Source organism: Bufo bufo, chromosome 9, assembly GCF_905171765.1.
Source record: "Bufo bufo chromosome 9, aBufBuf1.1, whole genome shotgun sequence".
Lineage (NCBI taxonomy): Eukaryota > Metazoa > Chordata > Amphibia > Anura > Bufonidae > Bufo > Bufo bufo.
In genome coordinates this window covers 80,395,096-80,457,863 of record NC_053397.1, presented here as the reverse complement: position 1 = coordinate 80,457,863, position 62,768 = coordinate 80,395,096, and the positions used below count along the sequence as shown (strand labels likewise).

The window sequence follows — 62,768 nt, the reverse complement described above, 5'->3', positions numbered from 1 at the left end:
AATATGTAAAAACTGTTTCTCTTTACTAATGAAGAAAAAACCAATAAAAATTTATTATGACTAAATAAATTATTTTTACAGTCGTAAAAAATATTTACCTTCTTGGTGCCATTGTCTGTCACAGGAACCCCAGGGCCGCCGTATAGATGTATGTGGTACCTGAGGTTCCTCCGGAGCCACTCGGGGCCTGAACCTCCTTGTTGAAATCCCTCCTGAAGCGGTCCCGGATAGATCGCCAACGCGTGGTAACCAGTTTGGCTGTAGAAAAAAACATAAAAATAAAATTTTGCATGATGTAAGGTAAAGGAACAATATGAATGTAGTAAAATACATATTGTTGTACTTACCATATTCCTACTGAGCCTCCGCATTTAGATCCCCCCAGGTCTCAAAAAGTTCAGAACATATGTCCCTCCAGAGCCGCTGGGTCCGATGATGATCAGCGTGGTGGCGGTCGGATTGGTCCCATAAAGATAGACGCGCCTCCACCAGTTGGATGAGGAGCTTGTTATCGATGGTAAGGACCCCGAGCTCCTCATCTTCTCTGGTGGAGCCTCTGGAACCCTGAAAAGAAATACAAAATTAACTGAAAATCCTAATACAAAATGCAAATTAGAACTACTTAATCTAGACTTACACGTCTACGACCGCCACACTCATTCCCGCGGACTCTGGAGGCGAATGGGGGATCCTCGCTGGCGGCTCTAGGTGTAGATTGCTGAAACAAAAACTGTTGTAACCATAATGTATTTAAAAAAAAATATATAAAAATATATATATATACTTACTTCTTGACAGCCCCGGTCCGGGCTTGGTCCATCTTCCCTGGATGATGGTGATGCCACCACTGTCGAGCGGGCCCCGGCAGGTGAGCCGGCCGCAGCTGGAGAGTACAAACTCCAAGCGTTCATTTTATACTTACCGGCCTCTGAATACGACGGCGCCTTCTGGGTGGGTGTCTCCAATCAATTGTTTCATTCTTTGATGACATCTGTATGCAACATAATACCAGACAAAATGCAAATTTCCACATATAACACTAAATATTTTTTTTAAAATAATTTATACAAGAAAAATTGTCGCTTGCCCACCACAGAACTTTCTATTAAAGTTTTTTTTTTTGATGGCCCTAAAAAAAAAAAAAAATTCATTAATTTCACAGGTGCCATAATCCCCCCAGAGCCAGCATCCCACAACAGTGCCAGCAGCACCCCACAGTGCCATCAGCCCCCCAAGTGCCAGCACCCCCCTAGTGCCAGTAGCCTCCCACCCCAGTGCCATCAGCCACCCCCCAAAGTCAGTAGCCCCCATAAAGCCAGCCCCCCCACCCAGTGCCAGCAACCCCCACAGTTCCAGCCAAACCCCCCCGTGACAGCAGCCCCCACAGTTCCAACCAACCCCCCACAGTGCCAGCAGCCTCCCCGGTGCCAGCAGCCCCCTACCCCAGTGCCATCAGCCACCCCCCAAAGCCGGTAGCCCACATAAAGCCAGCCCCCCACCCAGTGCCATCAGCCCACACAGTTCCAATCAGCCCCCCCAGTGCCAGCAGCCCCCACAGTTCCAGCAATACTCCCCCCAGTGCCATAAGCCCCCCAGTGCCAGCAGCCCCCCCCACCCCAGTGCCACCCCCAGAGCCAGTAACCTCCATAAAGCCAGCCCCCCCAGTGCCAGCAGCCCCCACAGTTCCAGCTACACCCCCCCAGTGCCAGCAGCCCCCACAGTTCCAGCAACACCCCCCACCAGTGCCAGCAGCCCTTCACCCCAGTGCCATCAGCCACCCCCAGAGCCAGTAGCCCCCATAAAGCCAGCCTCCACCCCCAGTGCCAGCAGCCCCCACGGTTCCAGCCAGCCACACATACACACACACACACACACACACACACACACACACACACAGTGCCAGCAGCCCCCCCCCCAGTGATAGATAGATAAATAGATAGAAAAAAAGAAAGAAAGACAAACAGACAAAACTTCCTATACTTACCAGTGTTCAGCAAGTTGATGATCCAAGATGTCAGACGATGATGGGAGGGGAAGGAAATTACTGGGCATGCGCAGAGAGGTGAACGGTTTCAAACGGATCCGTCTCAAAGAGGAGCCAGTACAAACGGATCTGTCCCCATTGACTTAAATTGTGAGTACGGACGGATCCATTTGTCTCTGCATTGTCAGACGGACATCAAAACGCACCAAGCAGCGTTTTGGTGTCCGCCTGCAAAGCGGAACGGTGAACAAACGCAGCCCAACTGATGCATTCTGAGCAAATCCTTATCCATTCAGAATGCATTAGGGCTGAACTGATCCATTTTGAACTGTTTGTGAGATCCCTGAAACGGATCTCACAAACGGAATTCTAAACGCCAGTGTGAAAGTAGCCTAAACCAAATAGAAGCATCATTCAGCATTGACTGCTACTTCTAAGGGGTTAAACATCCATGATCAAAGTTACATATCTCTGATCTAGTCCTCTCCAGTGATCGCTCGAGAACAGTTCCTTTGCCCCCCGATTATACAACCATATGTGTATGGTGGTGCTTTGGAAACTCCTAGCCTGCAACATTGAACATGTATGGTGGATATTGGGAAGGAGTTAAAATAATGTGAAGGATCTGTTTCCACTATTATGAGGACAATTGATAACTACCCCATAGTAAGCATTTTGCCTTCCTCTGGACCAAGACTCCAAAATAAACAGGTTGAAGTAAAGTAAGTTGATTGTGTTCTTATTTTTTTTACGCTGTTTCTACCCTTTAAGTTGTCCTTGATTGTATGTGTTCTATTTATCATGTTCAATTGATATGAACATACTACAAATATGATAAAACACGTCCACTTGTGAGAATTTCCAGAATATCATCACCTGGCTTCATATATCACAGAAAAGAGTGACAGGTGGTCATTTAGAGGAAAAAGAAGCTTACATAACTCACAGTATAAATGAGCTAAAGCAAGACTGTACACTCTGCAAGCAGCATGAAGCTCCTTCTTTTGTTGGTGGCCATTGGGCTATGCTCAGCCCAGTTCAATCCAAACACTAGAGCAGGACGCACATCTATCGTCCACTTATTTGAATGGAAATGGGATGACATTGCAGCAGAGTGTGAAAGATTCTTGGGACCCAATGGATTTGGAGGAATACAGGTAGGTAGACAACACCTATAATTGGATCACTACCTGTTATGAGTTTTACATAATTTATTTAAATTAGATATTTTATAGTGTCAAAATTTTAAGTTCAGTGCATTATGGCCTAGCCATCTAGATGCCTTGTGTTGGACAATCTTTCACAAGATTTCACAATACAAACTGCATACATTATTTTTTATTTTTTTTAAATAAATTTTATTAAGAATCAAACAATTATTTTCCATTAATATTCAAATCAACATCATTATTACATTTCTTCCTTTTTAACCCTACCCACCCTCCACTTTGCGTCTCTCTAAAGGCGGCATCAATAAGAAGAAGACTAATATTTCCTAATACCCCATATCCTAGTCCATTTATCCTCTATGTTTCTTTGTTTATAAAGAACCTTCTCATATCTCTTGATATTATTAACCAGAATTAACCATATAGTAAAATTTGGTATATTTTGTGAAAACCAAACCCGAGTAATCAAAAGTCTTGCCAAAAATATTACTTTTACCAATAAAACTTTTTTATCTTTGTAGCATTTAACTTTAGAGAGATCCCCCAATATCCAAGATTCAGCCTTAAAAAGGATCACTACTTTCAATTTTTCGGTAATAAACGTATCAATTGCTCCCCAATACTCTTTTAATTCTGTACAAAACCAAAACATGTGCAAAAAAATAGCCCCAAGTGAATCACACCGTGGACAATTAGATATATTTCTTAAAAACACATTTATTGAGCCATAATGGCATAACATTTATTCTATGTATAATATTGATTTGAACGAAAACATGATTAAAATTGTGAGACACTAATGTCAAATTAAACAATATATTTTTCCAGTCATCTACTTGTATCATTGGGCAATCGGTTCCCCATGCTTTTTGACCGGGCAAACTTGTATTATTAAATAGTGCTGACACTAATAATCTATAAAGGTGAGCAATCCTAACATTATGACCTAATTCCCCCATTAATTCATTTAAAGGTATAAAAGTGTCGATATCTAACAAATGTTTTTCTTGTAGACTAAAAAGTGCCGAACAAAGCTGAAAATACCTAAACCATGATAGATTAATTATATTCTCACTTTGTGCTAACTCCGTTAACAAAAGTATACCCCCTTTTCTCACGACCTGTGCAACATAAAAAATATAATTTTTTTGCCAATACTGATCCCCTGCTAATTCATCTAAAACCCGTAGTTATGCCAAAGGGGTGTACAGTATAAGGATCCCTTTATCCCCAACCATCCTCTAATAGTGCACCAGGACTTACTAAACAGTTTCCTAGTCTCACCATAATCCTGCCACACATTAGATATTTGCCCGGATTCCAATAAAGTAAACATATTATCATAACCATATCTACTCACCAAGGGCCTACATAGTGGGCTTTTCTTCCATTGACAAAATAGTCATAACTGATATAAAATAACCCTTGAAATAAGGAAAATTCAATCCTCATTTTTCAATCGGCTTATAAAAATGTTCCAATTTAAGTCTCACCCGCTTTCTTACCCAGAGTAGATCATTAATAATTCCCTCAATTAATTTAAAAACTGTATCATCAATCCACATTGGGGAATTCCTGAGAATATAAAGGAACTGAGATTAAATCAACATCTTAATTAGAGATATTCTATCAGCTCTGGAAAATGAACTAAGCCAGATTGCAATTTTAGACATCAACTTACTTATCAAAGGGTTCAAATTGAGGTGGGGATCTCTTCAAATTTGGGGGAAACCATCATACCTAAATATTCAAAGGAGTCAGAGATCTTCAACATAGTCAGGGGCCCTTGACTGGGAAGTTCAAGTCTATCTACAGGCATAAGAGTAAGTTTTGACCAGTTGATATCCACACCTGAAACTTCACCAAAGGAATTAATTATTTGAATAACTCTTGGGAGTGTAATATTAGTATTATTTATAAAGAATAGCACATCGTCTGCATATAGCAAAATGCAGTCATCTATTCCTAGCGTGCCAAAGCCTTCAATCCCAAAATCTTGCCTTACCCTAGCTGCGAGGGGCTCAGTGTAGATGTCAAACAGTAATGGGGAGAGAGGGCACCCTTGATGGGTACCTCTACTCAATGAAAAACTATTTGTCAGACCCCCATTGCAGATTGGCAAACAAGCGATGGAGATTATAGTGTGTACCTTTATTTGGAATAAAGCCATTCTGATCAGGATGTATAATTGATGTAATAACCTTATCAAGCCTCATAGCCAAGGCCCTAGAGAAAAGCTTCACATCCGTATTTAATAGTGAAATCGGCCTATATGACTCCATATCTAAGGGGTCCATATCTTTTCTTAGTATTAATGTTATCACTGCTTCTGACATTGATTGTGGAAGGATACCATCCTCCAATGATTTAGTAAACACCTTCAATAAACAAGGGAGAATAACCTCCCTATATTTACGATAAAATTCATATGGGCATCCATCTGAACCAGGGGAGGAGTTTCCCGAGCAATCTTTTAGTGCTACCTCTAACTCATACAGAAAAAGAACCAGATCAAGAGAGTTTGTAAGGACCGGTAAGGATAGAAAATCCAAATAGCCATCAATCATTTAATCTGGAATAAGCTTATCTGATATATATATAACGCCGCAAAATGCCTAGCAGGCTTCTTTTATATACTCTTGATCTTCAATTATCCATTCAGATGAACCGATACTTAATATCTCTTTTTTTTTTTTATCCTGATTTGAAATTACCCTAGCCAAGAGTTTCCCTGGGTGACCTGATTCAACAAAATATTTCTCTCCCCTAAAAAAAAGTTTCTGCTGGGCCTTATCCAGGAGAAAGTTAGAATATTCCTGGCTTGTATTCTCCATAATTTCCGGATTTTCTTCTGTTTTGTTTCTGGAGAATTCCAGCATGGCACCTGCCACTGCATCTTTTAAGTCCCTTTCTTTTATGCCATACCCCTTTCTTAAATTAGAGATAACCCCCTAATAAAGGCCTTAAATGCGTCCCATACCGATTGAATTTTTGCTGACTTATAATTAGTATCCCAAAATCGAACAAACTCATGTTCCATCATTTTATGATTGTCTATTAAATAAATCCAATGAGGGTTTAATCTGAAAGGGGTCTTTCCCTATGTTTATTATCCGCCAGAGATACCTCAAGCAAAAGGGGTACATGATCAGATAGGGCCCTGGCCTCATATTTCATGCGCTTTATACATCTACAGTAGTTTTTGTTTATCAGAGCCAAATCTATTTGGCTATTCTATCTAGACATAGAGTTTCCAGACTTACTTGTGCAGAAATATGCTCCCTTCAAGGTCCCATACATCCACAAAACCTGAGGCGTCTGTTTTGTTTCTGGTAACGGCCACACCCCTTGCCTCAGGTGTTTCTAATGTGGTCATTTAACCTTCCTTATTTATTGTTGCTTCTCCCACAATGCTGTGTGGTTTATAGCTTCAGTTTCAGTAGTGGATAGCTGGTGTGTGGTTCTCGGCAGAGTTCCTGGTGCTTCCATAGCCCCTTTGAAGTTAAGTATTTCCTTTCCTTTTTGTATTTTGTTTGGGCTCTGTGTGTTGCATTTCCCTATTGTTTGTATTAGGCCTGAATAAGACTCCTGTTCATCCTTCCTTTTGGAGGAACAGGTAGTCTCATCCCTGCCATTAGTACCAGGGTCCTATAAGTCTAGATAGGACTCTAGGTGTTCCTGCGTATGAACACACCTACCTCTGGGGTCTGTTCATACTGGTAGTCAGTCAGGATTTTGGTTAGGGTTTTACTAGGAGGAGTCCATCTTCCTTCCCTAGTTCTCAGGCCTGATTCCCTGCTCCCCCCTTCCCTCTTATGCTCAGTGTGGTGTTTTCCTCCCACAGCATGTGGGAGAAGCAACAATAAATAAGGAAGGTTAAATTACCACATTAGCAACACCTGAGGCAAGGGGTGTGATTATTACCAGAAACAGCACAGATGCCTATTGATCCACAGGGAAAACCTGTCAGATCAAACCACGTGTTGCGTGTCTCACCGATTTCCTGCCACCTGTCGCTGGGGAACGCCAGTGACACCTGCCCAATATTGAAAATAGCATTTTGGGCCCTTAAGAATTTTTTTTGTACAATGCTACATTATAAGATTCATAACGCATTTTCTCATCAATAGAGCTATGTGAGGGCTTGTCTTCTGCGGGACAAGCTGTAGTTTAGATATTTTTCAGGTAATATATGATCTTTTCATAGTTTTTTTTTAGAGGGATGGAAAAAACTGCAATTCTGCAACAGTTTTTTTATTGTTTGACATGATACTAAATGTAATTCTTCTCTATATTTTACCACTTTTGTACAAAAAAGAAAAAAAAATAGAGTCTTCATATGCTGAGAATAATCACTTTTTTTATTTTTCTATGTGGCCAGATAAATAAGCAACAGTTAATTGGGTGTTTTAGTTATATTTATTGTGTTCACCTTGCAGGTTATGATGACTTGTTAGGCCTCCAGATTTCACGTGGACTGCTAGAGTGACAGAGTGAGACCCTGGCCTCTGAATAACCACTCAGTGGTGTCTAAGTGATAGAATGGTTAGGATCAGAGCAGGCTGCAGTAGCAGGAATCCAGCTGTATAATACAGTCAATGTTGGACTGGGGTGCCTACATTCATTCTTTTGGCCCAAAGTACTGCTACTGTCCATGCAAATACAACTTTCTCATATAGCTGTAGGCAGCAATAAGAGGCTGAAGATGGTAAATTATGGGGTCCCTGCAAAATAATCAAGAAGACTAGGGAAAAAGGATACTGGTTGGCCTACCTCTATACCTACAACAATCTTAGCTACCTGATGCATCTATAATAATAAATAGGGTAGTTTGTTAAATTATCCACCCAGGTTTTATATGGATTTAGGCTGGTTGTGGTCAGTGGTGAGAACATTAAAATGTTCTTTTTGAACCATTTCTTTTTATTAGCTGCCTGACCATAAGCTGATCACAGTGTCTCCCTGATGGCACCTCCGGTGATTAGTTGTAATTTGTGAGGAAAGCTGGCAGCAACTGTTTACTTCCCCTGCACTTTCACCACATGTGAAATAAAGCAGTACAGACTTCTCATTAAAATTAATGAGCTGTCCACACAGGTGAGGGTTCTCCAGCTTGAAAGAAACTCTTTGTAAGCAAGCTAATTGATCAGGAGGGTTTCAGGTAGCCTATTACCATGATAGGCTATCAATATCTGATCATCGGTTGTCCAACAACCACACCTGGTGTAGGAAGTTGGCACAGGAACTACATAGCTCTGTCCACTGTGTAGTGGATGAAGCTGGTAATTGTGGCTCTTCTCCACTGAAGTGACTCCCTGTGCTAGAGTTACTTGGTAACTGCTTATCTGCAGGGGTGGAGAGTGTCAGACCCCTGACAATCAGATATTTTATGACTTATCAATATTAAAATCATGGAGCACCCCTTCCCTAAAGCAACTCAATCACACTCCATATATTATTTAATTGTTTGTTTATGCATTTTGTAGATTTCCCCACCAAATGAGAATATTGTTCTTTCAAATCCATGGAGACCTTGGTATGAAAGGTACCAGCCAATCAGCTACAAGCTCTGCTCTCGCTCTGGTAATGAGCAACAGTTCAGAAGCATGGTGACTAGATGTAACAATGTTGGGGTAAGTATGATTATATAGTAGATTATATAGTAGCCGATGAACCTATAGTATAATTTATGATAAATACAGACGGATTAATGCATCCTTTCAGCTATATCTTTCATACCCTCTATTTTTGTTGGCCATTAATAAGAGAGTAACATCTTTTTATTACCCATTGCTTAGGTGTATATCTATGTGGATGCTATCATCAATCACATGTGTGGCGCTGGAGGTGGTGCAGGTACCCATTCAACTTGTGGCAGCTATTTTAATGCTAATTCAAAAGATTTTTCTGCTGTGCCTTATTCTAACTTGGACTTTAACGATGGCAAGTGCTACACTGGTAGTGGAGAAATTGAAAACTATGGTGATGCTAATCAGGTATACATACAAACTCTTACCTGATGCCAAGAATATACATAATAAATAATTGTTGACAGTTGATGAAGACATTTGTTTTTTTCTTTTATAGGTCAGAAACTGCCGTCTTGTTGGTCTTCTTGATCTTGCTTTGGAAAAGGACTATGTTCGTGGAAAGATTGCTGGCTTTTTGAACAATCTTATTAGCATTGGTGTAGCTGGCTTTAGATTAGATGCTGCCAAACACATGTGGCCTGGAGACCTCCTGGCTATCCGTGACAGATTGAACAATCTCAACACACAATGGTTTCCTTCTGGAACCAGACCCTTTATTTTCCAGGAGGTAATGTAGTGTTCACTACATATATATTTGTTCCAAATGTCACAGTTTAAAAATATTCATTCTCAGAAGAAACGCAATGATTTAACTCAGTGTTTCTACACAAGCCACCAATGATGCTTGGTTATGTAAGTGATGCCTTATATTGAGCCAGATGGGGCATTTCAAACACCAATAAAAATATAATCTTATTTAATTCATATGTTGCAATACACACAAAAATTCATAAAACTATCTGTGTGTATATCTGAAAATAAATAAAAAAAATATAAATGTGAAATATGCCAACTTTGTTTTGCACCTGATGATTGGACATATTACACATTTGGCTTAATCGTTTTTATTCCCTATAAAGTAATAATTTTTAAAATTTGTTTTTAATTTCCTCATGGTATAGGTCATTGATCTTGGAGGTGAAGCCATTTCATTCAGTCAATACACTGGAGTTGGAAGAGTCACAGAATTTAAATATGGTGCTAAGCTTGGAACAGTTATCCGCAAGTGGAATGGTGAGAAGCTGTCTTATTTGAAGTAAGTGAGAGTTCCTTAATTCATTAAAATAAAGGATAACAATGCTGTGCAGTGACAGAAATCCATTTATACTAGATATAACATTGCTCTAAAGTGAACTTTTGGAGGCATTAACGTATGTCTTTCTTTAACGTAAATTAAAAAAGTTATAAATTGAATGTAATATTATTTTGTCCACTTTTTCTCTCTAGGAACTGGGGAGAAGGATGGGGTTTCATGGCCTCCGACAGAGCCTTGGTTTTTGTAGACAATCACGATAACCAGCGAGGACATGGTGCAGGAGGAGGCTCAATTCTAACCTTTTTTGATGCCCGGTAATGTTATGTAATAATTAAAACAGAAAAAAAAAAATATATCAAATAAAATTGATTATGCCTAACACATATGATTTTATTTTGGCTCTACAGTCTTTACAAGATGGGAGTTGGCTTCATGTTGGCTCATCCCTATGGATTTACACGTGTTATGTCAAGTTACAGATGGACTAGAAACTGGGTCAATGGCAAGGTATTATTACTTGAGGTATTTAAACTCAGATTATCATTCATTAGATAATAATGAAGAACTGTTAATGTCTTTCATAGGACGTCAATGACTGGATTGGACCACCAAGCTACTCTGATGGTAGCACAAAGCCTGTCACTATCAATGCTGATAGCACTTGTGGTAATGACTGGGTCTGTGAACACAGATGGCGCCAGATTAAGTAAGTTGTAAAGTAACTCCAAAATGTAATTTTGTATTATGTTTACATTCATAAACCTTTTCCTCATAAATTAGTATACATATACATTGTGCATGTGGAGTAGCCATCAATAATGTATTATCTTTCTGCTTTACCAAATAAAAACATTTTAAAAGCTAACTACTAGTTATACTATCTTACAGCAGAATATGTGGCACTGTATCAACACCTTCTTCACTCTAAGGATTGTGATGTTTTTCTGTTTAGGAACATGGTTATTTTCCGTAATGTGGTAGATGGACAACCCTTCTCCAACTGGTGGGACAACGGAAGCAATCAAGTTGCATTTGGACGTGGAAACAGAGGATTTATTGTCTTTAACAATGACGACTGGTAATATTCTTATTTGCCTTTACATAAAATGCACTATTATAGGACATACATATTTTGAAAGCAAATTATAGTTCAAATCATTTATATAGGTGAAAACATCAATGTCACCTAAACTCTTGTCTACATAATTGAATTTAACTCATTTATATACGGTGTGTAGGAAGGCGCAAGGTTCCGTCCTTGACGGACGGTATGTGTCACCGAGGTTCCTGGCCGGTATTTTCAGGTGTCAGCGGCAGCTAATGCTGATTGACACTTTGCTATGTTAGTATGGCTGTATAGCTGATCCGGGATGGCTCTTACTGGGAGTAGCCAAAGTGCTGGGTGGGTGACTACTCCCCACGTTCCAGGCCGGGTTTTGACTGGCCTATAAAAACCCAGCTGGCAGTGTCAGCTGGGAGTGATTACCTCTCTCTGACAGAGGAGCTCTGCATTGGGATCTGAGGTTTGTGCCGGGCTTGGAGGGCTGAGACCCATGTGTGGGGAAACAGCCTGCCTAAAGCCTGTTCATGGACTCTTTGAGGCAGAACTGCCAGCAGGGCGTGAACTAACACCAAAACCACAAGGTGATTTTTTGTGTTGAATATGACTTTTTGTTTATGAACTTGCCAAGAGTGTGAATAAACACTGAACTGTTTGATTTAAGAACTGGTTTGTGTCTCTATACTGCGTCAGCTTATCCTGGCTACCAGAGTGAGTCCCCACAGGTGATACTCTAGAGCTTGATAAATCGTTAACTGTTTGTCTTCAGAATGCACTTGACAAATATGTATGGAAACCTGCATGCAACAGCATATCAGATAAGAATATTGGGTTGTTAACTTATTTTGTCTATTTCAGGAACATGGATGTCACACTGAACACTGGTCTCCCAGCTGGAACTTACTGTGATGTGATCTCTGGACAAAAGGAGGGTACTCGCTGCACTGGTAGACAGATCACTGTGGGTAGCAATGGCTCTGCTCGCTTCCAGATCAGCAACACTGATGAAGACCCCTTTGCAGCCATTCATACTAATTCCAAATTGTAACATTTCATTAAAAAAAAAATTGTAGACCTTCTAAACCACATGCTGTGAAGTGACCTTTTATGTTTTAGAGAAACGTGTCTTTTTTTCAACACTAAATAAAGTAATATTAAGCTTGACTCAGCGTGAGTGTTTTTGAGAAAACTATCAAAAATCATCAAGGATAGCTTTCTATTTGGTATTTTAAGATATCAAATGAAAAAAATCACAGAAAAAGTTCAGAATATCCGGCATGATATAAATAAATATGCAGATGTACTAAGGTACATTTAAAGAGAAATCACTAAAAAGAATTGCACTCACATAATAGATGCAAAAATTATGTATACACTAATATCTTATCCTGGTATTATCAAATCTGAGATTCTTATATTTTGTTCAAACATATCTATGTACACATACCACGGCAGGATGATCTCAGTCAGGTAGGAACCTAGTCTATTTAATACCTGTCTCTATGCCTGTGGCCATCTACAAGTAGGGCAGACCCTGCACATATAGTGTACTGCTACTTGTTACCAATGTGTGCACTTGAGCATACAATGAGAGGAAGAGCAAGCAAAGCTATATGTACCAAGTAATCAAAGTAGCCGGTGAAATTGGTGGGGTAACAGTGCACTGGAGACAGCAACTCCTTATATGGGATAATAGCAGTGCATTCAGACTTGAAGGCGGCTACATCTTCAAAAATATACTACAAAGAAAAAAACACTGAAAAGGATAAAAACATCCTGCATTATATTAGTTACATAGTTAATAGGAAAAAAGACATAAGTCCATCAAGTTCAAGGGATAGTAGAAGACACACATTTTAGAAAAAGGGGTGAGACCCAGATTTTTACACATTTTCATCAGCATTAAAGGGGTTGTCTGAGTTATATGAACAGTTGCAAGAAAAAGTATGTGAACCCTTTGGAATGATATGGATTTCTGCACAAATTGGTCATAAAATGTGATCTGATCTTCATCTAAGTCCCAACAATAGACAATCACAGTCTGCTTAAACTAATAACACACAAAGAATTAAATGTTACCATGTTTTTATTGAACACACCATATAAACATTAAGATGGCCTTAAGTTATCCTGCAAAATGTCTTGATAAACTTGGGAATTAATTTTTCCTTCGATGATAGCAATCCCTCCAGGCCCTGACACAGCAAAGCAGCCCCAAACCATGATGCCCCCACAACCATACTTCACAGTTGGGATAAGGTTTTGATGTTGGTGTGCTGTGCCTCTTTTTCTCCACACATATTGTTGTGTGTTTCTTCCAAACAACTCAACTTTGGTTTCATCTGTCCACAGAATATTTTGCCAGTACTGCTGTGGAACATCCAAGTGCTCTTGTGCAAACTGTAAACGTGCAGCAATGTTTTTTTTGGGCAGCAGTGGCTTCCTCTGTGGTATACTCCCATGAAATCAATTCTTGTTTAGTGTTTTACGTATCGTAGATTCACTAACAGGGATGTTAGCATATGCCAGAGACTTTTGCAAGTCTTTAGCTGACACTCTAGGATTCTTCTTCACCTCATCCAGCAGTCTGTGCTGTGCTCTTGCAGTCATCTTTACAGGACGGCCACTCCTAGGGAGAGTAGCAGCAGTGCTGAACTTTCTCCATTTATAGACAATTTGTCTTACCGTGGACTGATGAACAGCAAGGCTTTTGGAGATACTTTTATAACCAAACTAAGAAGACAGGTTGGCATCAGCAGGAGCTGCTCAAACCCACATGCAGTTGTGCATATATATAGGGGAGCAAATCCTGCACTTGTGGCCCGTTGCTAATGGCAATCCCCAGCAAAATGCATACAATGGAGGATGCCCGCGGCGAACCACAAGTACCACAATAGACATCCTACACAAGGTAACAAGTGCGGATGTGATAATTAATATAACAATATAACAAAACAATAACAAACATAGGTGCACTCTGCAGTCTCACTAATTCTCAAACTGATTTTAAAATTGAGAGATTAGTCAACATGTCCTACGGTGTAGAACATGTCTTAAGCCCGGACACCACGACAAGGTTTCTCAAGTAGCCCGGGACCCTACACTCTCCTACCTGAGCCATATGGGCGATACCAGGAGCCAGTGGGCAAATTACAGGAGCATAGGGCCGACTCGCAAACAACTCACCAGTTACCTCCAGCATGTGGCCATGCTTGCAATGGGAGGAGGGAGGAGTCTGTGAGTCCCACTCAAGACTTGCTGATATAGCCCAGGCTTCACAGGTGCACCTAAATGTGACCTGTAGATGGAAAACAGGCACATTTAAATAGGAGTTTATACACCTCCAGGAATCTATATATACAAACTAAGAAGACAGGTTGGCATCAGCAGGAGCTGCTCAAACCCACATGCAGTTGTGCATATATATAGGGGAGCAAATCCTGCACTTGTGGCCCGTTGCTAATGGCAATCCCCAGCAAAATGCATACAATGTAGGATGCCCGCGGCGAACCACAAGTACCACAATAGACATCCTACACAAGGTAACAAGTGCGGATGTGATAATTAATATAACAATATAACAAAACAATAACAAACATAGGTGCACTCTGCAGTCTCACTAATTCTCAAACTGATTTTAAAATTGAGAGATTAGTCAACATGTCCTACGGTGTAGAACATGTCTTAAGCCCGGACACCACGACAAGGTTTCTCAAGTAGCCCGGGACCCTACACTCTCCTACCTGAGCCATATGGGCGATACCAGGAGCCAGTGGGCAAATTACAGGAGCATAGGGCCGACTCGCAAACAACTCACCAGTTACCTCCAGCATGTGGCCATGCTTGCAATGGGAGGAGGGAGGAGTCTGTGAGTCCCACTCAAGACTTGCTGATATAGCCCAGGCTTCACAGGTGCACCTAAATGTGACCTGTAGATGGAAAACAGGCACATTTAAATAGGAGTTTATACACCTCCAGGAATCTATATATACAAACTAAGAAGACAGGTTGGCATCAGCAGGAGCTGCTCAAACCCACATGCAGTTGTGCATATATATAGGGGAGCAAATCCTGCACTTGTGGCCCGTTGCTAATGGCAATCCCCAGCAAAATGCATACAATGTAGGATGCCCGCGGCGAACCACAAGTACCACAATAGACATCCTACACAAGGTAACAAGTGCGGATGTGATAATTAATATAACAATATAACAAAACAATAACAAACATAGGTGCACTCTGCAGTCTCACTAATTCTCAAACTGATTTTAAAATTGAGAGATTAGTCAACATGTCCTACGGTGTAGAACATGTCTTAAGCCCGGACACCACGACAAGGTTTCTCAAGTAGCCCGGGACCCTACACTCTCCTACCTGAGCCATATGGGCGATACCAGGAGCCAGTGGGCAAATTACAGGAGCATAGGGCCGACTCGCAAACAACTCACCAGTTACCTCCAGCATGTGGCCATGCTTGCAATGGGAGGAGGGAGGAGTCTGTGAGTCCCACTCAAGACTTGCTGATATAGCCCAGGCTTCACAGGTGCACCTAAATGTGACCTGTAGATGGAAAACAGGCACATTTAAATAGGAGTTTATACACCTCCAGGAATCTATATATACAAACTAAGAAGACAGGTTGGCATCAGCAGGAGCTGCTCAAACCCACATGCAGTTGTGCATATATATAGGGGAGCAAATCCTGCACTTGTGGCCCGTTGCTAATGGTAATCCCCAGCAAAATGCATACAATGGAGGATGCCCGCGGCGAACCACAAGTACCACAATAGACATCCTACACAAGGTAACAAGTGCGGATGTGATAATTAATATAACAATATAACAAAACAATAACAAACATAGGTGCACTCTGCAGTCTCACTAATTCTCAAACTGATTTTAAAATTGAGAGATTAGTCAACATGTCCTACGGTGTAGAACATGTCTTAAGCCCGGACACCACGACAAGGTTTCTCAAGTAGCCCGGGACCCTACACTCTCCTACCTGAGCCATATGGGCGATACCAGGAGCCAGTGGGCAAATTACAGGAGCATAGGGCCGACTCGCAAACAACTCACCAGTTACCTCCAGCATGTGGCCATGCTTGCAATGGGAGGAGGGAGGAGTCTGTGAGTCCCACTCAAGACTTGCTGATATAGCCCAGGCTTCACAGGTGCACCTAAATGTGACCTGTAGATGGAAAACAGGCACATTTAAATAGGAGTTTATACACCTCCAGGAATCTATATATACAAACTAAGAAGACAGGTTGGCATCAGCAGGAGCTGCTCAAACCCACATGCAGTTGTGCATATATATAGGGGAGCAAATCCTGCACTTGTGGCCCGTTGCTAATGGCAATCCCCAGCAAAATGCATACAATGGAGGATGCCCGCGGCGAACCACAAGTACCACAATAGACATCCTACACAAGGTAACAAGTGCGGATGTGATAATTAATATAACAATATAACAAAACAATAACAAACATAGGTGCACTCTGCAGTCTCACTAATTCTCAAACTGATTTTAAAATTGAGAGATTAGTCAACATGTCCTACGGTGTAGAACATGTCTTAAGCCCGGACACCACGACAAGGTTTCTCAAGTAGCCCGGGACCCTACACTCTCCTACCTGAGCCATATGGGCGATACCAGGAGCCAGTGGGCAAATTACGGGAGCATAGGGCCGACTCGCAAACAACTCACCAGTTACCTCCAGCATGAGGCCATGCTTGCAATGGGAGGAGGGAGGAGTCTGTGAGTCCCACTCAAGACTTGCTGATATAGCCCAGGCTTCACAGGTGCACCTAAATGTGACCTGTAGATGGAAAACAGGCACATTTAAATAGGAGTTTATACACCTCCAGGAATCTATATATACAAACTAAGAAGACAGGTTGGCATCAGCAGGAGCTGCTCAAACCCACATGCAGTTGTGCATACAGTATATATAGGGGAGCAGCTCCTGCTGATGCCAACCTGTCTTCTTAGTTTGTATATATAGATTCCTGGAGGTGTATAAACTCCTATTTAAATGTGCCTGTTTTCCATCTACAGGTCACATTTAGGTGCACCTGTGAAGCCTGGGCTATATCAGCAAGTCTTGAGTGGGACTCACAGACTCCTCCCTCTGCCCATTGCAAGCATGGCCACATGCTGGAGGTAACTGGTGAGTTGTTTGCGAGTCGGCCCTATGCTCCTGTAATTTGCCCACTGGCTCCTGGTATCGCCCATATGGCTCAGGTAGGAGAGTGTAGGGTCCCGGGCTACTTGAGAAACCTTGTCGTGGTGTCCGGGCTTAAGACATGTTCTACACCGTAGGACATGTTGACTAATCTCTCAATTTTAAAATCAGTTTGAGAATTAGTGAGACTGCAGAGTGCACCTATGTTTGTTATTGTTTTGTTATATTGTTATATTAATTATCACATCCGCACTTGTTACCTTGTGTAGGATTTCTATTGTGGTACTTGTGGTTCGCCGCGGGCATCCTCCATTGTATGCATTTTGCTGGGGATTGCCATTAGCAACGGGCCACAAGTGCAGGATTTGCTCCCCTATATATATGCACAACTGCATGTGGGTTTGAGCAGCTCCTGCTGATGCCAACCTGTCTTCTTAGTTTGTATATATAGATTCCTGGAGGTGTATAAACTCCTATTTAAATGTGCCTGTTTTCCATCTACAGGTCACATTTAGGTGCACCTGTGAAGCCTGGGCTATATCAGCAAGTCTTGAGTGGGACTCACAGACTCCTCCCTCCTCCCATTGCAAGCATGGCCACATGCTGGAGGTAACTGGTGAGTTGTTTGCGAGTCGGCCCTATGCTCCTGTAATTTGCCCACTGGCTCCTGGTATCGCCCATATGGCTCAGGTAGGAGAGTGTAGGGTCCCGGGCTACTTGAGAAACCTTGTCGTGGTGTCCGGGCTTAAGACATGTTCTACACCGTAGGACATGTTGACTAATCTCTCAATTTTAAAATCAGTTTGAGAATTAGTGAGACTGCAGAGTGCACCTATGTTTGTTATTGTTTTGTTATATTGTGATACTTTTATAACCCTTTCCAACTTTATGCAAGTCAACAATTCTTAATCGTAGGTCTTCTGAGAGCTCTTTTGTGCCAGGCATCATTCACATCAGGCAAATCCAGAACTGGTGTGTGTGTTTTATAGGGCAGGACAGCTGTAACCAACACCCCCAATCTCATCTCATTGATTGGACTCCAGTTGGCTGACACCTCACTCCAATTATCTCTTGGAGATGTCATTAGTCTAGGGGTTCACATACTTTTTACACCTGCACTGTGAATGTTTACATGGTGTGGTCAATAAAAACATGGTAACATTTAATTCTTTGTGTGTTATTAGTTTAAGCAGATTGTGATTGTCTATTGTTGTGACTTAGATGAAGATCTGATTACATTGTATGACCAATTTGTGCAGAAATCCATATCATTCACATACTTCACATACTTTTTCTTGCAACTGTATATATGGCAATGTGCCTTATAACATTCCTAATAATACTTTTGTAATGTTCTCTTTTCATCTATAATACCAGGTTTCTGCAGGGCCGATGTGGGTCACGTGACCCCAACGTCATCCGTCTGGCTCTCTGTGATGACATTTAGTGTACAAGCTAATCCCTGCTTGAGGGAGTGGCCCAGCTCCGTACACGAAAGGTCAGAGCCTGTGTGCCTGCCCCTCTCTCTTTTCATCTGGCTGCCGGCCGGCTCCTGTGAGGGATCGCACATGCGCGATCCCTTCCAGTGTTGGCAGCCGTGCGAAAACAGCAGTGCCGTAAGATACTGGCGATCAGACCCCAAAGCCACCCCTTACGACGAGACACAAGTAAATCGATGCCCATGAGTGAAGATATATATTGATTATATATATTGTGAGGCAGTGACAGGCCTCATATATGAAGAGGGAAGATATGTGTCTAGAATGGTGCAGGAAACCTATTAGAGGAGATGCATGTTATATTTGCTGTGTTTTCCCCATGATCACCTGGCTTGAGGTGAGGGCAGGTGTGATAATCACTTGGGGATAAAGCAATCCTCAGTGTGTGAGAGGAGGAGTGAGGCGCCAGGGAACAGACCTGGAGAGGGCCTGTGTGGTCCCAGCCGGGGGGGGCTGGGCCGCAACAAGGCTGAGGAAGCCTGAGTTTGTGGGGAGAAGAGAGGTGTTGCACGTCAGGGTCAAAAGGGCTCCTGGACCATATCCCCCCAAGGTATTTTGCTGCCTCCACCAGGAGGACTGGTGGGTTGCACTGGTCACAGCTAGGAGGCTGTCTGACAGAAGCTGAATACCACATTGTTGTGAACACTGATCTAGAAGTGAGTTAGGGAGACCTCTGTATAGTGAGTGCCTAGCCGGGCAAGCATTTGTTGTTTTGTGTTGATGTAACACATTGTGATGTGAAGCTGTGACTTCATGGTGCCGAGTGATGACCAAACTTGGAAGTGTGATGTGCTGTGTGACAAATAAAGCACTGTTTGAGCTTGAAAACCCCCTGTTTGATGAGATGTCTGTATCTGCAGACCCCTGAGAGAGAGCGATCCCTTACATTTGGTGAAGGATGGGTGCATGTCGATGTTAAAAGGCAAAGTGTTGCTAGGGGTGACGGCATGACAAAAGAGCATGTGCTGCTGAAGCTTGGATTGGAGAAATTTAAAGGGCCGGAAGCCCAATGTCTGGCTAACGCTGCTGTTGCAAATCTGGACACTATTGCTGTGTTGCAAAGAAATCTTGAGGTGATTTAAAGGGCTGGATGCCCAAGTGAAAGAGACTGACTGACCTGGGGGGAAATTATTATTTTTTTTTTTTTGTGGAAGTTGCTGCGGCTTGGTGGAGCCCATCAGGTGCAACAAAGTATTGCTAGGAATGTTGCCATCTGGAGGTAGAATTTGTGCTGGGCAGAGACTTCCCGTTTTTTTGGGCAATTGTGGAATGGAGAAAGTGCTTCAAATTGTGCAGATGGAGAATCTGAGGAAAAATCTTCAGCAGAGTGTGTGAGTCATCATCCTGAGAGAGAAGACTGGAGTCAAGGCCAAGACGTTTCCCATGGCAACCGCTGCACTGAGGAGCCTGTATTTGATTTTGTGACCAGGAACCAAGGGCTGGAGGTTCCTAACATCCAGGAGAAGGATGGTGACCTCTGTGGAGATGTTCCTATAGCATCCGGGAACTCCGAACCCGTGTCGTCTGTGGGTAAGAGCATTTCTGTTACTGTGTGTGTGACAGAAAATGTGATGGAAAGCGAGGCTCTAGAGGCTGGGATGTGGCTGATCAGTGTCCTGTTTCCTCAGAAGCCATGAACTGTGGTAAGAGTCGGCGGCAGCCGGGATGTGTTGAGACACCAGGACTAGAGACTGCACCGAAAATGTGCGATATTGTGGTGAATGGCAGTCCAGTGGCGGATCCAGAGCCTGATCTCGGGAGGGGCACTTCCATATTGTTTTGTTGCGGCGGACAGAAAATAATGTGGTGCTTATAGAACAGACTATTTTATTTAACCTGTGTGAGCAGAAGAAATGCTCCATCTATGGCTTCATGCACATGACCATTCCTTTTTTTGCGGTCCACAAATTGCGGATCCGCAATACACGGAAGCCGCATGTGTGCCTTCCTCAATTTGCGGAATGGAACAGGCGGCCCATTGTAGAAATGCCTATTCTTGTCCGCAAAATGGACATGAATAGGACATGTTATATTTTTCTGCGGGGCCACGGAACGGAGCAACGGATGCGGACAGCACACAGAGTGTTGTCCGCATCTCTTGCGGCCCCATTGAAGTGAATAGGTCCGCACCCGAGCTGCAAAAACTGCGGCTCGGATGCGGACCAGAGCAACAGTCGTGTGCATGAGGCCTCTAACTAAGGAATATCAGGGTATATTATACAGGGGGTAATATCCCTCAGTTATATTACCACTGTATAATGTACCCTAATACCCCTCAGTTATATAATATATACATACTTTATATGCGTAGTGCATACTGTATCTAACTTATAGGGTCTCAGCCAGGCCACGATGACGCCGCCACCCTCACCTCACTTAGCAGGCGCGTGGGCCGGCATGCAGTAGCTTCCGGTAGGCTCTTCTTCCTTCCTCTGCCACCCAGATGGGACCACTCACTCTCCTGTCCTGGCTGCGTGAGCCTGCATGCACATTGCACGGCTCTGCCTCTGCTCCAGCTCCGCCCCCCTTTGTACAGTGAATTTAGCCAGCACCCGCGGCACAAGTATTGTAATTTACAGTGCGGGACCCCTGGATCCGCCAATGGTCCAGTCAAAGCGTGGTTAGATGCATGGAGCCAGGAGAGCCTGGTACATGCCAGCTTGGTACCTGGGGACAAACAAGTGAGTGTGATGAACATTCATGGGGATAGCAAAGTCTATCCTGTGGCTCTCACAAAGTGTGAGACTCTAGTAGGAACTGAGACTTATGAACTTGGTGTTGCAAATAGGCTCATGCATGATGTAATGTTGGGCTGTGATTTTCCCCTTGTTCTGGGAGTTGTGGGAAAGAGGAGACACTTCTGCAGCAAGTGACAAAACTCCTGCAGAACCTGTACCTGTCACTTTAAATGATGGTGTAAGGGAAATGCACATTGAAAACAATGGTTTAGGAGAAATTACCATTGAAAACAATGGTGCAGATGAGGTACAGAGTGAACCTGAGAAGTTAATTGAAATGCATAATGAAAATGTGAAATATATGATGATGATGATGATGACGATGATGACACCCCTTTCCTTTGCAGGCTGTGATCAGGGAAGAAGCTCCCCCTGTAGGTAAAAATGTATGTGATTTGGAAATGCTGATTGATAATGTTTGTAGCACGCAGCTGAGGGAACCCACTGTGGTAAATGTGAAGGAAAGTGTGGCAGTGCTAGAGGGTGTACTACACAAACCAGATGCAGATAAGCAGTTTCCACAGTGTTCTATTGGTTATGAGTAGGGATGAGCGAACCCGAACTGTATAGTTCGGGTTCGTACCGAATTTTGGGGTGTCCGTGACACGGACCCGAACCCGAACATTTTCGTAAAAGTCCGGGTTCGGGTTCGGTGTTCGGCGCTTTCTTGGCGCTTTTTGAAAGGCTGCAAAGCAGCCAATCAACAAGCGTCATACTACTTGCGCCAAGAGGCCATCACAGCCTTGCCTACTATTGGCATGGCTGTGATTGGCCAGTGCAGCATGTGACCCAGCCTCTATATAAGCTTGGGTCACGTAGCGCTGCACGTCACTCTGCTGATTCAAGCATAGGGAGAGGTTGCTGCTGCGACGTTAGGGCGAGATTAGGCAGATAAACTCCTCCAAAAGACTTAATTCAGTGATCGATCTCCAGCTGTGGATCATTGAAGTGCTGATATTGAATTGCTCACTTTTTTTAGGCTGCCCAGAGCGTTTTTATATCACTTTTTTCTGGGGTGATCGGCGGCCATTTTGTGGCTTGTGGTGCGCCAGCACAAGCTACCACCAAGTGCATTTAGCCATCAATAGTGTGGTTATTTTTTGCTATATCCTACATCAGGTGCAGGCTGAGCCGGTGTCACTCAAGTGCATTTAACCATCAACAGTGTGGTTATTTTTTGGCCATATACTACATCAGGGGCAAGTTGAGCCTGTCACCCAGCGCCTATAAAATAGACATGACATTTATATTCCTCCAAATCAGTACTGTTTTAGCTGGTCAAGTTATTTGTAGTGACCGTAAAAGCACAGTTTTTGTTCTGGGTTGAAAAAGTATTCCCAAATTTGCCATTTTCAAAATTAGTAGTTTCTGCTATATCAAGCCTACTTTAAATCTATCCCAAAAAGGGTATATTAGATTCAAGGTGCTGATAGTGTCATTCTGAAAAACTTAACACACACGCTACAGTGCAGATACAAGTCTAATTCTGGGATTAAAGGTATACCTGTCACACAGCGCCTAAAAAATAGCCCTGACATTTATATTCCTCCAAATCAGTACTGTTTTAGCTGGTCAAATTATTTGTAGTGACCGTAAAAGCACAGTTTTTGTTCTGGGTTGAAAAACTATTCCCAAATTTGCCATTCTCAAAATTAGTAGTTTCTGCTATATCAGGCCTACTTTAAATCTATCCCAAAAAGGATATCTTAGATTCAAGGTGCTGATAGTGTCATTCTGAAAAACTTAACACACACGCTACAGTGCAGATACAAGTCTAATTCTGTGATTAAAGGTATATCTGTCACACAGCGCGTAAAAAATAGGCCTCACATTTATGTTCAACCAAATCTGTACTGTTTTAGCTGGTCAAATTATTTGTAGAGACCGTAAAAGCACAGTTTTTGTTCTGGGTTGAAAAACTATTCCCAAATTTGCCATTCTCAAAATTAGTAGTTTCTGCTATATCAGGCCTACTTTAAATCTATCCCAAAAAGGATATCTTAGATTGAAGGTGCTGATAGTGTCATTCTGAAAAACTTAACACACACGCTACAGTGCAGATACAAGTCTAATTCTGTGATTAAAGGTATATCTGTCACACAGCGCGTAAAAAATAGGCCTCACATTTATATTCAACCAAATCTGTACTGTTTTAGCTGGTCAAATTATTTGTAGTGACCGTAAAAGCACAGTTTTTGTTCTGGGTTGAAAAACTATTCCCAAATTTGCTATTCTCAAAATTAGTAGTTTCTGCTATATCAGGCCTACTTTAAATCTATCCCAAAAAGGGTATATTAGATTCAAGGTGCTGATAGTGTCATTCTGAAAAACGTAACACACACGCTACAGTGCAGATACAAGTCTAATTCTGTGATTAAAGGTATATCTGTCACACAGCGCGTAAAAAATAGGCCTCACATTTATACTCAACCAAATCTGTCATTACTTGTGTGCCTGTATTAGTGTAATACGGTACCTAAATAGACAGCCAGACAGTGTTAGGTGTCTGTAAAAAATGGCCTGAATTTTAATTCAATACATTGGCCCGAATAATATTTTTCTTATTGTGGTGAACGGTAACAATGAGGAAAACAAATAGTAAGGGACGCGGACGTGGACATGGTCGTGGTGGTGTTAGTGGACCCTCTGGTGCTGGGAGAGGACGTGGCCGTTCTGCCACAGCCACACGTCCTAGTGTACCAACTACCTAAGGTCCCAGTAGCCGCCAGAATTTACAGGGATATTTGGTGGGGCCCAATGCCGTTCTAAGGATGGTAAGGCCTGAGCAGGTACAGGCATTAGTCAATTGGGTGGCCGACAGTGCATCCAGCACGTTCACATTATCTCCCACCCAGTCTTCTGCAGAAAGCGCACAGATGGCGCATGAAAACCAAGCCCATCAGTCTGTCACATAACCCCCATGCATATCAGGGAAACTGTCTGAGCCTCAAGTTATGCAGCAGTCTCTTATGCTGTTTGAAGACTCTGCTGCCAGGGTTTCCCAAGGGCATCCACCTAGCCCTTCCCCAGGGGTGGAAGAGATAGAATGCACTAACGCACAACCACTTATGTTTCATGATGATGAGGACATGGGAATACCACCTCAGCACGTCTCTGATGATGACGAAACACAGGTGCCAACTGCTGCGTCTTTCTGCAGTGTGCAGACTGAACAGGAGGTCAGGGATCAAGACTGGGTGGAAGACGATGCAGGGGACGATGAGGTCCTAGACCCCACATGGAATGAAGGTCGTGCCACTGACTTTCACAGTTCGGAGGAAAAGGCAGTGGTGAGACCGAGCCAACAGCGTAGCAAAAGACAAAGAGGGAGCAGTGGGCAAAATCAGAACACCCGCCGCCAAGAGACTCCGCCTGCTACTGACCGCCGCCATCTGGGACCGAGCACCCCAAAGGCAGCTTCAAGGAGTTCCCTGGCATGGCACTTCTTTAAACAATGTGCTGACGACAAGACCCGAGTGGTTTGCACGCTGTGCCATCAGAGCCTGAAGCGAGGCATTAACGTTCTGAACCTTAGCACAACCTGCATGACCAGGCACCTGCATGCAAAGCATGAACTGCAGTGAGTAAACACCTTAAAAACAAAGAAGTCACTCAGGCTCCCCCTGCTACCTCTTCTGCTGCTGCCGCCTCGGCCTCTTCTGCTGCTGCCGCCGTCTCGGCCTCTTCCTCCGCCTCTGGAGGAACGTTGGCACCTGCCGCCCAGCAAACATGGGATGTACCACCAACACCACCACCTGCGTCACCAAGCATCTCAACCATGTCACACGGCAGCGTTCAGCTCTCCATCTCACAAACATTTGAGAGAAAGAGTAAATTCCCACCTAGCCACCCTCGATCCCTGGCCCTGAATGCCAGCATTTCTAAACTACTGGCCTAGGAAATGCTGTCATTTAGGCTGGTGGACACAGACAGCTTCAAACAGCTCATGTCGCTTGCTGTCCCACAGTATGTTGTTCCCAGCCGGCACTACTTCTCCAAGAGAGCCGTGCCTTCCCTGCACAACCAAGTGTCCGATAAAATCAAGTGTGCACTGCGCAACGCCATCTGTGGCAAGGTCCACCTAACCACAGATACGTGGACCAGTAAGCACGGCCAGGGACGCTATATCTCCCTAACTGCACACTGGGTAAATGTAGTGGCGGCTGGGCCCCAGGCGGAGAGCTGTTTGGCGCACGTCCTTCCGCCGCCAAGGATCGCAGGGCAACATTCTTTGCCTCCTGTCTCCTCCTCCTCCTACTCAGCTTCCTCCTCCTCTTCTTCCACCTGCTCATCCAGTCAGCCAGACACCTTCACCACCAACTTCAGCACAGTCCGGGGTAAACGCCAGCAGGCCGTTCTGAAACTCATTTGTTTGGGGGACAGGCCCCACACCGCACAGGAGTTGTGGCGGGGTATAGAACAACAGACCGACGAGTGGTTGCTGCCGGTGAGCCTCAAGCCCGGCCTGGTGGTGTGCGATAATGGGCGAAATCTCGTTGCAGCTCTGGGACTAGCCGGTTTGACGCACATCCCTTGCCTGGCGCATGTGCTGAATTTGGTGGTGCAGAAGTTCATTCGCAACTACCCCGACATGTCAGAGCTGCTGCATAAAGTGCGGACCGTCTGTTCGCGCTTCCGGCGTTCACACCCTGCTGCTGCACGCCTGTCTGCGCTACAGCGTAACTTCGGCCTTCCCGCTCAACGCCTCATATGCGATGTGCCCACCAGGTGAAACTCCACCTTGCACATGCTGGACAGACTGTGCGAGCAGCAGCAGGCCATAGTGGAGTTTCAGCTGCAGCACGCACGGGTCAGTCGCACTGCGGAACAGCACCACTTCACCACCAATGACTGGGCCTCCATGCGAGACCTGTGTGCCCTGTTGCGCTGTTTCGAGTACTCCACCAACATGGCCAGTGGCGATGACGCCGTTATCAGCGTTACAATACCACTTCTATGTCTCCTTGAGAAAACACTTAGGGCGATGATGGAAGAGGAGGTGGCCCAGGAGGAAGAGGAGGAAGAGGGGTCATTTTTAGCACTTTCAGGCCAGTCTCTTCGAAGTGACTCAGAGGGAGGTTTTTTGCAACACCGGAGGCCAGGTACAAATGTGGCCAGACAGGGCCCACTACTGGAGGACGAGGAGGACGAGGATGAGGAGGAGGTGGAGGAGGATGAAGATGAAGCATGTTCACAGCGGGGTGGCACCCAAAGCAGCTCGGGCCCATCACTGGTGCGTGGCTTGGGGGAAACACAGGACGATGACGATACACCTCCCACAGAGGACAGCTTGTCCTTACCTCTGGGCAGCCTGGCACACATGAGCGACTACATGCTGCAGTGCCTGCGCAACGACAGCAGAGTTGCCCACATTTTAACGTGTGCGGACTACTGGGTTGCCACCCTGCTGGATCCCCGGTACAAAGACAATGTGCCCACCTTACTTCCTACACTGGAGCGTGATAGGAAGATGCGCGAGTACAAGCGCACGTTGGTAGACGCGCTACTGAGAGCATTCCCAAATGTCACAGGGGAACCAGTGGAAGCCCAAGGTGAAGGCAGAGGAGGAGCAAGAGGTCGCCAACGCAGCTGTGTCACGGCCAGCTCCTCTGAGGGCAGGGTTAGCATGGCAGAGATGTGGAAAGGTTTTGTCACCACGCCACAGCTAACTGCACCACCACCTGATACGGAACGTGTTAGCAGGAGGCAACATTTCACTAACATGGTGGAACAGTAAAGTATAATTATATCGTGGCTTACCCGTGTCTGTTAGCGTGGTTAAGGTGCTCTGTTTTTTGGATGTCTCACCCGTTCATCCAATGTAACAAATGTACTTCAAATGCAAAAATAAAAATAAAAACAGGCACTCACCAGCTGGTATGTCTATAGTAGAATGTTTATATAAAAAATCACATAAAATATCACATAAAATATAAAATACAAAATAAAATACAATGTATCATAATATGCACTGGGGTTGGCACATATATTATATCACATCCGCTCTGTTGCGCACAATACAAATATTATAGCGATATATTTCAGAAGAGTTGCTTCAATATAATGGATTGATAAAAAAGAAAGAAAGTGATACTGTGTATAATAAATAAGATCAAAAATCTGTGACAAAAATGTCCCGTATAAGGATTAATACCTGTGAATGAAGGGTTATTCAAAAGTGAAAAAAACTGCTGAATGAGCAGCTGTAAAGAACTTGAATGTGTCTTCTTAGGTGATAATTGTGTCCATGTAGATTGATATAGCAACTAATGTAGCGCTAATATAGAGATGTGAAACATCCGGTTTCACCAGCATACAAAGTCCGCACTCAGGGTTCAGTATATATTAAAGTAGACGGGTTTTATGAATGGGGCGTCCCCCTATCCGTAAACCCTCTTACCTTGCCCTTTTAGAATGCCTGTGTGATTTATGCTGCCAATGGTCGCTGGGTCCTTTATGTCACAATGTGGGATCCGGTACTTTAAGTTCACTGCTTACTGCCCTCCGGTCTCGGCGTTCCACGTGATGTCTTTGCGTGTCGCCTTCCAGGAAGTAATGTGCAGGGATCGCATAGTCTCGCGATAAGTCTAACCAGTTTCGCTTTCGCTGGTATCCAGATCACCAACAATGTGCTTGTATTGACCAACGATGTATAGGTCTCTTTCCTCGGGTTAGGGTGGGTAATTTGTAGCTTGCAGGACCAGTCAGACGCGTTTCGAGGGGTCTCCCTCTTCCTCAGTGGCTATATTGCAAGTGCTACTACTCTCTTCTTTATATGCTCCAGTGTTCACAAACCCAACCCTACACCCAGCATGAATGAATTATCCTCTAATTGGGCAATTTGCCTTATCCTCAGTGCATAGTGTTACATATATATCTCTATAGACAGTTTTACTTTATTACAACTTATATTCTTAATAAAGTTAAAATAATGCATTAAAATGTTTAATTTAAGGCACAAAAAGTCAGTATTCCTTATTTTCAGACAACCTTTATTTTTATATATATGTATATACATATTTTTATATGTTTTCTTATTGTTTTAAAATCTTCCTGTTATTTAAAATTTCAGATTCATATTATATAATGTTCCCATATATAGGGTTCCTCCAATCGTATCAAAAAAACAAAAAACGCATCAAACTCCAAAAAAACGCATATGCGTTTTTAATGCGTTTTTGGTGCGTTTTTTGTGGATTCCACTTTCTCATGTCTATTCCTGTTATCCCTCATCATTTGGGAACAAAATTCATCAATCTTGAAGGATATTGTTGAATAATTCAATTTTTGTTCTTATTATTTTTATTTTTATTTTATTTTTATGGGATATTTGCCTCTTCTATCCATTAAGTTACTCGGTATTCTGGAGTATTAAGAGATATTGAAAGCGAAACTGGTTAGACTTATCGCGAGACTACGCGATCCCTGCACATTACTTCCTGGAAGGCGACACGCAAAGACATCACGTGGAACGCCGAGACCGGAGGGCAGTAAGCAGTGAACTTAAAGTACCGGATCCCACATTGTGACATAAAGGACCCAGCGACCATTGGCAGCATAAATCACACAGGCATTCTAAAAGGGCAAGGTAAGAGGGTTTACGGATAGGGGGACACCCCATTCATAAAACCCGTCTACTTTAATATATACTTAACCCTGAGTGCGGACTTTGTATGCTGGTGAAACCGGATGTTTCACATCTCTATATTAGCGCTACATTAGTTGCTATATCAATCTACATGGACACAATTATCACCTAAGAAGACACATTCAAGTTCTTTACAGCTGCTCATTCAGCAGTTTTTTTCACTTTTGAATAACCCTTCATTCACAGGTATTAATCCTTATACGGGACATTTTTGTCACAGATTTTTGATCTTATTTATTATACACAGTATCACTTTCTTAATTTTTAAAACAATCCATTATATTGAAGCAACTCTTCTGAAAAATATCGCTATAATATTTGTATTGTGCGCAACAGAGCGGATGTGATATAATATATGTGCCAACCCCATGATACATTGTATTTTATTTTGTATTTTATATTTTATGTGATATTTTATGTGATATTTTATATAAACATTCTACTATAGACATACCAGCTGGTGAGTGCCTGTTTTTCTTTTTCTTTTATGGTGGAACAGTACCTGTGCACACCCCTCCACGTACTGACTGATGGTTCGGCCCCATTCAACTTCTGGGTCTCCAAATTGTCCACGTGGCCAGAGCTAGCCTTTTATGCCTTGGAGGTGCTGGCCTGCCCGGCGGCCAGCGTTTTGTCTGAACGTGTATTCAGCACAGCAGGGGGGCGTCATTACAGACAAACGCAGCCGCCTGTCTACAGCCAATGTGGACAAGCTGACGTTCATAAAAATGAACCAGGCATGGATCCCACAGGACCTGTCCATCCCTTGTGCAGATTAGACATTAACTACCTCCCCTTAACAATATATTATTGTACTCCAGGGCACTTCCTCATTCAATCCTATTTTTATTTTCATTTTACCATTATATTGCGGGGCAACCCAAAGTTGAATGAACCTCTCCTCTGTCTGGGTGCCGGGGCCTAAATGTGTGACAGTGGCCTGTTCCAGTGGTGGGTGACGTGAAGCCTGATTCTCTGCTATGACATGAAGACTGATTCTGTGCTGACATGAAGCCAGATTCTCTGTTACGCGACCTCTCTCCTCTGCCTGGGTGCCTGGGCCTAAATATGTGACAGTGGCCTGTTCCAGTGGTGGGTGACGTGAAGCCTGATTCTCTGCTATGACATGAAGACTGATTCTGTGCTGACATGAAGCCAGATTCTCTGTTACGGGACCTCTCTCCTCTGTCTGGGTGCCGGGGCCTAAATATGTGACAGTGGCCTGTACCAGTGGTGGGTGACGTGAAGCCTGATTCTCTGCTATGACATGAAGACTGATTCTCTGCTGACATGAAGCCTGAATCTCTGTTATGGGACCTCTCTCCTCTGCCTGGGTGCCTGGGCATAAATATGTGACAGTGGCCTGTTCCAGTGGTGGGTGACGTGAAGCCTGATTCTCTGCTATGACATGAAGACTGATTCTGTGCTGACATGAAGCCAGATTCTCTGTTACGGGACCTCTCTCCTCTGTCTGGGTGCCGGGGCCTAAATATGTGACAGTGGCCTGTTCCAGTGGTGGGTGACGTGAAGCCTGATTCTCTGCTATGACATGAAGACTGATTCTGTGCTGACATGAAGCCAGATTCTCTGTTACGGGACCTCTCTCCTCTGTCTGGGTGCCAGGGCCTAAATATGTGACAGTGGCCTGTTCCAGTGGTGGGTGACGTGAAGCCTGATTCTCTGCTATGACATGAAGACTGATTCTGTGCTGACATGAAGCCAGATTCTCTGTTACGGGACCTCTCTCCTCTGTCTGGGTGCCAGGGCCTAAATGCGTGACAGTGGCCTGTTCCAGTGGTGGGGGACATGGAGCCTGATTCTCTGCTATGACATGAAGACTGATTCTGTGCTGACATGAAGCCAGATTCTCTGTTACGGGACCTCTCTCCTCCGTCTGCGTGCCTGGGCCTAAATATGTGACAGTGGCCTGTTCCAGTGGTGGGTGACGTGAAGCCTGATTCTCTGCTATGACATGAAGACTGATTCTCTGCTGACATGAAGCCTGAATCTCTGTTATGGGACCTCTCTCCTCTGCCTGGGTGCCTGGGCCTAAATATGTGACAGTGGCCTGTTCCAGTGGTGGGTGACGTGAAGCCTGATTCTCTGCTATGACATGAAGACTGATTCTCTGCTGACATGAAGCCTGAATCTCTGTTATGGGACCTCTCTCCTCTGCCTGGGTGCCTGGGCCTAAATATGTGACAGTGGCCTGTTCCAGTGGTGGGTGACGTGAAGCCTGATTCTCTGCTATGACATGAAGACTGATTCTCTGCTGACATGAAGCCTGAATCTCTGTTATGAGACCTCTCTCCTCTGCCTGGGTGCCTGGGCCTAAATATGTGACAGTGGCCTGTTCCAGTGGTGGGTGACGTGAAGCCTGATTCTCTGCTATGACATGAAGACTGATTCTGTGCTGACATGAAGCCAGATTCTCTGTTACGGGACCTCTCTCCTCTGTCTGGGTGCCTGGGCCTAAATATGTGACAGTGCCCTGTTCCAGTGGTGAGTGACATGAAGCCTGATTCTCTGCTATGACATGAAGACTGATTCTCTGCTGACATAAAGCCTGAATCTCTGTTATGGGACCTCTCTCCTCTGCCTGGGTGCCTGGGCCTAAATATCTGACAATGGACTGTTCTAGTGTTGGGTGACGTAAAGCCTGATTCTCTGCTATGACATGCAGACTGATTCTCTGTTACGGGACCTCTCTCCTCTGCCTGGGTGCCGGGGCCTAAATATATGACAATGGACTGTTACAGTGGCGGGTGACGTGAAGCCAGATTCTCTGCTATGGCATGAAGACTGATTCTCTGCTGACGTGAAGCCAGATTCTCTGCTATGGGACCTCTCTCCAATTGATATTGGATAATTTTTTATATATTTTATTTTTATTTTAAATTATTTCCCTATCCACATTTGTTTGCAGGGGATTTACCTACATGTTGCTGCCTTTTGCAGCCCTCTAGCTCTTTCCTGGGCTGTTTTACAGCCTTTTTAGTGCCGAAAAGTTCGGGTCCCCATTGACTTCAATGGGGTTCGGGACGAAGTTCGGGTCGGGTTCGGATCCCGAACCCGAACATTTCCGGGAAGTTCGGCCGAACTTCTCGAACCTGAACAACCAGGTGTTCGCTCAACTCTAATCACGAATCGTGATACGGTTCAGCTCCCTGAAATCCAGACAAGGTCTTAAAGAAGCATCTTTTTTCTTAACAAATAAAAAAAAATTGGGCCAACAGGTGACTACGAGGGTCGGATGTGTCCTTTTCTCAGGCTCTCAGAGATATAAGTACGCATAGCGACTCTTTTAGGTTGGGAGAGATTGTATAGTCGTGATTTTGGCAGCTCGGCGCCTAGGATGAGATTAATAGGGCAGCCGTACTCCCGGTGAGGGGGCAACTCCTGGACACTACTCTTGGAAAACACATCCGAAAATTCAGAGAGAACAGATGGCACAGTCTTGGTAGAAACCTCTGAAAGAGACGCCGCAATTCTCTCTGCAAAACTCACTCCAACTATTTATTTGCCTTGCTTGCCAATCAATGGTGGGGTTATGTTTAGTGAGCCAGGGTAGCCCCAACACTAGAGGAGTAGGTAATCCGCTTAAGACGAAACATGACATATCCTCAACATAAGCGTCACCCACAGTCAAACGGATATTGTGAACTATGCCCTTCAACGATCTTTGAGAAAGTGGAGCAGAATCGATAGCAAAAACAGGTCTATCCTATACCAAAGTGCATACCTGGAAACCATGCGTTGTTGCAAATTGATTATCAATGAGATTGACAGCTGCTCCACTATCTACCAAAATCTCACAAACAATGTTCTTGCTGTCTACCGCCACCCTGGCAGGTAGGAGAAAACAGGAACTACAAGCAAACGGCAAACCTTCAATTTCCGCATCAACCTTGCCAATAGTAGCAAATGGAAAGTTTTTAGAGGGTTTGCTTTGTTTTGTTTTTATTACCCTCAGAAAACTCCATGAATCTCCTAGAGGGGCAAACATTAGCCAAATGATTTATACCCCCACAACAGAAACAAACCCTCCTCTGAGAGCTGAATTGTCTACTATCAGAGGCAAGCAAACCCAGCTGCATGGCCTCCTCCTCAGAGGGTATTGAGAGAGACTGAGACCCCTGCGCACTGAATGAGACAGCCCCACTGTCCTTGGGCTGAATATGACAGGAAAGAGTAGTCTCCTCTCTGTCTCTAAGACGCCTTTCAATACGAACAGTTAGAGACATGGCAGACTCTAACAACGCTGGTCTCTCATGAAAAGCGAATGCATCTTTCAATCTTTCCGAAAGACCATGGCAAAATTGACTTCGGAGTGCAGCATCATTCCAACCAGTATCAGCTGCCCATCTCCGAAATTCAGAACAATATATCTCTGCGGACTGTTTACCCTGGCATAAAAGACGCAGTTTAGATTCAGCCAGAGCAATACAATCCAGGTCATCATATATCTGCCCCAGGGCTACAGAAAATTCATCCACCGATTGGAGGGGCCGTGCCCCCACTGGCAGCGAAGAGGCCCAAGACTGAGCGGTATCCCTGAGCAGCGAGATGATGATGATCCCCACCCTTTGCTTCTCATCACCAGAGGAATGGGGAAGTAGGCGAAAATGGAGTTTGCAAGCCTCTCTAAAGCGAACAAAATTCTCACTACCCCCGGAGTGCGAGATCTTAGGCTCGGAACAAACTCAATGAATGCCAGCAGAACCGGTCACCTGAAACTGAGATACAGTTTTACGGAGATCTGCTACATCCAGCGAAAGAACTTGCATGCGGTCAATCAAGGCTGAAACCGGATCCATGCTTAAGATGGTTATGGCGGTTTATAATGTCATGGGTGAAGTTGCTGGAACTTATAACTAAACGACCGAATGGCTTGATCCCAAACTAAGGAGCATATAGGTGAGCCCTATAAAACCCTAAGAGCTCTCCCTGACTGCTATGCACATGCAAGGGTCTCAATGGTAGATGATTGCATGCCAACGTACCTAAGACTGTGTGTGACACCTGAAAACCCTATAATAGTGAGGGGACACGACCACCGGCTCCCTGCACTTAATACGGACGGAGTCAGGGTCACCTAGAATCAAGCTAGCAAAGTAACACAATAAAGTAAAATACTTATGTGAGCAAACAGCAGCAGCAGCCTCCATCAGTGAACACTTCATCCAGGAAGTAGTATAAACCGCAAAGTGAGGCAGTATGGGAGGGAATATAAAGGAAGACAATTAGTCTAAATAAGTGACACCTGGCAGAAGGAAAGGAGATGACAAAGTGAAACCAAAACAAAGAACATCATACAAGAGATAGAGAAGAACGTCTGCCAGACCTTCTCACAGAACTGGCGGTGACACTGGGTTAATGAAATTTGGACGCTACACTGGGACACGGAAGTGATGTGGTCAGTGATGGTGCTTGCAAAGGTCTTGGTGCAGGGCAGGAGGCATCCGGGCCTGCCTCTTGGACAGGAGATTGTCCAGCACATAACACAGGGGAAGAGGAGGCACTGATGTGACCTGCAGACACAGATTGTGGACCCAGGTATTCGGCCCACCGCATTATCTGCGGTTCTCTTCAGTACCTCGTTCATTGGGAGGGTTAAGGTCTTGAGTAGAGATGTCGCGAACATAAAATTTTCCGTTCGCGAACGCGAATTTCCTCAAATATTTGCGAACCGCCATAGACTTTTAAAACCCACAGGGACTCTTTCTGGCCACAATAGTGATGTAAAAGTTGTTTCAAGGGGACTAACACCTGGACTGTGGCATGCCGGAGGGGGATCCATGGCAAAACTCCCATGGAAAATTACGTAGTTGATGCAGAGTCGGGTTTTAATCCATAAATGGCATAAATCACCCAACATTCCTAAATTGTTTAGAATAACGTGCTTTAAAACATCAGGAATGATGTTGTATCAATCAGGTAGTGTAAGGGTCATGCCCGCTTCATAGTGACAGACCAAACTATGACAGACCAAACTCCCTGTTTAACGCACCACAAACAACCGCAAACAGTCCATTTGCACAACCGCAAACTCCCCATTTGCACAAGATTGGATACCAAGGAGGGTCTCTTCCTCCACCCAGCCACGTACAACACCAAGGGTCCCCGAATTGTGACAACAAGCCCCCTGGGACGCCTGCTGTGTTTGGTCTTCCACCTCCTCAAAGCCACCTTCCTCCTCTGACTCCTCTTCTTCAGACTCCTCTCTCTGCGTTGCCACTCTCTGCGTTATTATAAGGTGTGGTAAGTAGTACTATTCCTATCAGTTTAATCCCTGTTACGTCCCCTATAAGGGGACGTGTATGGAATAGATTTTAGGAACCGGGAGATGGAAAAAGATGCTTGGTCGGTCCTCCTACTTCCAATTTGGGGCACTGCGCGTTCAATCTACTGTGTCACCAGAAAGGAGTGGTGCGTTCAGTAGTACTATTCCTATCAGTTTAATCCCTGTTACGTCCCCTATCAGGGGATGTGTATGGAATAGATTTTAGACAACCGCAAAGAGTTGTCGATAGTTGACACACTCATGACATAAATTTTATTCCTCTATGCGTCAATCTTGGTGTAGTGATGACTGTGCTCATGCGCACGTTTGGGAGATTGCAGGCGATGTGGTTTTTTTAAAGCCTATGGTCGTGCTGAGGTACTTCAGTGACAGTTAAGTGACCCAGAAAACAATGATTCTGCAGTGTGGGCCCATTGTTGGCCTAGTAGCCTTTAATGATCACCTTAGATGATCACAAAGAAAATTAATGTTTTTTCTATGCAAAATTATCCAGCCGATCACTTTTGGTCTGTTCACAATAAAGCATCGACCTTATCATCTGGGGTGTGCCAACATTGCCATTGCCAACACACTCATAGAGGTGGTCACTTCATTGTGATACGCAAGCCCTTTCACCACAACAAGGTAACGATCATGAAGGGGAATTGACACATGTATGTGCCTTTTTTTTTGTTTGGTTTTTGAAGCCACAGTGCTGCTGTAGCAGCGGTCATAAAAATTGATGTTTCCCAGGCAGAAAGTGCCCTAAAACATTGCGGCTTGAACCCTAGTTGGTGGCGGATAAGTCACGCAAGTCATCCGGCATTTAGAGATAAAATACAGCAGCGTGTGGACCATTTTTAGCTCAAGGCAGCTCATCTCATCATGTATCGCCCACTGTCAGTCCATGCCTCATTCATCTTAATAAAGGTGAGGTAATCTAGACTTTTTTGACCTAGGAGATTTCTCTTTTCATTGACAATACCTCCTGCTGCACTGAAGGTCCTTTCTGACAGGACACTTGAAGCGGGGCAGGCCAGAAGTTCTATCGCAAATTGGGATAGCTCAGGCCACAGGTCAAGCCTGCACACCCAGTAGTCAAGGGGTTCATCGCTCCTCAGAGTGTCAATATCTGCAGTTAAGGCGAGGTAGTCTGCTACCTGTCGGTCGAGTCGTTCTCTGAGAGTGGACCCCGAAGGGCTGTGGCGATGCGTAGGACTTAAAAAGCTCAGCATGTCCTCCATCAACAACACGTCTGTAAAGCAACCTGTCCTTGCCGGCGTGGTCGTGGGAGGAGGAGGATTACTTTCACTTCTTTCCCTGTTAGATTCCCGTTGTGCTGTGACATCACCCTTATACGCTGTGTAAAGCATACTTTTTAATTTTTTTTTGGAACTGCTGCATCCTTTCCAACTTGCGGTAATTCAGTAACATTTCAGGCACTTTCTGCTTATAACGGGGGTCTAGTAGCGTGGCCACCCAGTACAGGTTGTTCTCCTTCCGCCTTTTTATGCGAGGGTCCCTCAACAGGCACGACAGCATGAAAGACCCCATTTGCACAAGGTTGGATGCCGAGCTACTCATGTCCCGTTCCTCGTTCTCAGTGATCTCACTGAAGGTATGTTCTGCCCCAGGCACGTACAACACCACGGATACCAGATAGGTGACAACGAGCACCCTGGGATGCCTGCTGTGGTTGGTCTTCCTCCTCCTCCTCAAAGCCACATTCCTCCTCTGACTCCTCTTCCTCACACTCCTCTTCCAGCGTTGCCGCAGGTCCAGCAAGCGATGCTGATAAGGCTGTTTCTGGTGGTGATGGTGACCACAACTCTTCCTCTTCCTCTTCACGCTAATCTACGGCCTGATCCAGCACTCTTCGCAGGGCACGCTCCAGGAAGAAAACAAATGGGATGATGTCGCTGATGGTGCCTTCGGTGCGACTGACTAGGTTTGTCACCTCCTCAAAAGGACGCATGAGCCTACAGGCATTGCGCATGAGCGTCCAGTAACGTGGCAAAAAAATTCCCAGCTCTGCAGAGGCTGTCCTAGCACCCCGGTCATACAAATACTCGTTGACGGCTTTTTCATGTTGGAGCAGGCGGTCGAACATTAGGAGTGTTGAATTCCAACGTGTCTGGCTGTCGCAAATCAAGCGCCTCACTAGCATGTTGTTTCGCCGCTGGATATTTGAAAAGTGCGCCATGGCCGTGTAGGAACGCCTGAAATGGCCACACACCTTCCTGGCCTGCTTCAGGATGTTCTGTAAGCCTGGGTACTTATGCACAAAGCGTTGTACGATCAGATTACACACATGTGCCATGCACGGCACATGTGTCAACTTGCCCAAATTCAATGCCGCCAACAAATTGCTTCCGTTGTCACACAACACTTTGCCGATCTCCAGTTGGTGCGGAGTCAGCCACTGATCCACCTGTGCGTTCAGGGCGGACAGGAGTGCTTGTCCGGTGTGACTCTCTGCTTTCAGGCAAGTCAACCCCAAGACGGCGTGACACTGTCGTATTTGGGATTTGGAATAGCCCCTGGGGAGCTGGGGGGGTGCCGTTGATGTGGAGCAAGACGCAGTAGCAGATGAGAACTCAGCCGAGGAGGTTATGGAAGAGGATGTAGTAGGAGAAGTAGAGGAGGTGACAGCAGGTCTGCCTGCAAGTCGTGGCGGTGTCACCAACTCCTCTGCAGAGCCATGCATTCCATGCTTGGCAGCCGTCAGCAGGTTTACCCAATGCGCAGTGTAGGTGATATACCTGCCCTGACCGTGCTTTGCAGACCAGGTATCAGTGGTCAGCTGGACCCTTGCCCCAACACTGTGTGCCAGACATGCCATTACTTCCTTTTGCACAATCGAGTACAGGTTGGGGATTGCCTTTTGTGCAAAGAAATTTCGGCGGGGTACCTTCCACTGACGTGTCCCAATAGCTACAAATTTTTTGAAGGCCTCAGACTCCACCAGCTTCTATGGTAAAAGCTGGCGGGCTAAGAGTTCAGACAAGCCAGCTGTCAGACGCCGGGCAAGGGGGTGACTTTGTGACATTGGCTTCTTACGCTCAAACATGTCCTTGACAGACACCTGACTGTGGGCAGATGAGCAGGAACTGCTCAAGTCGAGAGACGGAGTGGCGGATGGTTGAGAGGCGGCAAGGAGGACAGTAGTGGTTGACGTGGATGAAGTTGCTGGACTAGGAGGAGGATGGCGGCTTTGAGTTTGTGTGCTGCTTGTACTCATGTGTTGATCCCATAGGCCTTTGTGATGTGCGATCATGTGCCTTCGCAAAGCAGTTGTACCTAGGTGGGTGTTGGACTTCCCACGACTCAGTTTCTTTTGGCACAGGTTGCAAATGGCATCGCTGTTGTCAGAGGCAGACACACAAAAAAAAATGCCACACTGCTGAGCTCTGCAATGACAGCATTCTGGTGGTGGCAACAGCATGCATTGATTGGCGTGCTGTCTGGCTGACCCCAGGTGCCTATGCATGTTGTCTTACTGTGCCTCTAGCTCCTTGCAATGACCTCCCCCTGCTTCCAACTCGTCTCCTCCTCCTCTGTCTCCCCATCTGAACTTTCCCCCTGTTCTTCTTCTCTTCAAGCGGGCACCCATGTGACATCCACGGACACATCATCATCATCAACCGCTTCACTTGTATCTGACAACTCAGCAAAGGAAGCAGCAGCGGGTACAACATCATCATCATCATCATCACACCGTACGTCCACGTGTGTAATGCTGCCTGACTGAGACATATCCTTGTTATCTACAGCCTATGGCAATAATGGTTGCGCATCACTCATTTCTTCCAACTGATGTGTAAATAACTCCTCTGACAGATCAAGTGAAGCGGCTGTGGTGCTAGTGTTGGTGGTGGCAGCAGGCGGGCGAGTGGTAACTTGAGAGGTGCCCAAAGCTGAGCTAAAGGAGGAGGATGGTGCGTCAAGGTTCCGAGCGGAAGCTGTAGAAGATTGGGTGTCCTGTGTTAGCCAGTCAACTATGTCCTCAGAACTTTTCGAGTTCAGGGTACGTGGCCTCTGAACACTGGCCATTATTCTAGTGCCAAAGGGAATCACAGCACCACGGCCACGACAGCCCCTGCGGGGTGGCCTGCCTCTGCCTGTCATTTTGCTACTGTGACACCAGATATGAGTGACACTTTGCACTGGCAGAAGTTGGCAGAGTAGACGCTGTAGGCGTGACACACACGCTTGAAGACAACTAACTGCTATTCAATCTATAACAGTCAAAATAGTTTTTGTTTTTTTTATGTAATCTACTGTGACACCAGATATGAGTTGCGCTGGTGACACTGTGCACTTGCAGGGCATGAAACACACCTGTGAGTGCAGGCAACTGACTGCTATTATATTAGTCAAAAAAGTTATATTTTTATTTTTTAATGCAAGCTACTGTGACACCAGATATGAGTGGTGGCACTGGGCAAGTGGGCACAGTATACGCTGTGAGCCTGACACACACGCTGGCAGGCAGGCAGGCAACTGCAATTAGACTACACAAAAAAAAAAAAAAAGCAGACTGATGTTCTCGCCCTAAAAAGGGCTTTTTGGGGTGCTGTCCTTACAGCAGAGATCAGATGAGTCTGTCAGGACTGTAGTGGACACTGAATACACCAGCCTAGCTATCGATTTCCCTATTAAATCAGTAGCAGCTACACTGTCCCTCCTCTCACTAAGAATGCAGCTTCCGAATGAATCTAAAATGGATGCTGTCCAGGAGTTGGGAGGGTCTGGGAGGGAGAGTATGATGCAAGAAGAGACAGAGGGGATATGATAGAAACTTTTAAATACATAAAGGGAATCAACTCGGTAAAGGAGGAGAGCATATTTAAAAGAAGAAAAACTACCACAAGAGGACAAAGTTTTAAATTAGAGGGGCAAAGGTTTAAAAGTAATATAAGGAAGTATTACTTTACTGAGAGAGTAGTGGATGCATGGAATAGCCTTCCTGCAGAAGTGGTAGCTGCAAATACAGTGAAGGAGTTTAAGCATGCATGGGATAGGCATAAGGCTATCCTTCATATAAGATAGGGCCAGGGACTATTCATAGGATTCAGATATATTGGGCAGACTAGATGGGCCAAATGGTTCTTATCTGCCGACACATTCTATGTTTCTATGTTTCTATGTTTCTATGCTGATTGGCTGGAATGTGTCTGCTGACTGTGAGGTACAGGGTCAAAGTTTACTCAATGATGACGAATAGGGGACGGACCGAACATCGCATATGTTCGTCAGCCGCGGCAAACGCGAACAAGCAATGTTCGCCGGGAACTATTCGCTGGCGAATAGTTCGGGATATCTCTAGTTACTAGTGTTTACGCCCTGGCTCATTTTGGTGTGGCACAGGTTGAAAACTACTATTCTTTTGTCGTCTGCACTTTCCTCAAAAAAGCGCCTTACTGCCGAACACCTACTCCTTGGCAAGGGAGATTTTCTCAAGGGGGTGCTCCAGGGAACAGTGGCGGGCCTGTTCGGTGGTGCCCGCCTTCTACCTTTTGCCACCCTACTGCCTCTTCCAGCCTGTTGCAGTGCTGCAGATCCCTTCCCCTCTGTACTTCTCTCCTCGCTCGTCTTGTTGCCACCTTCCCAGGTTGGGTCACTGGCCTCGTGGTCCAGCACCTCCTCTTCTACTTCCTTACTCTGATCATCCTCCTAATTTGTTGACCTAACCACAACCTCAGTGATTGACAACTGTGTGTCATCCTCTTCCTCAACCTCTTGAGACAGTAATTGCGGTTGAGTCATTGGCAACTGCGTCTCATCATCATCCACCTCATTAAATACTAATTGTTGTTCCCCAGCGTCATGTTCTTGTGACTCTGGATGCTTTAGAGGCTGGGAATCGGGGCACAAGATCTCAGGTCCCTCTTCAAACGTGCTTGGTGAGAGGGCCAAATCAATTAATGGCGATGCAAAGAGGTCCTCGGAATATCTGAGTGTGGAATCACTTGTTTGGCCAGACTGTAAATGGTGGGAGGAAGGATGATCAGGGTGAGGATTGTGTGGACCAGACTCCTGGCTACTGAGACTGGACTTGGTGGAAGACAGGGTGCTGCTTAACCGACTGGAAGCACTATCTGCTGCAATCCAACTGACCACCTGCTCGCACTGGGCTGACTTCAAGAGTAGTGTCCTGCGACACCCTGCAAGCTGGGACATGAAGCTCGGTATCTTGGATGATTGTTTTTCTTGTGCTCTGGCAGTAGGCACAGTTTCACTGCTCCCAGGGCCACGGCCTCTGCGTGCACCATCAGCATCACAGCCACTTCCCCGTCCCTTAATGCTCGCCTTCTTCATATTAAATTAAATGTTATATGTTATAAGGGACCGTTTATAGGAAAAATGTGGATAAATTATGGAAAAAATATATTTGCTTTCGCTAATATTTTTCCCATTATCTAGCCCTGACAGACACACACGCTATTGCAGCGCAGTTGTGACATTTCACTGCAGACACCGTTTATAGGCAAAGTGTGGATAAATTATGGAAAAAATATTTTTGTTGTCAGTAATATTTTTCACAATATTTGGCCCTGACACACGCTATTGCAGTGCAGATATGACAATTCACTGCAGACACCGTTTATAGGCAAAGTGTGGATAAATTATAGAAAAAATATATTTGTTGTTATTAATATTTTTCACAATATCTGGCCCTGGCACACACACACACACACACACACACTATTGCAGCGCAGATGTGACAATTCACTGCAGAAACCGTTTATAGGCAAAGTGTGGATGAATTGTGGAAAAAATAGAATTGTTTTCGCTAATATTTTTCCCAATATCTGGCCCTGAAACACGCTATTGCAGCGCAGATGTGACAATTCACTGCAGACACCGTGTATAAGCAAAGTGTGGATAAATTATGGAAAAATATATTTTTGTTGTCAGTAATATTTTTCACAATATTTGGCCCTGACACACACACGCTATTGCAGCGCAGATGTGACAATTCACTGCAGACACCGTTAAAAGGATTTTTGGGTCTTTGAAACGTTTTTCTAATGAATCTATTGCGATCACACTCCCTACACTATCTGTCCCTTCCTAAGCACAGCTCTCCCTGACTCACAATGAGCCAAACCTGCGTCATCGGGTGATATATATATATATATCTCCGTCCAGCCAATCACTGTAATGCCAGTAGCCAACATGGCTACTGGCATTACAGTGATGTCAGTACTTACCTGCACGTTTATTGGCTGCTTGGCAGCCGCAAAACTTGCCGTGAGGAGACTCGAGCATGGCGCTTGAGCACATGCGGTACTCGGCCGAGTACCGCCATGTGCCAAGCATAGCGATGCTCGAGCCAAACAGGTATTCGGCCAAGCATGCTCGCTCAGCACTATTAGAGACCCAAAAGTCCTTTTAAGGACTATAGTTGTATCTGGCTGCAATATCTATTATTAGCGCAACCTGCACTAAATTGCATGCAATTGTTAGTGCCACTTCTAATAGTGATACAACCTCTGCTACATCTTTTATCTTACATCTGCATAGACAAAATATCTGCGACATTTAGAGCAATTGATTCGCCGCTGAAGACAGCGACATTACAATCGCTACATCTCCTGTATAACGTTTGCGTACCCTAAATATCAGTGACATTAATTCAGTGTAATTTTTTATTACCACTGGTGACAGCGACATTACTTGCGCTATACCTCCTGTATAACGTTTGCGCATCCTAAATATCAGTGACATTAATTCAGTGTAAATTTTTATTAGCCGCTGGTGACAGAGACATTACTTGCGCTATACCTCTTGTATAACATTTGCGCATCCTAAAATTATCTGTGACATTCAGTATACTTTTTTATAGACGCTGCGGACAGCGACATTATCTGTGCTACATCTCCTGTGCGCATCCTAAAAATATCTGTGACATTCTGTGTACTTTATTTGCGCATACACTTACAAAACCTGCGCTACTGTACGTGTGACATCTTGCCAGCATATATACCATTTAATATGCGCAAGGCGAGCAGTAAGGGACGGAGAAGTGGCTGTGCTGCTAATGGTGCACGCAGAGGCCGTGGCCCGGGGCACGGTGAAACTGTGCCTGCTGCAAGAGCACAAGAAACACACTCATCCATGATACCTACCTTCATGTCCCAGTTTGTAGGGCGGAGCAGAACACCACTCTCGAAGTCAGACCAGTGCGACCAGGTGGTCGGTGGGATTGCAGCAGATAATGCTTCCAGTCAGTTAAGCACCACCCTGTCTTCCACAAAGTCCAGTCTCAGTAGCCAAGAGTCTGGTCAACAGAATCCTCACACTGATACTCCTTCCCCCCACCATGGAGAGTCTTGACAAACAAGTGATCCCACACTCGGATATTCCGATGAGCTCTTTTCATCGCCATTCCTTGATTTGGGCCTCTCGACAAACCTGCTTGAAGAGGGACATGAGGAGATCTTGTACCTTGATTCCCAAACTCTTGAGTATCCACAGTCACAAAAAGATGATGGTGGGGACTGGCAATTAGTATTTAACGAGGTGGATGATGATGATGAGACACAGTTGACAATAAGTCAACCGCAATTAGTGTCTCAAGAGGTTCATGATGAGGATGAGACACAGTTGTCAATAACTGAGGTTGTTGTTAGGTCAACAAGTCAGGAGGATAACCAGAGTGAGGAAGTGGAAGAGGAGGTGGTGGACGATGAAGTCACTGACCCAACTTGGGAAGGTAGTAAGCCGAGCGAGGACAGCAGTACAGAGGGGGAGGGATCCGCAACACCACAACAGGCTGGAAGAGGCAGTGGGGTGGCAAAAGGGAGAGAGTAGGCCACACCAAACAGGCCCGCAACTGTTCCCTGGAGCACCCCTTTGCGGCAATCTCCCTTGCAAAGGGGTAGGTGTTCCGCAGTCTGGCGCTTTTTTGATGAAAGTACGGACGATAAAAGAATTTTCATTTGCAACTTGTGCCGTACCAAAATGAGCAGGGGCGTGAACACTAGCAACCTCACCACCACCAGCATGATCCACCACATGGCATCAAAGCACCCTAATTGATGGGCCAAACGCCTGGGTCCACAATCAGTGTCTGCGGGTCACACCACTACCTCCTCTTCCCCTGTGTTACATGCTGGCCAATCCTCTGTTCAAGACATAGGCCTGCATGCCTCCCGCCATGCACCTGGACCTTCTCAAGCACCATCAGCTAGCACATCCACTTCTGTGTCCAAGCGTACAGATGTCTATACCCCAGGCCTTTGAACGAAAGCGCAAATACCCAGCCACCCACCCACAGGCCATAGCACTAAATGCACACCTTTCCAAATTGCTGGCCCTGGAAATGTTGCCATTTAGGCTTGTGGACACTGAGGCTTTCCGCTGTCCCCAGCCGCCAATATTTTTCACGGTGTGCAGTCCCAGCCTTACACCAGCATGTGTCCGGTAACATCACCCGTGCCCTGACCAACGCAGTTATTAACACAACGACTGACACATGGACAAGTGTTTTTGTCCAGGGATGCTACATTTCCCTGACGGCACACTGGGTGAACGTTGTGGAGGCCAGGAGCTAGTCGTACCCTGGGATGGCACAGGTGCTACCGACTCCAAGGATTGCGGGCCCTACTTCCATCAAGGTTTCCGCCACCACCTACATTAGTGGCTTCAACCCCCCCTTCTCCTCCTCCGGCTCCTTCTCCACTTCCACCTCTGAATTATCATCTTGCAGCACCAGTCAGACATCAGTCAGTAGTTGGAAGCAGTGTAGCACTGCAGTGGGGAAGCGGCAACAGGCTGTGCTTAAACTGATCTGCTTAGGTGACAAACAGCACACTGCCGCAGAGCTGCGGCAGGGGATAAGGGACCAGACTGATCTGTGGCTCTCGCCACTCAACCTAGAACCAGGCATGGTTGTGTATGACAATGGCCGTAACTTGGTGGCGGCTTTGGAACTCGGCAAGCTTACACACATACCATGCCTAGCCCATGTGTTCAACCTAGTTGTTAAGCGGTTTCTCAAAACCTACCACAATTTGCTTAAGCTACTGGTGAAGGTGCGCTGTGTGTGTGCCCATTTCCGCAAGTCATCGACAGCTACTGCCGGTCTGGCGACGCTGCAGCAGTGCTTGCAATTGCCAGCTCACCGACCGTTGTGCGACGTGAGCACGCGCTGGAACTCGACGTTCCACATGTTGGCCAGGCTTTGTGAGCAGCAGAGGGCAGTAGTGGAATACCAGCTGCAACATGTTCGTCGCCTTTCCAGTCAGCTTCCGCTCTTCACAAGCAACGAGTGGGCATTGATGTCTGACCTCTGTGAGGTTTTACGCAACTTTGAGGAACGCTATTATCAGTGTAACCATCCAACTTCTGTGTCAACTCAAACGCTCGCTGCTCACAATTAAGGTGGACACTTTGCATATAGAAGAGGTGGAAATGGGGGAAGAACGTACACAGGGTGATAGCCAGACCACCCTCAGTTTGTCTGCTCAGCGCGAATTGTATGATGATGAGGAGGAGCTGGATACAATGTATTTATTAGTGTAACTGGATAGTCACTAGGTATCAAATATTCGCGGTGCCGCACTGGCTACATTACCAGTCTGTAGTGGTTAATTCAGATTTTTTTTGGCCCGGTATGTATCGTATCGCAAATGTCTTTTTTGAAGTACGCGCTCTGGACTGTTGTCCCACGTATTGCTGGGATCGCCATCACTTTGCTTTGCTTGATGAGTTTAACTTCAAGATTAATTCTCAGAAGTGAATATTCAGATAATTGGAATTCCAATATTGGGCTGAATACTCCAGATGCACTGTCCTTACTGTTTGTCACCAAACCCAGGGGACGCTGCTGGAGTCCCTGCATTTTGCAGGCGCATTTTGTTGCTCTTCAATATATGGGACGCTAGTCTAAATCAGAAACTGCTGTATAACAGGATTCCCAATATATGGCGCAACTTGAACACAGCAAGTTATTATGTATCTAACTAATGATGATTACTGCTGAAAGAGCAGAACATTGCATCCTTTTTGTTTCAGGAATTGCATCCTACAAAGGTTCAGTTCTATATGTCATTATTAAGCAGTACAAATTAGGCCTCATGCACACAACCGTTTTTTTTGCGGTCCGCAAAAACGGGTTCCGTTTTTCCGTGATCCGTGACCGTTTTTTCGTCCGTGGGTCTTCCTTGATTTTTGGAGGATCCACGGACATGAAAAAAAAGACGTTTTGGTGTCCGCCTGGCCGTGCGGAGCCAAACGGATCTGTCCTGACTTACAATGCAAGTCAATGTGGACGGATCCTATTGACGTTGACACAATATGGTGCAATTGCAAACGGATCCGTCCCCCATTGACTTTCAATGTAAAGTCAGGAGTTAATATACCATAGGATCGGAGTTTTCTCCAATCCGATGGTATATTTTAACTTGAAGCGTCCCCATCACCATGGGAACGCCTCTATGTTAGAATATACCATCGGATTTGAGGCGTTCCCATAGTGATGGGGACGCTTCAAGTTAGAATATCCTACGAACTGTGTACATGACTGCCCCCTGCTGCCTGGCAGCCCCCGATCTCTTACAGGGGGCTGTGATCAGCACAATTAACCCCTCAGGTAATTAACCCCCTGTAAGAGATCAGGGGCTGCCAGGCAGCAGGGGGCAGACCCCCCTCCCCCCCAGTTTGAATATCATTGGTGGCCAGTGTGCGCCCCCCCCCGACCTCCCCTCCCTCCCTCTATTGTATTATCATTGGTGGCCAGTGTGCGCCCCCCCGGCCCCCCCTCTATTGTATTAATATCATTGGTGGCCAGTGTGCGGCCTCCCCTCTCCCCCCCCCCCCCGATCATTTGTGGCAGCGGAGAGTTCTGATTGGAGTCCCAGTTTAATCGCTGGGGCTCCGATCGGTAACCATGGCAACCAGGACGCTACTGCAGTCCTGGTTGCCATGGTTACTTAGCAATATTAGAAGCATCATACTTACCTGCTGCGCTGTCTGTGACCGGCCGGGAGCTCCTCCTACTGGTAAGTGACAGGTCTGTGCGGCGCATTGCTTACTGATTTGTCACTTACCAGTAGGAAGAGCTCCCGGCCGGTCACAGACAGCGCAGCAGGTAAGTATGATGCTTCTAATATTGCTAAGTAACCATGGCAACCATGACTTCAGTAGCGTCCTGGTTGCCATGGTTACCGATCGGAGCCCCAGCAATTAAAATTGGGACTCCGATCGGAACTCTCCGCTGCCACCAATGATCGGGGGGGGGGGGAGAGAGGGGAGGCCGCACACTGGCCACCAATGATATTAATACAATAGAGGGGGGGCCGGTGGGGGGGCGCACACTGGCCACCAATGATAATACAATAGAGGGAGGGAGGGGGGGCCGGGGGGGCCGCACACTGGCTACCAATGATAATACAATAAAGGGAGGGAGGGGGGCCGGTGGGGGCGCACTGGCCACCAATGATATTAATACAATAGACGGAGGGGGGGCCGGGGGGGGGGCCGCACTGGCCACCACTGAAATTAAAACTGGGGAGGGAGGGGGGTTTGCCCCCTGCTGCCTGGCAGCCCCTGATCTCTTACAGGGGGCTATAATACGCACAATTAACCCCTTCAGGTGCGGCACCTGAGGGGTCATTTGTGCGGATCACAGCCCCCTGTATGAGATCGGGTGCTGCCAGGCAGCAGGGGGCAGTCATGTACATAGTTCGTAGTATATTCTAACTAGAAGCGTCCCCATCACTATGGGAACGCCTCTGTGTTAGAATATACTGTCAGATTTGAGTTTTCACGAAGTGAAAACTCAGCTCTGAAAAAGCTTTTATGCAGACGGATCTTCAGATCCGTCTGTATGAAAGTAGCCTACGGACACGGATCACGGACGCTAATCTTGTGTGCATCCGTGTTTTTTCACGGACCCATTGACTTGAATGGGTCCGTGAACCGTTGTCCGTCAAAAAAATAGGACAGGTCCTATTTTTTTGACGGACAGGATACACGGATCACTGAGGCGGATGACAAACGGTGCATTTTCTGAGTTTTTAACGGACCCATTGAAAGTCAATGGGTCCGCAGAAAATCACGGAAAACGGAACAACGACCACAGGTGCACACAACGGTCGTGTGCATGAGGCCTTATTCTGTGGGACAGTGTGGATCGCTGCTGAAGCGAGTTCATTTTTCTTTGCCAGAGCGCTGGGTTCCAATCACTAGAGAGAGCAGCGGCTGTCAGATGGAGCCGGTGTTCTGCCAGATTCCTATACCTTGGCAGAATGCTATACCCGGAAGTGATGTGGCTGCACCGGAATCAGCTGGAGGAGGGTGTGTGTGGATCTGCGCTTCGATCCACAGGATTCGTAAAAATAATTGCACCACCATGGGAGAACCACCTACGTCATTTGCATGTGCGAAACCGTACACCGTGCGTACGCACTCAGGAGTAGGTAGATTTTTCAGTGCAAAATATTCCATCAGATCTCCCTACCCCTGAGTGCGCACGCGTGGACACATCATCTGGAGCAGTTCAGCCTCACCACATAGCAGAGCTGAGTGCAGGATATTGGGGTGGTGGGGTCACCACATAGCAGAGATAAGCGCGGTCCCTGAGTGCACACGCGTGTTGCATGGTTTCGCGCATGCAAATGAAGTAGGTGCTTCTCCCGCGGCGGTGTAATTATTTTTACTAATCCAGTGCATCTGCGCTTGCTCAAATCCACACACACCCTCCTCCAGCTGATTCCGGTGCGGCCGCGTCACTTCCAAGTATAGTATTCTGCCAAGGTATAGGAATCTGGCAGAACACCGGCTCCATCTGATAGCCCCTGCTCTCTCTAGTGATTGGAACCTAGCGCTCCGGCAATTAAATAAGAACAGCCACTCAGCGGGCCCCTCCATTCTCTGAGGGTCGGATCACCACCAGATATTTAGGTCATAGCCAAGCTGTAAGGTTCCAGTGTCAGCCTACATAGTGCCAGACTATAGAACTGAAAATGTAGTTTTGGAAAGGACTGGAGTATTAGGGCAGGTTTACAGTTTTTTGGCTTTTTTTCATTACATAAGTTTCCCTCATAGTGTCAGCCTACAGAACTGGAAAAGCAGCTTTGGCAGTGACTGGAGCATAACAGCAAATTTACTGATGTTTCTTTTCCAGCATAGTGTTAGCCTACAGAGCTGAAAATTGAGATCTGGATGTGACTGGAGTATGCAGGTTTAATGTTTTTATTATATTTTTCTGTGCGCTGGGGAAATCTCTATACTATATAGATGCCAGGTTAATAAAATGCCAACAGGCTTATTTTTCCTCTGATTCCTCAGTGTGTCGCCTTGTATTCATATATTGCACATATATCTGATTAGTAACATATGTAATGTGCTGCACGCTCCATTATCATCATAATATCTATGTGCAGATCACTGCTTTCAATTTGAGTAATGACCTTTATTTGAGAACGACTTCTTACATATGAACAGGGTGTTACAATTGCTCCATTACACAACTTTTCTAGGATGAACCATTGATTTGCTGAATACACTACTAATACTATTCCACTACACTCACCTAAAGAATTATTAGGAACACCATACTAATACGGTGTTGGACCCCCTTTTGCCTTCAGAACTGCCTTAATTCTACGTGGCATTGATTCCACAAGGTGCTGATAGCATTCTTTAGAAATGTTGGCCCATATTGATAGGATAGCATCTTGCAGTTGATGGAGATTTGAGGGATGCACATCCAGAGCACGAAGCTCCCGTTCCACCACATCCCAAAGATGCTCTATTGGGTTGAGATCTGGTGACTGTGGGGGCCATTTTAGTACAGTGAACTCATTGTCATGTTCAAGAAACCAATTTGAAATGATTTGAGCTTTGTGACATGGTGCATTATCCTGCTGGAAGTAGCCATCAGAGGATGGATACATGTTCTCATTCTGTTTACGCCAAATTTGGACTCTACCATTTGAATGTCTCAACAGAAATCGAGACTCATCAGACCAGGCAACATTTTTACAGTCTTCAACAGTCCAATTTTGGTGAGCTCGTGCAAATTGTAGCCTCTTTTTCCTTTTTGTAGTGGAGATGAGTGGTACCCGGTGGGGTCTTCTGCTGTTGTAGCCCATCCGCCTCAAGGTTGTGCGTGTTGTGGCTTCACAAATGCTTTGCTGCAGACCTCGGTTGTAACGAGTGGTTATTTCAGTCAACGTTGCTCTTCTATCAGCTTGAATCAGTCAGCCCATTCTCCTCTGACCTCTAGCATCCACAAGGCATTTTTGCCCACAGGACTGCCGCATACTGGATGTTTTTCCCTTTTCACACCATTTTTTGTAAACCCTAGAAATGGTTGTGCGTGAAAATCCCAGTAACTGAGCAGATTGTGAAATACTCAGACCGGCCCGTCCCGCACCAACAACCATGCCACGCTCAAAATTGCTTGAATCACCTTTCTTTCCCATTCTGACATTCAGTTTGGAGTTCAGGAGATTGTCTTGACCAGGACCACCCCCCTAAATGCATTGAAGCAACTGCCATGTGATTGGTTGACTAGATAATTGCATTAATGAGAAATAGAACAGGTGTTCCTAATAATTCTTTAGGTGAGTGTACATGTGCTTATTTCCTGTTTTTCATCTAAGTAATGTCTTTGAGAAAGGTCCTTTATATGTGCAAGGGTTTCTTTTTGATGCAATTATGTTTTATTAGACACTGTGTATATGGGTCACCACATCTAACCCTACAGTATAACGGGTTCTCCAACTCTGCAATTATATACCATAACCTTGCATATGTGTGTATACTGTGTATATAAAAACTGAAAATGCACTTTTGGAAGGGACTGGAGTATTTGGGCAGGTTTACAGTTTTTAGGCTTTTTTTCTTTAAATAATTTTACATCATAGTGTTAGCCTATGTAACTGGAAAAGCAGCTTTGGCAGCGACTGGAGTATAAGAGCAGATTTTCATCCTTTTTAAATGAAATGCATTCAGTGCATTGTGACAGGCACAATTTATGATATTCTTATCTTAAAAATATATTTTTAATCCAGAAAATGTCTATACTTCATAGCATGAATTTAAAGTATATTTCTTATTCTTTGCTGTAAATTGAAGGAGTTCCTGCGTAGGCCAGCCGTACACTCATGCACACATATATATACAGTACACACATCCATATATACAGTATACACATCCATATATACACACACAAAATGAAAATATATATATTGGAGGGCACTATACTATCTGGTGTTGCACAGAGTATACAGATGCATTTATTTGTAAAAATAAAAATATTTTTATTACTAAAATATATAATAAGGATACAGATAAAATGAGCAAAACAAATGAGTCAAATCTATCTTGTTTTACTTTCCTTTTTTTCCTTTTGATAATTTTATTTAGTATTTTTTTTTTTTTTATTAGAAAAAATTAATAAAACTTTTTTCCCCAATAAGCCCTGAAAGAGATAAAGATACTTTTCAGTATACAGTACTCCTGTCATTTCATTCCACATGTCCTCTACCATGAGTGTGTATTTGGGGGAAGGGGACAGTAAACAATAAGCTTTTTAATTCGCTCATTAACAAACCTATTGTTTCTGCTCCCCTTCCTCCACATACACACTCAAACAGAAATGGCAGGAGTACACATGAATGCTATGGAATCGCAGTTGTGACATTTGATGTACTGTAGTCATATGTTAACTGGCTAACTCCGCTCCGATATGGTGCTCTCTCCAACGGGTACACCCAAACCCCCAAAAAACAGCAAGCTAATCAAAATATGGAGATTGGAGGGCAATCAAAAAATACCATGACTTCACATGGAGAAGGGAATTTTTGCAGTTTTTATTTATAAAAATTACACTTATCCCACCTAATTGGACCTATTAGAAATATTAGAAGTATTAATTGTTGGCTGCGTGTCCTGTACCAGTGATCTACTCAGAGGGCCACTATTTGTGGCCGGGGAGTCGCAATGTGCCCGCAATAATGGGGTGTATATGTATCGTCTTTTACTGAGACAGACTTCTGCACAGGACAACCACCAAATGTATACTAGGTACTATGCAATAAAACAATAAAATATATGTAAATAGGAATAGGAAAAATGGAAAAATAATAAGTAAAAAATTAATGCAAGTTTTTCAAATATCTGATGCAGATTTTCAACTAGCTTCAGCAGCAATCCACACTGTCCTACAGAATAATTTGTACTGCTTAATAATGCGATATAGAACTGAACCTTTGTAGGATGCAATTCCTGAAACAAAAAGGATGCAATGTTCTGCTCTTTCAGCAGTAATCATCATTAGTTAGATACATAATAACTTGCTGTGTTCAAGTTGCGCCATATATTGGGAATCCTGTTATACAGTAGTTGCTGATTTAGACTAGCGTCCCATATATTGAAGAGCAACAAAATGTGGCTGCAATATGCAGGGACTCCAGCAGCGTCCCCTGAGACTCGTATATTCGTAGGTTGATCCAATGTATTTATTAGATAGTCACTAGGTATCAAATAGTCGGGGTGCCGCACTAGCTACATAGCGCGATCATGTTAAAAACTTGCATTAATTTTTAAATTATTATTATTTTTCCATTTTTCCTATTCCTATTTACATATATTTTATTGTTTTATTGCATAGTACCTAGTATACATTTGGTGGTTGTCCTGTGCAGAGGTTTTTTTTTTAGTATAAGGCCTCTTTCACACGACCATATGGCTTTTTCAGTATTTTGCGGTCTGTTTTTCACAGATCCATTGTTCCTTTTTTTGTTTCCGTTGTGTTTCCGTTTTTCCGTTCCGTTTTTCCATATGGCGTATACAGTAATTACATAGAAAAAATTGGGCTGGGCATAAAATTTTCAATGGATGGTTCCACAAAAACGGAACGGATACGGAAAACATATGGAGTACATTCCGTATGTGTTCAATTTTTTTTGCGGACCAATTGACTTGAATGGAGCCACGGAACGTGATTTGCGGGCAATAATAGGACATGTTCGAAAATGCAATGCATACAGAGTACATTCCGTTTTTTTTTTTGCGGAGCCATTGAAATTAATGGTTCCATATATGGACCGTATATGGAACGCAAAAAATGGCCCGCAAACGGGGAAAAAAAATCTTCATGTGAAAGAGGCCTAAGACAATACATATACAACCCATTATTGTGGGCACACCACGACTCCCCAGCCACAAACAGTGGCCCTCTGAGTAGATCACTGGTACAGGACACGCAGCCAACAATTAATACTTCTAATGTTTTTAATATTTCAAATAGGTCTCATTAAGTGGGATAAGTGTTATTTTTACACAGTGGAGACCACACATGGAATACTGTGTACAGTTCTGGGCTCCTGTGGACAAGGCAGACATAGCAGAGCTGGAGAGGGTCCAGAAGAGGGCAACTAAAGTAATAACTAGAATGGGGCAACTACAGTACCCTAAAAGATTATCAAAATGAGGGTTATTCACTTTAGAAAAAAGACGACTGAGGGGAGACCTAATTACTATGTATAAATATATCAGGGGTTAGTACAGCGATCTATCCCATCATCTATTTATCCTCAGGACTGTGACTGTGACAAGGGGACATCCTCTGCATCTGGAGGAAAGAAGGTTTGTACACAAACATAGAAGAGGATTCTTTACGGTGAGAGCATTGAGACTATGGAACTCTCTGCCTGAGGAGGTGGTGATAGTGAGTGCAATAAAGGAATTCAAGAGGGGCCTGGATGTATTTCTGGAGCGTAATAATATTACAGGCTATAGCTACTAGAGAGGGGTCGTTGATCCAGGGAGTTATTCTGATTGCCTGATTGGAGTAGGGAAGGAATTTTTTATTCCCCTAAAGTGGGGGAAATTGGCTTCTACCTCACAGTTTTTTTTTTTTTTACCTTCCTCTGGATCATTTGCAGGACGATAGGCCGAACTGGATGGACAAATGTCTTTTTTCGGCCTTATGTACTATGTTACTATGTTACTATATATATATATGGGCTTGAAAATTGTCCCAGCAAGTGGACCGAAACGTTGCATGGGTGAATAAAAGGATCCCACTATTTAAGTGCTGCGGTGTATTTATTTTATATATACAGTACAGACCAAAAGTTTGGACACACTTTCTCATTCAAAGAGTTTTCTTTATTTTCATGACTATGAAGGCATCAAAACTATGAATTAACACATGTGGAATTATATACATAACAAACAAGTGTGAAACAACTGAAAATATGTCATATTCTACGTTCTTCAAAGTAGTCACCTTTTGCTTTGATTACTGCTTTGCACACTCTTGGCATTCTCTTGATGAGCTTCAAGAGGTAGTCCCCTGAAATGGTTTTCACTTCACAGGTGTGCCCTGTCAGGTTTAATAAGTGGGATTTCTTGCCTTATAAATGGGGTTGGGACCATCAGTTGCGTTGAGGAGAAGTCAGGTGGATACACAGCTGATAGTCCTACTGAATAGACTGTTAGAATTTGTATTATGGCAAGAAAAAAGCAGCTAAGTAAAGAAAAACGAGTGGCCATCATTACTTTAAGAAATGAAGGTCAGTCACTCAGCCGAAAAATTGGGAAAACTTTGAAAGTAAGGGCTATTTGACCATGAAGGAGAGTGATGGGGTGCTGCGCCAGATGACCTGGCCTCCACAGTCACCGGACCTGAACCGAATCGAGATGGTTTTGGGTGAGCTGGACCGCAGAGTTAAAAAGGACCTTTCACTTGTAAAAACAATGTGAACTAAGTATGCTGACATATAGAGCGGCGCCTGGGGATCTCACTGCACTTACTATTATCCCCGGGCGCCGCTCCGTTCTCCCGTTATGCCCTCCGGTACCTTTGCTCTGTAAGTTATAGTAGGCGGTGTCTTCCCTTGTCCTGTGGGCGTCTCCTTCTCCTAGGCTGTAGCGCTGGCCAATCGCAGCACACAGCTCACAGCCTGGGAGAAAAAAAACTCCCAGGCTGTGAGCTGTGCGCTGCGATTGGCCAGCGCTGCAGCCTAGGAGAAGGAGACGCCCACAGGACAAGGGCAGACACCGCCTACTATAACTTACAGAGCAAAGGTACCGGAGGGCATAACGGGAGAACGGAGCGGCGCCCGGGGATAATAGTAAGTGCAGTGAGATCCCCGGGCGCCGCTTTATATGTCAGCATACTTAGTTCACATTGTTTTTACAAGTGAAAGGTCGTCTTTAAGGCAAAAGGTCCAACAAGTGCTAAGCATCTCTGGGAACTCCTTCAAGACTGTTGGAAGACCATTTCAGGGGACTACCTCTTGAAGCTCATCAAGAGAATGCCAAGAGTGTGCAAAGCAGTAATCAAAGCAAAAGGTGGCTACTTTGAAGAACCTAGAATATGAAATATTTTCAGTTGTTTCACACTTGTTTGTTATGTATATAATTCCACATGTGTTAATTCATAGTTTTGATGCCTTCATAGTCATGAAAATAAAGAAAACTCTTTGAATGAGAAGGTGTGTCCAAACTTTTGGTCTGTACTGTATATATTGTGGGGATGTGCTCGTGGTAGGCCACCTGGCTTTGTCTCCCTCAGGCCAGAGCCACTTCGGCTCGTAGCACCACAGGTCCCAGGACTATCCTTCAATGTGTGCTGCGCCCAGACTCTCCTTCTCCAGCACTAACTCTGTCTGTGGAAATCTCCAGCACAGCAAGACACACCCCACCCCCATCATCAGCAGGCTGGGTTCTTTAAAGGCCCAGCTCCACCAAAAAATCTGGGCTGGCCGTGGGGAACAGGCACCCCCCCAGCTCTTTACCTGTTCCCAGTAAAAACTGGCCCAGACACGCTGCGCCAGCAGCATTCGCCGCTGTAACCGCAATGATCCGGTTCTTACTCCACCGAGGCCAGGACCTCTGGTGGCACGTATCGTCCGTCCATTATTATTCCGGGGACTCTCCTACATATCCCCCCCTTTGTTCACCCCTGAGGGCTTGAACATACTGTTCAAGCCTGAGGGGGTGAACACATGCACAGCAGTGTACCCGGGACAGGGCATCTGCGTTCCCCTGTAAGCGGCCGGCCCTGTGCTCAACAGCAGGGCCGATCCTAGGGTCACAGGCGCCTGGGTGCAGAAATATTTCTGGCGCCCCCACATGGGCGTGGTTATCTTACTAACTCCTCCCCTTTACAATGTTTCTATGGAAACAACTTCAGCCCCCAACTTCAGCCCCACGAATCGGCGGCTCGGCTGCTCGGCTTAAAAAAAAAAAAGTCAAAAAAAAAAAAGTCAAAAAAAAAAAAGTCCCGGCGGCTCGCTCGGCCAGGGCCGGACTGGGGATAAAAACCAGCCCTGGAAAAAGTTGCACAACAGCCCCACAGCATTGCGTCATTATTTACTTGTTTATAATAGGAGAAAGCATTCATTTTAAAACACGTGTGTAAACACGAATATGAACTTTGCCCCACGATAGCTCTTTTGTAGAACCCCCATAAAAACTTACAGTTACTTGACTTGGCCCTTGGGGATCTCGGACGCCACTTCAACACTTTGGCCGGGGGCTCGGCGGAGCTGATGTTGTGCTTTAACCTAATGAGAAAGATTTCATAATAAGGATTTGGAGAAAGGGCAGAGGGATAGCAGAGCAGGGAGAGGCTGGTGCTGCTACTAGGGGGTCATACCATGGGGGAGTAATAAAGCCCACCATAATGCCCCCCCAGTAGTAATAATTCTCCTTATAATATGCAAAACATTTGTAATGCCCCCAGTTGAGCTAATGTTCCCATAATGTGCCAATATAAAATACCCCTTCTCAGTGCCCCCGTAGATGACCCCCATAGTGCCCCCCCCTTCCGCATAGTACCCACCATAATGTGTCCCAGTATAAAATGCCCCTATACAGAGCCCCCATATAAAATATCTTCTTTTTTAGCCTCAGTAGATGCCCCTATAGTGCCCCCCAATAATCTGCAGTAAGATGTGCCCCCATAGATGCCCCCAATCATGTGCCAGTAATAAGAGCCCCCCCACCATCATGTGCCAGTAGCCAGAGCCCCCCCATATCATGTCAGTAGCCAGAGCCCCCCATATCATGTGCCAGTAGCCAGAGTGCCCCCAATCATGTGCCAGAAATAAGAGCCCCCCCACCATCATGTGCCAGTAGCCAGAGCCCCCCATATCATATGCCAGTAGCCAGAGCCCCCCCATATCATGTGCCAGTAGCCCCCCTTATGTGCCAGTAGCCCCCCTATGTGCCAGTAGCCCTCCTTATCATGTGCCAGTAGCCCCCCTTATCATGTGCCAGTAGCCCCCTTATCATGTGCCAGTAGCCCCCCTTATCATGTGCCAGTAGCCCCCCATATCATGTGCCAGTAGCCAGAGCCCCCCCCCATATCATGTGCCAGTAGCCAGAGCCCCCCCCCACCATCATGTGCCAGTAGCCAGAGCCCCCCCATATCATGTGTCAGTAGCCAGAGCCCCCCATATCATGTGTCAGTAGCCAGAGCCCCCCATATCATGTGCCAGTAGCCAGAGTGCCCCCAATCATGTGCCAGAAATAAGAGTCCCCCCACCATCATGTGCCAGTAGCCAGAGCCCCCCCATATCATGTGCCAGTAGCCAGAGCCCCCCATATCATGTGCCAGTAGCCCCCCTTATGTGCCAGTAGCCCCCCTATGTGCCAGTAGCCCCCCTTATCATGTGCCAGTAGACCCCCTTATCATGTGCCAGTAGCCCCCTTATCATGTGCCAGTAGCCCCCCTTATCATGTGCCAGTAGCCCCCCATATCATGTGCCAGTAGCCAGAGCCCCCCCCCTTATCATGTGCCAGTAGCCAGAGCCCCCCCCCCCATATCATGTGCCAGTAGCCAGGTCCCCCCCATTATCATGTGCCAGTAGCCAGAGTGCCCCCATATCATGTGCCAGTAGCCAGAGTGCCCCCATATCATGTGCCAGTAGCCCCCCATATCATGTGCCAGTAGCCCCCCTTATCATGTGCCAGCCCAGTAGTCCCCCCTTATCATGTGCCAGCCCAGTAGTCCCCCCTTATCATGTGCCAGCCCAGTAGTCCCCCCTTATCATGTGCCAGCCCAGTAGCCCCCCTTATCATGTGCCAGCCCAGCCCAGTAGTCCCCCCTTATGTGCCAGCCCAGTAGCCCCCCTTATGTGCCAGCCCAGTAGCCCCCCTTATCATGTGCCAGCCCAGTATTGTACCTATATAAAAAAATAAAAAAAAATAATACACTTATACTTACCTCCAGCAATGCGATGCGATGCAGGCCGCCTCTTCCGTCTGTGTCCCTCGCTATACGGCTCAGGCGACGCGATGACGTCATCGCGCCGCCTGCACCGGCCTCTGATAGGCTGCCAGCACTAAGCCGGCAGCCTATCAGAGGAACAGGAGGGGACACACCTCTCCCTCCTCTGCCGCAGCACAGGCATCTGTATTGCCGTCCTGAGGACGGCAATACAGATGACTATGGAGATGAGCGCTTCCGCAATGGAGGCGCTCATCTCCTGCTCTGCCCTGCCGCCGGCCGCGGCCGCCCCCACTTGTCACCAGGGCCGCGGCCTTGCGGCACTCAGGCTTGCCGGCCCACCGGGAAATTTCCCGCTATCCCGGCAGGCCAGTCCGGCCCTGCGCTCGGCGCCTTTCGGGTGACAGCGCTGGGGTGCGGGGCACCCACTGCACCCCGTGTAGGATCGGCCCTGCTCAACAGTGAACTTAAAGTTCTGGAGGGACAAGAACCACCTGGTAACCCGAGCGCTCCCCTCCTTAGCTCGACTCATCCACTGGAGAGGGGAGTGGTCGGTCACCAGACGGAACCTTCTCCCCAGAAGGTAATATCTGAGATACTCGAGTGCCCACTTGATGGCGAGGCACTCTCTCTCCACAATGCTATACCGGGTTTCTGCTGGGGTAAGCTTGCGGCTTAGAAAAACCACGGGGTGCTCTTCCCCGTTGAGCTCCTGGGAAAGCACAGCCCCTAGTCTTACTCCCGAGGCATCTGTTTGAACTACAAACTCCCGCTTGAAGTCGGGCGTCACCAGAACCGGGGACTCACATAGGGCCGACTTCAAACGGGAGAACGCCTCCTCCTCCTGCTCCCCCCAGCGAACCATCACCGACTTTCTACCCTTCAAGAGGCCGGTTAACGGGGCTGCCAACGTGGCAAAATGGGGAATGAACCTCATGTAGTACCCAATCATGCCCAAAAATGACCGTACTTGCTTGGACGTACGAGGCCTGGGCCAATTTCGGATTGCTTCAACTTTATTCACTTGGGGCCTAATGACTTTGCGTCCAATCACATACCCCAAATAGCGAGCTTCCTCTAGTCCCACCGAGCATTTTTTTGGGTTGGCAGTCAACCCCACCTTCCTTAGAGAATCTATCACTGCCTGAAGTATTGACAAATTACCCTCCCAGTCCGGGCTAAACACGACTATATCATCCAGATACGCGGAGGTATACTGTCGATGGGGCTTGAGGACGATATCCATCAGACGCTGGAACGTAGCCGGAGCGCCATGCAACCCAAAAGGCAACACCCTATACTGAAAAAGCCCCTCCGGGGTGATAAAGGCCGTCTTCTCCTTTGCCGCCTCCGTCAGAGTAACCTGCCAGTAGCCCTTCGTGAGATCTAGGATCAAAAAATACCGGGCTTTTCCCAGCCGCTCTATCAACTCGTCCACCCGAGGCATGGGATAGGCGTCAAATTTTGATACCTCATTTAATTTCCTAAAATCATTACAGAACCGTAATGAACCATCCGGTTTGGGAATAAGGACAATCGGGCTAGCCCACTCGCTCTTTGACTCTTCTATGACCCCTAGACGTAGCATCGATCTTACCTCCTGCGAAATGGCCTGTCGCCGAGCCTCCGGTACTCGGTATGGTCTTAGGCGGACTTTTACCCGGGGCTCGGTGACAATGTCATGCTCGATCAAGGTGGTACGTCCAGGAAGGTCAGAGAATACGTCCCTATTCCGACTAACGAATTCTCTCACCTCTTGTGCCTGTTTGGTCGACAGTCCGTCCCCTATCGTCACCCCAGCGGCGTTCTCCGGAACACCTGGTGACCCCGGGTCACTCCCTGCCATCCAGACAGAGGGCGGGCTGTCTCCAAACAAATTCTCTCTGTCTCTCCAAGGTTTTAGTAGATTCACATGATATACCTGTTCGGGCTTCCGCCGCCCTGGCTGGTATATCCTGTAATCAACTGGGCCCACTTTCTCCTTAACTTCATAGGGTCCTTGCCACCGGGCCAGGAATTTACTCTCGACCGTGGGCACGAGTACAAGAACTCGGTCACCCGGGTGAAATGTCCTTACCCGGGCGGATCGGTTATATACCCGACTCTGGGCCAGTTGTGCCGCTTCCATGTGCTCCCGGACGATCGGCAACACGACCCCTATTCGGTCCTGCATTTTTCCTATGTGTTTTATCACACTTTTATGAGGCGTAGGCTGTTGCTCCCATGCCTCCTTAGCGATGTCCAGTAGTCCACGGGGATGTCGCCCATATAGCAACTCAAAGGGCGAGAACCCCGTGGACGCCAGGGGCACTTCCTGTACCGCAAACAAAACATAGGGCAACAGTAAGTCCCAATCTCTCCCATCCTTAGCCACGACTCTTTTTAGCATGGACTTCAGGGTCTTATTAAACCGTTCTACTAACCCATCGGTTTGGGGATGGTAGACGGACGTGTGCAGGTGTTTAATATTTAATAGCTTACACAATTCCTTTGTTATTTTGGACATAAAGGGTGTCCCCTGGTCCGTCAGAATCTCCTTTGGTATCCCCACCGGGCGAACATACCCATAAGCTCTTTAGCTATTACCTTGGCCGACGTATGGCGCAATGGAACCGCCTCCGGATAGCGAGTGGCATAGTCTAACACTACCAGTATGTGTTGGTGACCTCGGGCTGACTTAATAATGGGGCCTACCAGATCCATGGCGATCCTTTCGAAGGGCACCTCTATAATGGGTATAGGTACCAGTGGACTGCGATACTGAGGGTGGGGGCTAGTCACCTGACACACTGGACAGGACTGACAGAACCTCCGGACTTCCTCATAAATCCCAGGCCAATAGAACCGTTGTAGAATTCGCTCCAGCGTTTTCTTAACCCCCAGATGACCCCCCAACACATACGCATGCGCTAAATCCAAGACCATTCGCCGGTAAGGCTGGGGCACCACCAGTTGTTCCACCACCTCCTGCCTCACCTTGTCTACCCTATATAACAGGTCCTGGTTATAGGCCAGGTGAGGAAATACGGTATCGGCGCCGGGATGCTGTGCAACGCCATTAATCACTGACACACCATCTCTAGCCCGCAATAACGTCGAATCCTGGAGCTGTGCGGTCCCGAAGGTTTCTCGGGGTACCCCCAGATCCAGGATAGACGAACTTTCTACTGTCTCACCCGCCAATACTTCTAGGGGAAACCGGTCAGGGTTACACTCTACCTCCCCTACGGTGACCCCTACAGCTGGGGCCCCTGCCTCGGGGTCCTCGGGCTCGGGATCCGGACATTTTTCTTCCCCACAGGTAGGCAACCTGTTCCTCCACAAAGTCCAGAACAGGGGAAAGTCCCTTCCCAATATTGCGGCATAAGGGAGCCGTCTCCCCACTTCGACGACATGTGGTACCTCCTTCCCACACACCGCCAGGGTAACCTTAGTGGTGGGATACTCCCGGCGATCCCCATGTATACAGACAATGGTAAGGGTTCGCCTATCTGGGAGTTTTTCCGTTACCAGCGATTCATGGACCAGAGTTACCAGGCTCCCAGAGTCCAGCAGGGCCTGCACGGAGTGACCATTAACAACAACATCACACACCGGAGGGGTGTCCGCAGCCAGCAGGGGGTCAGCTATATACACCGTTTGGGCATAAAATGAGGACCGGCGAGCGAACCCGCAGTCCATGGGTTCGGATGCCCTAGGGCAGTTGGCTGCCACATGTCCCCAATCCTGACAATGCCAACATCTGATCCTCGCAGCCTCCCTCCTCCCCAGGGTATTCCTCCCACGGACTGGAGATCCACTCCCCTCCTTATGAGGTGGGATCCCTTTTTCAGGATCCCGGGTCGGCAGCAGGGGCTGACGTGACTTCGGTAGTACAGCTGAGTCCCGCACCAAATCCTGATTGGCCATATACCTCTCCACCAGGCTAACCAGTTGTTCCAGGTTGCCTGGATCGCCTTGTCCCACCCAGCGCTGTATGGCTCTCGGGAGGGTACGCACAAACCTGTCGACCACGACCCTTTCAACCATCTGAGAAGGGCTCAATATTTCAGGCTGAAGCCATTTTTTTACTAGGTGAAGTAAGTCATAGGCTTGTGACCGGGTGGGTCGGGATTCAGCAAACACCCACTGATACACCCTGTGCGCT

General features: G+C 45.9%; 1 protein-coding gene across 1 annotated transcript; it reads left to right on the top strand.

Moving 5' to 3' along the window:
- The first annotated feature begins 2,679 nt into the window (after positions 1-2,679).
- On the top strand, positions 2,680-12,115 carry LOC120979708 (pancreatic alpha-amylase-like). The gene is made up of 10 exons (XM_040408642.1): positions 2,680-3,141; positions 8,640-8,786; positions 8,952-9,149; positions 9,241-9,471; positions 9,866-9,999; positions 10,191-10,313; positions 10,407-10,506; positions 10,584-10,705; positions 10,952-11,077; positions 11,918-12,115. The coding sequence occupies exons 1-10, from the start codon at positions 2,974-2,976 to the stop codon at positions 12,105-12,107; spliced, it is 1,539 nt and encodes a 512-aa protein (XP_040264576.1). The 5' UTR covers positions 2,680-2,973; the 3' UTR covers positions 12,108-12,115.
- Positions 12,116-62,768: the final 50,653 nt, after the last annotated feature.

What these genes read in the sequence shown, in the direction of transcription:
- LOC120979708 (XM_040408642.1), top strand. Translation starts at nt 2,974, where the DNA reads ATGAAGCTCCTTCTTTTGTTGGTGGCCATTGGGCTATGCTCAGCCCAG. An exon ending in CTAGATGTAACAATGTTGGG is followed by an intron (nt 8,787 to 8,951) that starts GTAAGTATGATT and finishes CCCATTGCTTAG; the next exon opens with GTGTATATCTATGTGGATGC. An exon ending in GAAACTGGGTCAATGGCAAG is followed by an intron (nt 10,507 to 10,583) that starts GTATTATTACTT and finishes TGTCTTTCATAG; the next exon opens with GACGTCAATGACTGGATTGG.